Raw genomic sequence first — 72089 nt, 5'->3', positions numbered from 1 at the left:
GACAGTTTAATAAAACCCAGATGACACCAACCCTTTTTGTAAACCATGCTCATGAGGTATGAGTCAGTGATGACATCTCTCCGAGCAATCCCAGGGAAAGGGAGCCTCCGAGGCCAGCCACCACGGGTCGTGTGGGGAGCTCCGCCAAGCATGTGGCTCTCGCCCGTGGCATGGATTCTGTCTTCCTTTCAGTGAGACGAGGAAATCTCCAGAGAAACTCCCGAGATGGATTCTCTTTTTTCTGTTAGAGGATGAAGTCAGACAAATTTTGTTTGTCTGTCATCAGGCTGACTCTCCAAACTGTCAAAGCTGTAAACGGTCATCTGGAGGGTGAGGCTAGCCCAGTCTCCCCTGTCACAGCAAAAATGGGGTGCTTGTTCAGGGTGTGTGTGTGTGTGTGTGTGTGTGTGTGTGAGTGTGTTTGAGAATTTGATAGTCATCCGGGAAAGCGATCCTGGGAAGTGAAGGAAGGTGACTTTGCAAAGATACTCTCCTCATACTGCCATCTACTACCTGCCAGGGATGCTTGTTCCCATCAGACCTACCTGGCTCTGCAATTAAAGGTGATGCCATCGCCCTTCAATGGCTGCATTAAATATTGGGTTGGAAATAGCTATGCAGTTATGAGGCCTAGGACACAGTAAATTATCTTCATGTTCTCCAACTAGCCTGAGTATTTGCATGGATGGAATATATTACAGATATCTCACCATGAGGAAGAGAATAAATACACCCTCTATCAACTGAAACCTTTCGTTTTAGTTTTCAAAATCTCTTACTTTCATCAGGAACTGGAAATGAGGTCAGCTTCCTCCCTGGACCTGAAACTAGAGGGTCAGACACAACCCAGACCCGCAATAGTGAAGGATGTTCAGGTTTCTGTACGGGAAATAACCTGTGCATCGTTGACTGAAGTGCAAAGTAGTGTGTTCATGATTAGACCCCCGTGGCATTACATTAACATTGTGACCCACACTAGACACAGTACATTTCAGGGGCTCAGACAGAGTGTCACTGACCATGGCTAGAACCAATGTATCAAAGGGGAAAGGCTAACTTTCAGGTCAATCCTTTCCAAGTACAAAATACCCTTTGGAATTTATATGTATAATAAATCCTATTATTCACAGGGATGGCATCCAGGATACTCACTTATATGCAAAATATTGGGCATTGGCCAAAAGGCTCGTTCTGGTTTGTTTTTGTTTTTGTTTTTGTTAGATGGCTCTAGTAGCGCTTAGTTGTCTTTAACTTCATTCAAAATAATTTTGTTAGATTGTATTGTGACAGCTGTCATATCAGCGTGCATTTAAAAAACTCATCAAAACTGGTGAATTTTTGTGTAGCCATTTTAATATTGAAGATGGAAGAAAATAAGCAATGTTTCTGACGTATTATGCTTTTTTATCTCAAGAGCAGTAAAAATACAACTGAAATGCAAAAAAAGATTTGTGCAGTGTATGAAGAAAATACTGTGACTGACTGAACATGTCAAAAGAGGTTTGCTAAATTTCCTGCTGGAGATTTCTCACTGGACAGAGCTCCATGGTTGGGTAGACCAGTTGAAGTTGATAGCAATCAAATTGAGACATTAACTGAGAGCAATCAACATTTTACACATGAAAGATAGTCGACATATTCAAAATATCCAAATCAAGGGCTGAAAATCATTTGTACCAGCTTGGTTATGTTATATAATTTGATGTTTGTGTTCCACATAAACAAAAAAACCTTCTTGGCCATATTCTGCATGTATTTCTCTACTTAAAGGTAATGAAAACATTCCATTTTCAAAACAAATTGCGATGAGGAGTGAAAAGTGCATACTTTACAATAATGTGGAATGGAAGAGATACTGGGGCAATGAACCACCACCAGCCACACCAAAGGCCGGCTTCAACCAAAGAAGGTGATGTTGTGTTTATGGTGGAGTTGGAAGGGAGATTTCTATTATGAGCTTTTTCTGATACATAAATGATTAATTCCAACAAGTAATTCTACCAATTAGACCAACTAAAAGCAGCAATCAACAAAAAGTGTCTGGAACTGGCCAACAGAAAATGCATAATCTTCTACCAGGATAATTGCAAGACCACATGTTTCTTTGATGACCAAGCAAAAACTGTTACAGCGCTTGGCTGGGAAGTTCTGGTTCATCCACCGTATTCACAAGATATTGCACCTTTGGATTTTCATTTATTTTGGTCTTTACAAAATCATCTCAATGGAAAAAAATTTAATTCCCTGGAAGACTGCAAAAGACACCTGGAACAGTTCTTTGCCCCCAAAAATAAAAAGTTCTGGGAAGACGGAATTACAAAGTTGCCTAAAGGATGGGCAACTTTCTAATGGTAGTGGAACAAAATGTGAATGTGATGTTCAGTAAAGTTATGAGTGAAAATAAAAAATATGTCTTTTATTTTTACTTAAAAACAAACAAACGTTTTGGCCAAGCCAATACTTTGCCCCCAAGGAAAGACCAGGAGGTGGTCTTAACCTGAAGCCATCTTGACCAGCCCCCTGGTCCCCTGGCATGGTGGAGCCTATTAGGACAATGAGACACAATTGCCGGAAATGAACTCTGTGGCTCTCTCCACTGGTTCACTTCATCACACGCTTCAGGTGCATCCTACTCAGTTCTGAGCATAAAGCGTAAAAGTAAGATTGATGGATAGTTTATCCAGAGGAGAGTCAAGTGAAGTAACAACAATGAAAGAAACTATTTAGCTTAAGAAAGAAAGCTCTAAGGGGACCCTAATTCAGCTGTCGAGTGTCATGGAGCTGCCCAGAGGAAAAGAAAATGGTGACTCGTTCTGGGTAACTTCATTGGGCGGATATTCAAAAAGGGAGATTTCTACTGAATCAGACTATTTAGTCAACAATCAAAGGTTAAATGATTGATCTTGTAAGTTTTTGTCACTGGAAGTGATCAGCAAGAGATCCTTGATAATCCCAAGAAGGAAACTACAGATGGAATTTGCAATGGATGGGTGTGGTCAGATGATTTCCATGTTTCCCTTCTGCTACAACATTTTGTGGCTTAAAAAACAATCTTTTACAGAAAACTCTATTGAATTGATGAAAAGGGGCTGAGACAAGATGTAGATACACACTTTATTCCGAGAAAGGCCTAGCATTAGATTTGCTGGCATGCAGACTTTACATGCTAGAAGCAAACACAAGAATTTCTGTCCATCCCTGACATTGATGGTGGCCAAGTTTCTCTGTGTAGACGGCTAAGCTGTCCTGGATGTTCAGGTTTCCTCCTCCACAGGGTCATCTTATTAAAAGGTGATTCACTAAAATCTAAGCAGAAAAATACCATCCCCCATCAATTAGCACCCAAACTGTTACATACAACTTACACACACAGTTCTCACTTAAACGTTATGAAAACCATACCCAGTTGTTACCATCCCCTTATTACAAAGGAGAAACTGGCTCCCCATGAAACTGAGGCATGTCTGCCCACAGGCACTTTGGTATGGCAAATACTGAGGAATGGAAAGAAAGAAGGTTCCCGTATCTAGATAACGTTAATTCAATGTGCCCACTGGGCTCTGACTCAGCATCTCTCGCTCAGTCGGTCCTGTAGAGAATTCATAATTCTGCAGATAGTCTAACTGCAACAAAACTACTTGAAAAGCATGACTACGAAAGAATACTTCCTAGGCATGACAGAAAAGGTTCATCTTTATCTAGAAAAAGTTCGCCTGTGTTGTATATGTATTCGGGATTTTATTCTTCAGTAAATCATCTGTAATAAATCAAAGTGTCATTTTTGAATTCTTGAAAAAAACTTGAAAGATATATAATACCATTAAAAATATGACAAACTGAGGGATAAATCTGGTGAAGATGTACAAGCCTTGTCCACTAAAAACTATAAAACAATGCAGAGCAAAGATAGAGAAGATGACAATGAATGCAGCAATACGCCATATTTACCTGTTGAAAGACTCAGTATTATTGAGAAGTATGTTCAACCACAATGATCTGTATATTCTACACAGTCCTAATGAAAATGAGGTTGAGGCTTTTCCTAGAAGCTGACAAGCTAATTCTAAGACTCATGTGGACATACACAAATCCCTCTGGCACAGGAGGTAACAAAGGAACTGTGCACCTTGTGAGTCCAGCCCATTCTTTTCATCATGCATTCTCATGCCTGGACAGTGTTTATCTTAAAAATAATCAGTAAGTGTTTAGTAAATAAGCCCATGTGTGGTTTTTTTCCTGCAACAGGCAAGATAAGATGGTAAAAAAGTGCATTCAATTAACACTAGTTTTCTGATGGTTTGGAAGTTCACCTATGAATATGTAGTAGAAACATATAGGGAGATTTTTGTTAAAACATGAAGAAACTGAAGAAAAGACTAAATAATAGTCGCTTGAGCTCATTAGACCGAACAGTAGGATTCTGACAGACACAGATGGTGGAAGAGGTGTCACAGGGGAGAAGTGGTTGCCTTTAGCACTCAGCGTGCTCAGTAAGTGATGGGTAGTCTGGGCTATCGCTGTGGTCTTCTAGAGTAAGCAGGGGAGCTTGAGGCAGGCAGAGAGCAAGACACCAGCCCCTGGCAGGTCTCAAATCCCAAGTACCTGGACTCCACAGTACAAACAATTAGAAACCAATAAACATGTTTTACAGAGCAAGGAAGCCTGGCCACAATTGGATTGTGCTCAGAGGGAACTGTGGTATTACACAGAGGGTGGATTCATGTTGGGGCCAGGTTGGGCGGCATTGAGGAAAGGCACAACCAGTAATGTAAAGGGGGAATACAGGAGGTGGAGGAGAAAGGCGAGTGATGCCATTTTCTGCAAGATCTTTGGCCATTTGAGACAGTTTGCAGGTACTCCTGCAACACTACCTGTAAGTGCTAACCAGTGGTACAATCATAAGCAGAAGTAAGATCCTTACAAGCACCATACTCATTGTCACACTTTTTAATGCAAAAGAGTTATCGTTTTGGAGGTATGAACGAATTACTCTAATAACACTGTGGACTCAGATGATCGCACTGGTGTGTGGACATCAGGGAACTTCCAGGAGCGAGGAGCTTGTTAACTGTGGCCTTGACTGTGGAGCCCACCAGGCAAGAGGAGACACCGTATTTTGTCCCCATGGCACTAGAGCTCAGATGGACAGGGTCATGAACTTTCAGTTTGGAGGGAAAACCTAGCAGGATAGAAAACACACATATCTGTTTATACACAGGGGCTTATGGGTGTAAAGGATATGAAAACTCATACCTTTTCCCCATGCTTTAAAGAAAAGCAGTGAAGAACTGTATTGTGCTCACGTGGAAGGAATTTGGGGAGGAAAAAGTCTTCTCACAGTGAAGACTAGGGGTGGGGCCAGGTGCCCGATGATGTGCCAGGCACTGTAGGAACCAGACTTTGAAGCAGACACCTTGAGGCCAGCACAGCATGGGAGCTTGGGGTCAGCCGGGGGTCAGCGAGCACTTAGTGTTTTGCTGAAGGGGAAGGAGAGGCTCCAGGGATGGACAAAACCAGCTCAACCATGAGAAGTTATGACCTGAGGCTGGTAGCTTGCTTTCTCTGACCCTCAGGTCCATCATCTCTAACAGAATTACAGTAAGGTTGTTACGGGGTGAAACCAGTTTCTAACGTATGCACATAGTAGGTAGCCAACCCTTGTCTCCTTCTGGCCACGTGGCCCCAGGTCCCCGTCGCAGCAGGGAGGCTTCGGGGCTGGCCGCCCTCCAGAGCTGGCTCACAGGCTCTCCCTTGGCACTTCTGGGTGTTCTGATGTTATCTTGCCCAGCAGAGATAGCTGCTGGGAGTGGCCCTGCATCTCTAACTGTAGCTTCCTCTGAGCGGTTATCCCTCAGATACACGGCAGTTTGTTTCCACCGAGCCCAGCAGAAGAAGCATCGCCCACACAGGCAAATGCAGTGAGAGGCTTGACTGTGTCTCCCAATGTGCAGGTCCTTTGCTGACAATTTATGGAATTTAACTGGTAGGAGCCTGAAGAAGGAAGGAACCAGAAACACTCATGTACACACATGCACACACAGTTTTCTGTTACAGGGTATATCCTCCAGATAGCAAACCGAATGTTCTGTCTCGGGATCTTTAAAATCACCGAGGCACTCCTGATGAGTAGTCTACACCGTGGCACTTGAACTCTTTCTAGTAAGAGGGGTGTATTCAGTTCAACCTCAAGGCAGACTTCAGTACTATGTCCTGATGCTGAAAAGCCCCAGAGAACTCAGCTTTGATGACAAGTCCCTTCCATCCTGTGTCCCTTGAGAAGAAACAGAATCTCGAGCCTGTCCACCTGCCTGAATCTAAGATCAGATTTCTAGTCTTATCTCTGGTTTTCTGCTTCAAGAAGCTGAGCCTTCCCATCACTGCCTTCTCCCCTGGTGATTTACTTCAGCATTCCCGGCTGCCTCTGAGGATTAGTGGCTCATCTACCATTTGGACCGAGGCTCTTGTTGAAAATAATCTGCCCCACAAAGATGCTTTGGGCCGAGGTTTGCTTTTTGTGGGTCTGGACCACACACGTGCTCCCTGGCATTTGTTAATGTGATGCCATATTCCAGTGGTTAAAACAACAATAACACGGAATGTTTCCATTCATTTCACTCAGTGAACCGCACTGAGTGTTTACTGGGTATCCCACTCTGTGTTGGGCTCTGTGGTGGGAACAGGACAATAGGTAGAATGATAACTGTAGGCAGTCCTTGCCCTGGAGGGGCTTCTATGTAAGCCCGATGATTAGTTGTGTCTCTACCCTACTTGGAGCTTGTGGTGTAACGAGGAGAGGGGCAATTATACGAGCAATGTGAAGGATGGTATGATCAGGGACATAGACTAGGACTGTATGGCAAGCTGTGAATATAATCCAAAGAGTCCACAGAATGCAAACTGGAAGAGCTAATGTTTACACTAAGACCTCAAAGACTAAGTCAGAATGAAACAAGCCAAAGAAAGTGGTCAAAGACTCTTCAAGAACAGGGACCAATCTGCAAAGGCCAGCAGGTGAGATAGGGCTTGGGATGATTAAGAAGCCAAGTGTGAGGAGACTCGCTACCTTCATCTCTAGAGAGGGGATGACATGGGATTGTTACAGGTAGGGCATGAACACTGATCCACACTGTTACTTTGCTTAACACATTCTCGCCATCTGCTATTGTCTGACTATTACATTCAGTACAAAGAAAGATTCGGGGTAAGGAGGGGGTAGGTAGTTGAATGCAGACTCTCCAGAAGAGGGGATTATGGAGCTGGGACTTAAGATGTCCCGTGTGAAGGCGGCAGGGCTGCACCAGCCCACAGGCCGTGCCCACCCCTCCCAGAGCCATGTGGCCACACACCCCAACACATTGTCACCGATTTGGAAAACTGGAGCCCTGGCAAAACAGGGCACTAGGGAGAGGCAAATTACCCAACCTTTTTGTAACTCTTACGTTTGTTTTCTGAGCAATAGGAAGGACAGTAGCTACCTATTGAATGAAAGTGCAAATGAGAGTCATTAACTCAGCTGTTTCCCCAGCTACATGTTTCCCTAGCATGTAGCACCAGACTAAGCACACAGTACGCACTCAGTAAGTAAGCATTAAATGGTAACGGAGTGTGTAATTAAAAAGTGAACAGGATAAAAGCGGAACAATTTTCATAACTTAGGTGGGATATCCTCTTATTAGAGGATAAATACACTCTTATTAGATATGAGAATAGTGAAGCCACATTGAAAGAAATGCACATAGTTATGTAAACAAACACGTTAATGAAAACAACAGGCAAAGAAACTTACGTAGCCCCCATAACGGTTCATTAAAGCAAAGTGCTCCTCCTCTTAAAGATCCAGAATGACCTTAAGGTTCAAGCCAAAGGTGCCATTGCAATCAAGTGAAGGATTATTATTTAAGCTATAATTAGAACGGTCATCAGACCTTAGCTGGATAAAATCTGTATTCCCCAAGAACGAGCTGAAAAGTGAACAAGAGCATATACGGTATCAATAAAAAGTTCAGGGTGACTTTTGGGAGAATGTTTTCAGAGCTGAAGACAGGTGGCATTAACCCTTTCTCTTCACTCATTTCCCTTAATTCACATTGTGGGGAATTGTTGCATGACATCTAGCCTCTGGAACTTCCTCACCTGGCTCATAAATTCACTGATGACTCAGTGAGGTTGAGAACATAAAATCTTCCAAGGTCAGACTCATGGTTTCCTTTCAGGCTCATTTAGCCTTTTGCTGCAAAGCCAGTGCATCTGCTAACCACAGGGACATGGGTGGTGCACTCTGGAGGCAGAAAAGCTTAGCATCATTGCTTCTGAGAGGCAGCTGCGGACCAGGAGGCACAGCTGAAGTGGGAGGGTGCAGAATGATGAAGCATCACTTTTGCGGCTTCTGAAGAGTGTTCTTCCTGCAGAAAGCATTGAGTCTCCCCACCAGACATTCCTCTACCTCTGCCTGGCCAACCGTCAGAGGCAGGCTATCCTGAAATTAGTACAATATGTAGTTATCAACAAGTTAAAGGGCACCATGAAGCTCCTCTGCCAAAAAAAGTCATGCGCATTGCCCTGTGAGAATGCAACCAATCCTTTCATTTGCCACTCCATTAACTCAGATTAGCAAAAGATCTCAAACCAATGTAACCTGCAGACTTCTTTTCTGGTAGAACAGTATAATTAGGTTGGACCTCTTCAAAATAGAAACTCACCGCTGGGGGAATTCAATGAAGCAAGGATCCTTTGGACTTAAATTGCACAAGCATACCCTGATGTCCCTCCATCTCAGACTCTGATGAAGGCACCACTGCCAGGTGTCCTCCAAGCATCTTTGGTTAATATTCTAATGCCTGTGTTGGGCTGCTGGAGGCCTCTGAGTGAGGACACAGCAACAGGAAAGATGGTGGGCTCAGACGGAATTGCAATGGATCCAATTCCCCTGTGGGGTAAGAAGTGTCCCCAGAACTTGGAATTCACCAAAGATGGCAGCAATCATGGTTACACAGAAGAGAAAAGTCACAGAAACCTAATTCACTACCTTGAAGGTGATATTTCATATAATTTAAGGATGAAGTCCTGAAAAGGACCTTGTACTCAACATCAGAATAATTGTGTTGAAATTCTAGCCCTGGTCTCTACCTTGGGTACTGGAAACTCAGGATGATTATGACAGGAAATTATTGAATGCATATTAACATCACCAAAACCAACTTGTCCTTCCTCCTGGGCACAGGATTAGCTTTACCTGCCCCAGCCCCACTGCAGTTGGGTCTGACTATACACCTGAATCCTGGCTGATGGACTTTGAGCAAAGTCATGTTTTCTGCTTTCAAGTCTGGAGAATCAAAACCTGTCCCTCATGCCCTGTTTCTTCCTTCACCTGTTATACATACACAAGGATGGCAGAGGCCCCAGGGCCGAGGGGATTACAGCCCATTAGTTACACAGGAGGAGTCGTGATCCCTGAATGCGTGGAGAAGAACCCACCCTCCCACTGCCGGCCTGCATCAGACTGAGAGGAGAGAGATAAAAACCCTGTCATCTCAGTAATTTCACTCTTTCATTGTAGCAATTTGCCTACAATACTGACAAAGGCAAAACTTAATCTCTGGTTCCTCATCTGACAAATGGAGACCGTAATTCCCGCATTATCCCTCCACTAGTTTTGTGTGAAGATCAGGGTAAGGTTTTGCTGACGGTGACATTCTCAGTTTATCATTGCTTTTTCTCATAGGAAGTTGGGCAGGAAAGGAAGTCATTTCAGAGCAATTATATTGCACCGTGGCCCTGGGCAGTCCGTGCATTGGTCGTGTTCTCTTTCAGATCCGTCAGTTGAGTCTTGAGGTCAGGTGAAGCTGCTCTAGAAAACTACCCTCAATCATGTAGGCATTTGCTACTCAAGGTAGGATCCTGAGTAACAAACCCTTTGGGCCTCAGCATCCATCGAATGAGGGCTTGAGTCAGACACACTCTGTGCCTCTTCCATGTTGATGACTGCCCTTGAAGCAATGAGCTGCCTGTCCCTGGACACGTGTGAGGGGACTACAGAATGTTTAATAGACGTTGCAGAGCAGGTTCCAACATCTGTCCTTCAGTCTTCTCCAAGCCTGAGATTTTTGAGATGACTTTGCGACTGGGAGGAGTATGAGTCACATAGCTTTCTCATTCTATTTCAGGAAACCCGTGGGATGCCCTGTGGTGTTGTGGAAAAAAAATATAAGGGCACTGGAGTCACCCAGACCCAAGCTTGAAATCTGACTCTAAAACCACCAACAGGGCAACACAGAAATGCTACGCTGACTCTCCAAAACTCAGTTCCCTTCTCTGTGAAATGGGAGCAATAGCACCCACTCCCAAGTTGCATGGAGCACTTACAGGGGTGGCGTGAGAAAACACTGGAATGTGGTTGGGTACAGCACTCAATCTGGTGCACACTGTTAAGGAATATCGTGACAACTTTCTGGAGTCTCCACAGATTCCAAATTCAGGGTGAACACCATCTTTTTTTCCTAATCTAGTAAGTTAACTTCTGTTAATATTACTTAGAGTACACCCATATGTTTGTCTTTATGGTTCAAAGTCACTAAAGGTATTATTTGGAAAATATATTTCAAGTATTCCAACATAAATACAGTTTCTTATATACATTTCATAAATAGTATCAGCAGTGTTTTAGGACAGTTAAATAAATTCTTACATAGAGTACCAAGTCCATGCAATGGCAATAGAATTAAAGATCATTCATTCTTTTAGGGATCAAATAGTTATTATGGGTCTATGGTATGCTGTGTCCTGTGCTCTGTGATGAGATTTAGCAAGATATGAGTTATAACTGTAACTATGAGAACTAGCATTTATTGAATACTTAGTATGCTCCAGGAACTGTGCTAAGTGCCTTATGTATGTTTTCTTACTTATTTTTTTAAACAAAGTAATGAGTAGGTATCATTGCTCTAATTTTACAGATGAGAAAACTGATATTTAGACAGTTGAAGTAACTTTCCAGTTTACTGATTCTTAGAACTGGGCTTCTGATCCAGGATCTGGAGCTTCGAAGTCCACTCTTTCACCATTACACTCCTGTGGACTCCTGTCTTTCTGAATTGCGCAGCTGAGCCAGTAGGGACTCCTGTCCTTGGGGTAGGGATTCAAGGTGGAGCTGGCTTGGGGAGGTGAATTCAGTTCTCCCCACAGAGAGGACCCAGTGCCAATGGGATATCCAGGTGGACAGATCCTCATACTAGTTTTTTGAGTTTCCCAGATCAGAGGGCCGAAGACAGAAATTTCCACGTTAAATCCCTTTCACTTTCATAAATAAATTAACTCCCAGGAATGTAAAAAAAAACGCACCCCTAATAACAGGAAAGACAGCAGCGCTCTTTCTGGATCAGCCCTCAAGTTTTCACAGTGGTTCCCACTTAGGCTTCTGAACATGTGGAGGGTGACTGCTTAATAAAAAGCAGACAATGGCCGCCATGCTATCTATTTTTGTCACATTGTATGAAACCACCATCCAGAAAACGTAATTAAAATATTTTAAACCCAAGTCATCTGTTTCCTTTCCCCTGGATTTTTGGGTGATTTTCTTTTGACAACTCTGGGTCCCACTGACTTCAACTCGTGGTTTTGGAGCCGTTGCTGGGGAACCTCAAGCCAGATGTTCCACATGGGAAGTGGTCGCCGAGGGAGCCATGGGTGACAGTGGGGTGCAGAGGTAGAGAGGCTGAGTCAGCAACGACCCTGGGCCATGAGCCCATGTTCAGGTATGAGTCAGGAGTGGCAGAATGAGAGGTGGGCTGGAAACTGGGAAACTTGACTTCTCGCACCGAGCCCTGGAGCTTTCTCATCGCTATGCAGCTTCAAGCTGGCCAGTGACTTCCTCTGTCTCCAGCTCTGACTTCCACTTTAAAGCTTTTCACCATTTGCCTGTTGTTAAAGTCTCTTTTCAATTCCAAATTTTCTGATTTCATCTCTGTCCCCTTTGCCCCCTCCCAGAATATTCTTACACCCACTCGAGTCTGCTAACACATCTCCGGAATTTTTGAGTCCATAGGTTTATGTATAAGTCGTTTCCTCATCAGAATGCCTCCTCCCAGCTCCCTGAGCCCACCCACATCGCTTGAGAACAGAAATGTCATCCTCGAATGACTTACAGTCATGTTCTCATTCACCATTCTGTATGTGACTCTCCAAGAAATTAGGATTCAGCACATGTTAGACTCGCACAGGGTCCCAAGAACTCCCACCCTTGGTCTGCACAGGGAGTAACTGAGAGCTGTGTATACTTGATGTGGAGACTCCATGATCTTGTCAATTGTGTTGAGTGTTTTCAGACCTTAACAGAAATCATCTATTTAGAATTTCCCTCTAAGAGATAACTTTTTTCTTTTTAGCACTGCCTCTTTATCCTCCAAGCTTGTGGGAACCCTGAAAAAAACCCCAAAAGCTAGTAAAGCCTACAGCCTCCCCTCCACCTAGACCACAGGACTGAGGTGCGGTAACATGGATGGAGGTGAAAACCCAAGTTCTGCCTCTGCCATTCAGTCGCTGTGCGGCCTTGGGGGAAAATCAATTCTCTTGCAAGGAAAAGGCCTTTGCTCCCTTATATTTATTTCCCTGCTCAACTCATCAGTGAGGAAGCACTGAATCAAGTCTGTGAAAGCTTGGTGGGTGCTGTGAGGAGCTGTGCAGATGTGAGGTGGCCTACTGCTCAGTGGGGCTGAGTCTGTGCATGTGGTATGGAAGCTGTGCATGCGTGTGAGGGGGGGAAGTGTTGTGTTTTTATATCAGTGTTTTTATGATATAATTCATGGACCCTACGATTCCTCTACCTAACAGTGTATTTTTAGTGCCTGAGATGGGCACTTCTGCCAAATTCACATGCCTCTACCCCATAGTCTTATTTAGTTTACTGGGTTTTTGTGTAGTTGGTCGTCCCTAAGCATTAAGAAGCAGAAGCACGGCCAGGTCAGCTTGATTTGCAAGTCCCTTGGCTCCCTGGGCTTTCGCTTTGAGTCGTCCTGACCTTCTCTTGCTTGTTCAAACCCCTGGAGGGGCAGGAAGGGGAAGGGTGGAGCGAGCTCCCACCCTTTCCTGCACTGCAGAGAGGCCTCAAACCTCCCCGGCCAATAGGAGCCTGGGGCTTTCATACACTTCAGGTCCTTGCTTTGCCTGTGATTATCTTTTCATCTCCTGAAATTGTCCTTCTGTCTTTTAATTTTATTTTAATGCGTGAAAAGTGCCTGACTCCTCACAAAGCACATCAGGGACCGGAAAAGAAGCTGCAGTAGGAAATATTGACATCGCATCAGTTCAGACAATGATTGTTAAAATTGCCTGTTTTCACCCATTTAACATATGATCTCTTACACGAAGTACCTTCCTTTTGACAGAAACAAAGAAGTTCTCCAATCAGTCTTGACAGTCCAGGAGACATTTTTATTTGGACGTGGTATTATTTTTTTAAAAAATAACCTTGCTTATCACATTCAAAGCGGCTCCAGACAAAAAAAATAAGGGGCCTGCCAATCAATGAATCATGGACAGCGGGGCTGAGGGTGGTGGCCACCCTGGGAAAGAAGGCAGGATGGGGCGGGGGAGGGCTCCGGGGTAGGAGCTGGGGCCCAACCTTCTTGTCCTATTATTCTCCCTGGAATTCTCTCTACCCTGGTCTGTTCAATCCCTTCTTAGGGCCACAGTTTCCTCAACTAAACATCAGAAGGCAGTTAGAGGTCCTTCAGTGCCCCTAGAGCTGTGGGAACAGAAAGAGTCGAGAACCATATGATTTCACTCACATGTGAGAAATGAAACTGAAAGCAACAAATGAACCGATAAGACAAACAGACAAACAAAACCTCACACACACAACGATAGGACAGTTACCAGCGGAGGGGAGGGGGATCAACAAAGGGCGAAGGGAACCAAATACACAGCAACAGAAGAGGATTTGACTCTGGATGGTGGACCCTGTGTAGTTTTATTAACCAATGTCACTCCAACGAGCTTAATTAAAAATGAAATAATAATAATGAAATGAAACTTTAAGAGAAGAAAGAGCATGCGCTCCTCAGGTCTCCATAGATGAATGAGTTCTCAAAGGGGAGAAGCAATGCAGGAGGCATCAGGTGTCTCCTGTTCCTTTTCTCCACCTCCTTTTGGGGACCCGAGGGAGATTCCCAGGTTTCCTGCTTATGGACAAAGCCTCGGACGGCATCAGTTAGCCTGACTGAGTCTCTCCCTCGTGTGCGGGCCCCTCTCCTTCACCCACCTTCTCAGGTTTATGTGCCCTTAATGGAGTGGCCGTGTCTATACCAGCCAAGGCCCCCCCGCATTTGCTGTCTGCATGTGCAGCCAACTCATGCCCTCTGACCTGGAGCAGCAAGTGAGGAAGAAGGAAACTTTCCTTCACAGTGAAGAAGGCACTTTTACATCAAGCAATGCAGCAGATCCTCACCACACCTGTATGAGGTCACCCGTGAATGAGAACAGGGAGGCTCACGAACATGAGGTGGCCAGGGGATGGCAGGTCAGAGCAGGGGAGCCAGGTTCTGGGGCTCCAGGGTTCAGCGTTCTTTCCAGAATACCCTCCTTTCTTTTGATGATCAGGAGAGCACCTGAGACCCAGGGCGGATGGCAGATAGGAAGTCATTGTTCTGGGGACACCAAGGAGGGAGGTAGATTTCAGGGGTATGGCACAATGATTCAACATTTAAGCCTCTATGATGTGATCACTGCAGTAGGTCTGGTAACCATCTGTGACCATGCGTTACTACGACAACGTGGACTCTTTTCCCTATGCTATGTATGACCTCCCATGACTTACTTATTTCTTTGTGACTAGAGGTTTGTACCTTCCGCCTGTGTCACTCCGCCCCCGTCCTCCTTTCTTCTGGAAACCATCAATTTGTTCTCTCTTTATGCATTAAAAAGCATAGGTCAAACATATGATGTATGGTTTTAAAAAGTTATGGAAGAAGCATACTGAGGCACAGGTCTTTGGAGCTTCTTATATACATTGAATGTGAACTAGAAAAGTCTGAAGTTTGAAACAATTGAGTCTTAGACTGTCAAGAATCACCCTGAAAAACTAAAAAGTAGCTCTATGATTTTAAGGTTTTAAGCTCTATAATTTACCATCTTAACTGAGAGTTATATGGGCTTTACCACCATTTAAAAAAAAGATAATTTGACTTTGGGTAGTAGGCACACAATGCAATATACAGATCATGTATCATAGAAATGTATACTTGAGACCTGTATGATCTTGTTAGCCAACACCACTCAAATAAACTTAATTTAAAAATGGTACAAAAGAAGGGAGATTCAACCCAGAACGTTCCTCTCTCTCAAAGCCAGTGCCTGTCCTGTAGCTACTTCCTCACCTACAGCAGGTGCACAGAGACAGAGACTTGGGAGCCTCGTCAGCAACTGTTGAGAAGCAGTGGACACAGGCTGGGTTGGGAGAAGCCTCTAAGGAGCAGCCTGGAGCCAGGCTGTGGACACCAGCCCTTGGGGGCAAGGAGGGCCACTCTGGCCCCAGGGGACATCAGGCACTGGAAGTGGACCCTTCACGGGTGGAAAGTGATTCTGTGTGGCTAGAGCCCTGAGATTAAGCAGATCAACGAAGAAGGAAGGGCCAGGTTGTAACTGTGGAGACGCGTACATGTTTAAGTGAGACATTTGCACACTGCTCTCTAGGCAATGGAGATGTAAATCTAGTTGTTCTCAGTGAAGTAATGACTTGCCTTTGGGCTGCTGTGAGTGTGAGAGAGGGCGGGTTCGGCCAGGAGGACGAGAGAGGCGCAGGCTGGCCTGGCCTGGCGGAGACATGCCCCGTGGTAATGAGAGGAAATAGGAAATGTAATTAACATGTCTGCCACCAGAAACGAGAGCTAAGTCTATTACTCCCCTCCTCCATTTCTATGATGAATCATTGTGTTTCGGTTATGATTTTGAAAGTATTTCCTGGAGGAAACATGTCAGGGTTCCGCCATGGGAAAGAAGGAAACAGAGCCGTGAAAGGTTAATTTACTGCAGTAGCTGAATCTCTTTTTTAGAGAAAGAAAAAGAAAGAGACTAGAAAGGCAGAAAAATTGAAGGCAGCTCTGACTGGGTTCCCCGATCCGAGCAGGAAGCTTGGGCAAAGGAAGCCCAAGGTGTGCGAATATTTACGAGTCATATTATGGTCTCTGATGAAGGAAGACCAGGAAGCACCATGTGTACAGGCCAAGTGCACTTCTCATCCTCTGGCCGTCCACACTGCTGCTCCCTGAACACACGTTAAGGAAGGTAGTGCACTGCTCTGAGGGAGGATGCCCATCTGGCTCTAGCACCATGCTGGACACTGGGGTCGGGGTGCATGATCTGCCCCCACTACCCTCAAAAAGCTTGAAGTCTAATGCACCTGGGGCAGAAGGCTGATGTTACAGTAAAGGAGAGCTGGACAAAAGAGCTGCTACTTCAGGCTGAAGAGCAAGACCACACAAATGATAGGTGGGGAGTTAGGCCAGTGCAGTGAAGGGGTTCCCAGCCCTGATTCAAATATCCGTCAGTGATTCTTTCCGGAGAGCAGGCACTTCAATGATCTTTAGATGCATTCAAGATGGATTCCTTTATTCATCCACACACTTAACCTGCCCCTGGAGATTCAGCCAAGAATGAGCCCAGGCCTTCTGCCGGAGGCCTGCACGGGCTCCCACGGGAGACAGACAGCCGGGAAAGCAAGGAGAGCAGAACTATATGTCACAGGATCTCAGACTCAGAGCCATGACTTCTGCCTCAGAGACCAGAAAGTTTCCAAGAGGAAGAAAGCTTCAAAGTGAGTTTTAACAGAGTGGAAGCTCTTTTTCTGGTGGATAGATGAGCAAAGGGGGTCCAGGAAGCAGAGAAGGTGTCCCGACAAAAGCCACAGCCCACGCCACATGAAGCAAGGAGCCAGGAAAGGGAGTGGTGATTGCAGGGAGCCCCGTGCCGGTGATAGAGTGATGGGAGAGCGCGTTGGAGAGCCACGCTTCACAGAAGGCGGTCCCCCACAGGACGGGCTGCGCCAGGGGCTTCGGGTTTAACCCTGATGATGGTGGGAAACTGTCCTCATGGTGACAGTTCAGCAAGAGGGTGCCACCTGGGTTCTAGAACGACCATTCAGGAAGCTCAGTGGATGGTGGCCAGGAGGAAAGAAAGACTGAGGCTGATGCTCTGGAGCCCTCACTCATTCTAGATAGGGGGAGCCCCATCACTCATTCTAGAGAAACTGTAGGGCTGGAATGGCAGTGGTGGGCCGGCAGCCCGGCGAGGGGACATTCTGCCAAAAATACAGGGGAAACAAGCCAACAGGCGCCGAACAGAAATTGGTGGAAGAAATCTGTCTGGAGACATATTCTACCCCAGTCAATACTTTGGGATGAAAGCCTAGGGAATAATAGCATTTTGGGGAGTGGGACACATTATTTCTTCACTGAAAGCTACTTTATAATCACCTTAATCCTATGTGTTTTCATTTTGGGGTATTGATCTTATATGATCCCAAAAATAATACTGAAAAGCAAGTAACATGCTTCTTCTTTAAATTTTATTTACTGATTTTTCAAGTACAGTTTTCTGTCTATTTCTCCCATCCCAGCCCAACCCGCCCTGTGCTCCCCACCTCCCTCCCATTTCCACCCCCCCTTAGTTCTTGTCCTTGTGTCCTTCATACTTATTCCTCCAAATCCCTCCCCTTTTTACCCCTTAAATTCCCTTCCCTCTCCCCTCTGATCACTGCCCACTTGTTCTCTATTTCAGTGTCTTTTGTGTTTATTCTGCTTGCTTGTTTGTTTTGTTGTTTAGCTTCCTGTTAAAGGTGAAATCATATGGTATTTGTCTTTCAACACCTGGCCTATTTCACTCAGCATAATGCTTTCCAGTTCCACCCATGCTGTTGCAAAGGGTAGGAGCTCCTTCTTTCTCTCTGCTGCATAGAATTCCACTGTGTATATGTACCACAATTTTTTGATCCATTAATTTACTGATGGGCACCTAGGTTGCTTCCAACTCTTGGCTATTGTAAATTGTGCTGCTATGAACACTGGGGTGCACACATTCTTTTGTATTGGTGTTTCAGGGTTCTTAGGATATAATCCCAGCAGTGGAATTGCTGGGTCAAAAGGCAGGTCATTTTTATTTTTCTGAGAAAATTCCATACTGTTTTCCATAATGGTTGCACCAGCCTGCAGTCCCACCAACAGTGAACTAGGGAGTAACACGCTTCATTTTTGGTGATGGAGAAGCTAAGCCTCAGAGAAGTTGAAGAGTTTGATGGAGATTTTGCATGAAGCTGTACAGATGGCAATAGAACACGTCTTTCTCGTTCCAGAGCCACAACAGGCTTCCTCTATCCCTTCCTTCCTTCTTTGCTGCCTCTGTTTAACTTTTCATCATCATAGTGATTCCAGGCTTTGAAGACAAGGGGTTCGATCAGGCATGGGGCCTGGGCACAGGGGAGTCGCTGGCTCACTGAAGAGAGACTTAAACAGGCTACTGTGCAAGGAGTCTGGGCAGGGCTGTGCGCTCCTGTCAATCTACAGAGGAAGGAACATCCGGTCTGGGGATTCAGGTGAGGCTCTGGGAGGAGGTGACATTTGCCCTGGGGGCGAGTGGGAACTCTCTAGATGCAGAAGGTCCTCTAAGCTTAGAACTTAGCCCCAAAGTTAATTAGTGGAAAGAATCGACCCTGACCCATGATGAGTCAGATTGGAATTTCCTTTTATTTGCGGCTAGCTCATTGGTTCGCTGGCTAAAACCAGGCCTGGTGACCTCCTGTGCTTTTCTTCGCAGATATACTTCCTTCTGACTACTTAGCTTTGCCCGAAAAGGCTGTGAGGGGCCCAGCAGGTCTCCGTGCAAGGCCCCTGGGAGCAGCTGGGTGTACAGAGTGCTGTGACCTGGAATCCCTGAGCCTTTCTGCACCTATCTGTCAGAACTGGCGGTGGCGACCTTTAATAAGAGCCGTCACATCACCCCAGAGGATTCTAGGCCCCTTCTGAGCGACAGCAGGAACAGTGCGATTCCCTGTTCATGGGGCACTCAGCCCAGCATCAGGAAAGGATGCAGATGAATAATTAAGTCACTGTTTACAAGAAATTCTAATCTTAGGGCAGTTCAAGGTAAAGACAGACACCAGGCAGGAACGGCCAAGAACAACACTGCCAGAACACATGGAGACAGGGGCCTCCAGCCAGACACTGTTTTTTCTCTAAATACCGTCATCAAAATCTCAGTCAGAAACTCTCTCTGTCTCCTGGGCACCCTCAGCATATCAGTATTAATAACAGTAAACATAATTAACGGTGATATCTGATTGCCTACTATGTTCTAGATATTTGTTTATATTATTTTATTTTAAACCTAACCTTCCTCCCACCCTCCCCCAAAGATCTAAGTAGGTGTTATTATGGAAAAGGAAACAGAGAGGTTGAAGTCACACGGTTAATTAGTGACAGATTAACTTAGTGCTAGGATGGGAATTTAAGTCTATCCGCTTTTCAGATTCTGACTGTGTTTTGCCAAGCATGGAAACTATTTCCAAAGACGGATGTTTCACTTATTTCTGAACCTCTGCATCTGACTGATGCATCTCCAGTATTTGAGGGCAAAGGGGACCTTTTTTAAATACGTGAAAATGAAAGTCTGACTATTCCTCAAAACTGCACCAGTGCACATGAAGAGTTTTGCATAGACTTTAAGAGTGTTCATAGACCTTTGGAGGAAAATCATCAATGAACTTTAGAGGAAGACACCTCGATGAAACTCTTTTTTTGTGAACTGATTTAGGATTATAGTTGCAAAGCTGGGGTCGTCGTTCACCTCAGAGCTCTCTGACCTGCCTTTGCCCCTCCCTCCATCCGAGCATCCTTTCTCACACCCCTAACTAGGAGGGTGACATCCTAGTCAGTCCTGCTGTGCAGGGGCCAGGACAGACGCAGAAAGGGGACAGAGTCAGCTGTCCCTAAGCAAGCTTCACTCATTGATAGTTGGGGTAGTTGGGACCACTTCCTTCACATGAGAAGTATTATGTCTCCATGTCTCAATACAATAATTATCATTCTCCCCATTTTAATGGTGCAACAATTGCAAGTCAACAGGGATTTCGTCTAGAATGCGTTTGGCTGGAAATAACAGAAAACCCAATTCCAGATGATAAAATGACAGAAAGAAATAAGAAGGCAGAACTAGGCTGGGCTTCTGGAGAAAGCTGTTGTGGCGGCTTGACAAAGTCAGCAAGGACCCCGATTCTGTCTCTCTATTGCGAGTGTCTCTTACCATGTCAGTTTCACCGTAACAGCAGCCCCCTTTCAGGAAGGCCATCTGCACTTGCCCAAGTCATATGCCCACTAGTGCCCATCCACACAGGCAGGGCCTCCTTCCCCTGTCCCTACAAGGACCTCCCCCCTCCGATGGGCCCCCACGGGTCAACACCTGCCCTGAGCTACTACTGTGCCATTCCCAATTCCACCGTGTGTTCCTTGCTATCACCCATTGATACCACAAGCACTTATCGAGAGCCTTCTCTGCCAGGAGCTTTTCTATGTTATAGGGATACGCGGTTGAATGAAGCCTATGATCACTGTAGGCTCACATACCTAGCACTGTGTGTAATAATATGACACACAGATGAGGGAGACAGGCAGCTACATACACAGACAGAAACATAACAATGGCTACCATTTCTGGAGAAGTTCATGCCTGCAGGCATTGCACTAAATGTGTTCAACATGTATTTTTGTGCAACTCACAATATATTCTTTTTAAAATATATTTGATTGATTACACTATTACAGTTGTTCCATTTCTTCTCCTCCTTATTCCTCTCGGCCCCATACCCCCCATCCCACCATTGTTCCCCACCCTTAATTCATGTCCATGGGTCACACATATCAGTTCTTTGGCTTCTCCATTTCTCATACTATTTTTAACCTCCCCTTGTCTGTTTTGTGCCTACCATTTATGCTTCTTCTTCCCTGTACCTTTCCCCCCATTTCCTTCCTTCCCCTCAATATATTCTCATACATATCATTGTTCATATTTCAGCATTAAGGAAAATAGGACAGGGCAAAGGTGAGTAATTTACTAAGCTCAGGGAGGCAGCCAGTGTAGAAGGATCAATGCGTAAGTGCTTTTGCTGTGTGAACTGCCTTCCATGCAAGAAATAAACACCTGCTCCTCCTTGGATGCACTGCGAGTCACAGACCAAGTGATGTGCCAACACAGACTCAACTTACCTTTTATTAAGTTTATGATGGGGATTTAGGTCAACCCTTTAATACCCTTTGGCTACAAAACAAGTGCTGAGAACCCTGTATACAAATCAATTCTCCAACAGTAAATGGTCGTCTCTGCCCACAGGTGCTGTGCATTTATCCCTGATGATACTGTCACCGGGATGGGCTTCAACACTTCCCACATGCGCTGTGCATAGCCTTACCTCTTTTGACTTATTAGAAAACTAATAAAATTTTATTACAGAAAATTTTAAAAGAACTAAAAACTATGAAAGTATAGGGGGGAATCATCCACAGTTTAACAACCCACAAGTGACAATTGCAGGCTTAGTTTTTGTAGATTTTTTTCTCTCCTTACTGTATTTTCACAAAAAGAAGATTATACTCCCTCTATCATCTGGTACTAGGCTCTTTCTTCTTATTACTATTCCTCCTAATTTCATACATTATTATGACAACTTCCTTAACTTTATGTTCTATGCCATAGTTCTAGTCTATAAATTATGCCATAATTTCATTAGTCATTCTCTCCCTGTTGGACATTTAGATAGAATGATTAATAAATTTCAGTTTTTTCCTATGAAGACATAAAGTATCTTTATTTATTCAATGTCAATGTGTTTTTGCAATGGCAAATTATGTTGAGATGTGCACAGATTTTTCACTATTCACACGTCCAAATCTGAACTTGTCAGCTTCTTCTAGAAAAAAAAATCTTTCCTTCTCTGTCTCCCCACTTGCTAGGTTCACGGCTCCATTTTCAGGCTCAGAAATGTTCAGGCCGCCTGACTCTCTGCTCCTTGAGAATTCATATCTAATCAGCTTACAAGGCCACTCAGTCCTTGCTTCAGAGTAGAGTGACATTGTGTTAGGGTCCCCTTTGCTCCCATTTGCAGAGTAAATAGCAAAAGTCAGACATTTTTATCTCACCTCTTCTTTACATAAGAGCCAGGGCCATGACTCAAGCAACACTATATTTGTAGATAGTAAGCTCTTGGTGAATATTGGGTGGGTGAATGTGGCTTAAATAAGGAAATCATTGCTTTTACCTTTTGCTGATTTTAAATATGAATACCACCCCCTTCCTCCATTATGGGGCTGTTGAATGCAAGAATCATGAATTAATACTAAAACAGCAACCAAGTAATAAGGCCGGGTCTGTGCCAGGCACTCTCTTAAGGGTTGTGCACAGTTTTTCTTTAATGTTCAACTGCTCCAAATACAAAGATCAGCCTTTCATGTTAGAGAGGAGCGTAAAGAAAGATAGTGTGACTCACCCAGGACCCACGACCCACTACGAGAAGCTGGATTTTTCGCCTGGGCTATTTGCCTGGGTGCAGCCCACCCCATGTGTGTTTGTTACATCCAATCATGGGGTCTGTGAGGGGACACTCAACCAAATCAGGGTTATCTGCTTTTGTTCCCATTTAGGAACCAAGGAATGTTTATCAACAGTGAAGTTTGGGGAGCTAAGAGGTGCACCAAAAAGGGAAATGCATTTCCTAATTTTCTACACAAAATACTTCCCAATTTTTATCCTCTGGCATTATCCTGAAAGGCCCAGCTTCCAGTGGAGATATTGGCCTGGGTCACAGCAGATGCACAGTCACCAGTTTCTGGGGAGGGGATGAGGGGACAGGCCTGGAGTTGACAGGTATAGGCACTAATTTCAAGACACTCTCAAATGCCATTGATGCTAGTTACTAACTGTGACATTGGGCAAGCTGTTTAGACATAAATTTGGTCCCCTCATATTTGAAATAGTAGTGTCTGTCCATACCTGCCCAAAGGATTTTTTTAGAATTAATGAAAATCACAACTACTGTGCCTAGCTCATATTATGTACTATTATTTCTACTGTGATGACCCCCAAAGACTTCCTGCTTACCCAGAAGTTATCCCCACTGCTACAAGCTGCCAGCCACTGACTGAGGCGCACTGAATATTTGGGGCAAAACCAAGTGGATAATAGAAAAGAGAGAGCTTACACACAGGAGAGACATGGGGCTAAAAAGCAGCAATGAGGAATTGGAAGTAATTTGTTGTCTTTCGGTCAATACCACAAATATCACAAACGGTCTTAATGGTTTTGAATAAAGAGTTAATTTTTTTGATTAAGGTATACCACTATCTATATTGCAGACATATCTGTTCACACACCCAACATTATAAACTTTACCACTCCCAATCTAATAACCAAGCATCCATGGTACCCTCTCTTGCTTTTAGAAACCCATTTTAAAGTATGTAAATCACCTTCTGTTGCTTATCATTAGTCCTATGAAAAAGAATAGAAACTCTTGATGATAAATCACAATGTCTATTTTATATTGAGCTATAAGGTAGTCTATATCTGTAGAGAACTCTTCTTGGTATAAAAATACATAAAATTCAGAATAAATTCTTATTAAAATCATTTTTTCACATAAATGGTTGAGCTAGCAAGGAAAAAAAAGGAAATTCTCAAAGTCCAGAGATTAGGAGAAACTCAAAACCGGAAAGGTTAGCCATCAGCAGCGTGGGTATTTACCCTGGCAATACTTTCCAGTCCCTGGTGGGCTAGCGCTTGAGTTTCAATGGCCACACACGTGCACAAGGACGAGAACCAAGCCTGAGCCTCAGCACAAATAGGACCCCCCAAAGTTAATGCTCTTAACGGGTGAACTAGTAAGAGAACCCCACACGCACACAGAGAGAGAAGCTTAGGGATAATCACCTGGCACCTACTCAGCTGGATGGGAAAAAAATATCTTGTGTATTTCTTAGACCACATGCTAAGACTCACAAGAGCTTGAGACCAGACAGTCTGCACAAATTCACACCAGCTGTGTGGTCTGCAAAGCGCTGAAAAGCCTTCAAGTGGCTTTCAAACCAAGGTCCTGTGTCAGAAGAAGAAAGTGGAATGAGGAACAAAAGCCTTTAACTGTCTAACCCCTGAGGTGATGTGCAGTTCTTCTCTTCATTGTCTAAGGGCATAACATAGTCACTTGGCCTCAGAATATCTACAAGGGAAGCTTGGAAATACAGGGGTGAGAGTTACAATGTTCGGTGAATACCCCTTCTGCTACATGAGTTAACATCCTTGCGTTACAGGGATAGTGGGTATTGGTTAAATTTGAACATTCTTAAATTTTAAAGCTCAAATTTGTAGGACAACCACAAAAAGAAGGGAAACAGTATGTGACTTCAAAGTTAGTGGAGGAGACAGGATAGGGGAAAAATTTCAAAAATCTCAATCAATTCAAAAAAGATAAGGAAAGAGATAAAAAAAGATACTGGGTTAAAGTGAGACAAGGAGAAAACACAAAATAAGATGACTAGAACAAAAGCAAACACACAATTAATTTGGTAAATATACATGGGCTACATTTTCTACTTAAAAGGGACAGACACCAGTAAATTCTAGCAGCATTCGAGAAACAGCAAATATCAAATGCTTCTAGAGACTGAAAATCAGAGAACTCACCAACCCATTTAAAGAGTCTATTGTGAGTTCTAGCCAAGATGGAGGCATAGGCAGAAATCCTTTACTTCTCGCACAACCGAAAGGAGGATAACGACCAATCTAAAACCAACAAACAACCAAAAGCACCAGAAAATCAAACCACCTGGAGCTCCAACAACCAAGGAATTAAAGAAAAAATCAACCAGAACTACCAGACCGGTAAGGAGGCAGGACTCACGAGCCAACTCAGAAAATCCACGGTGACAAGGTGAACCCCAGGAGTGGGGCTGGCTGAAGGTGAAACTGAGCCTCAGAGCTGACTGTGGACTATGGTGGGGTTGCCGAGGTGGGAGAAACTCCCCATCTCACATGAGAGTCCATTGGAAAGTGCACTAGAGCTGAGCAGGTGATCCGAGCTGTTCCCTCTATGGCCCCTCCCCCACACGCAGCGTGGCAGCGCAGGGAGGAGGGTCGCCCCGCCCCCTTACAACTTAACAGGTGCGCCAAACAAAGAAATTGGGCCCAAGTGAAAGAACAGAGCAAAGCCTCAGAAAGAGAACTAAGCAATGAGGAGACAGCCAACCTATCGGGTGGAGAATTTAAAGCCCTGGTAATCAAAATGCTCACAGATCTGATTGAGCTTGGTTGAAAAATGAAAAAAACAAATGAAGAATACCCAAAGTGAAATAAAGCAAAATACTCAGGGAACCAACAGTGACAGGAAGGAAACCAGGTCTCAAAGCAACAATCTGGAACAAAATGAAAAAATAAACATCCAACCAGAACAAAATGAAGAAAAAAGAATTTTAAAAAGTGAAGAGAGTCTTACATACCTCTGGGACAACCTGAAACATTCCAATATCCAAATTATAGGGGTTCCAGAAGGAGAAGAACAACAGCAAGAAATTAAAAACTTATTTGAACAAATAATAAAGGAAAACTTCTGCAATCTGGCGAAGGCAATAGACTTCCAGGAAGTCCAGGAAGCTCAGAGAGTCCCAAAGAAGTTGGACCCAAAGAGGAACACACTAAGGCACATCATCATTAAGTTATGCAAGATTAGATATAAAGAGAGAATCCTAAAAGAAGCAAGGGGAAAGGAGAAAGTTCCCTATAAAGGGGCGCCCATAAGGCTATCAGCTGATTTCTCAAAAGAAAGCTTACAGGCAAGAAGGGGCTGGAAAGAAGTATTCCAAGTCATGAAAGGCAAGGACCTATGTCCAAGGTTGCTCTATCCAGCAAAGCTATCATTCAGAATGGAAGGACAGATAAAGTGCTTCCAGATAAAGTCAATTTAAAGAAGTTCATCATCACCGAGCCATTGTTATATGAAACATTAAAGGGAGTTATCTAAGAAAAGCAAGATTAAAAAAATGAATAATAAAATGACAACAAACTCACAACTATCAACAAATAAACCTAAAAGAAAAGAAAAACAATGAAAACAAAAACTAAGCAAACAACCAGAACAGGAACAGAATCAGAGAAATGGACATCACATGGAGGGATTTCAGTGGGGAGGGGGAGGGAGGAATAGGGGGAAAAGGTACAGGAAAGAGGAAGCATAATTAGTAGGCATAAAATACATGGGGAGAGATAAAAATGGTGTAGAAAATAGAGGACTCAAAGAACTTCTATGTACAACCCATGGACATGAACTAAGGTGGGAAATGCTGGAGGGCTGGAGGAGCAGGGGGTGGGGGGAATAAAAGGGAAAAACTTAGGAAAACTGTAATAGCATAATCAAGCAAATAGTATTTTAAAAAACTGAAAAAAGAGACTATTGTATCCTTGACACTTTTATTCATTTCCTATGGCTAATCATAAATTCCCACAAAGTAATGGCCTAAGAAAATATCTATTTATTAGCTCACAGTTCTATAGTGGCTTAACACAACACAGGTTTGTTATCTTACAGTCCTGGAAAGCAAAAGTCCAAAACAAGACTTACGAGGCTAATATCAAGGTGTTCTTGGGGCTGTGTTCTTTCTGGAGGCTCAGAGTACAGCCCGTTTTATTGCACTTTTCAGGGTGTAGAGCAATCCCCTGCATCCCTAGGCCTTTGGCCCCTTCCTTCATCTTCAAAGTACACCAGTCCAAACTTGGCTTCTGCTATCACAACACCTTTTTCCTGACTCTGGCCCACTTTCCTCTCTCTTCAAGGAATCTCGTGATGACATCGAGACCACCTATCAGTAATCCAGGAAACTATCCAAACATCAAGATCCTCAATTGAAACCATCGGTAAAGTTCCCCTTGTCATGTAATGTAACACAGTCACTGGTTCTCACACTTAAGATGAAGATGTCTTGGGAGAGCCATCCTCCTGTCTACCTGACAACCCTACAGTGGAATACTACCCAGCAGTCAAGAAGGAACACAATGCTAATACAGGTGACAACTAGAGGAATCCTGAGGACATTATGCTGTGTGACAGAAGCCAATCTCAACAGGTCATATATGTATCATGACATTCACATGAATGATTGAAGAACACAGACTGGTCATGATAACAGATCAGTGGTGGCCAGGGTTTGGGGGCAGGGGAGGGTGTGCCCACGAATGGCATGAAGGGATTTGCTGAGGTGGTGGAAGTATTCTACATTCCCATGGTGCTGGTGATTGCGTGAACTGATGCCTGTGTGAAATCTCATAGAACTCTATGCCAAAAAAAGTTTATTTTTACTCTATGTAAAAAAAAATAATACATGCAGCTGGTAAGAAATGAATCTCCATCTTTCTAGGACTTTCAACCTGTGCATATTTTAAATACATTCCTACAGGAGGATGATGCAGTACAGACATCTGGAGGTGCCCCCACTTACTACCTGGAGCATTTTGCAGAGGGCTCACTTGATTTATCCACCTCTCACACCCAGCCACCTGTCAGTGAGACAACAGAGCCTGGAAGACTGGGGCTCTAGGGAGCCTGGAGGGAGAACACTTGTGGGTGCTAAAGCTAGTCCTCTGGCACCCGTGGCTGAGAAATCCCTCTGTAGCAGTGCTTTCAAGCACTTTTTATTTAGTGCTTTTAAAATATATTTATATCTTTGGCCTTGTTTAACATTTTTCACTGAGTTCCCTTTTCCTTTCAAGAAGCAGAGGCCAAGAAAAACAGAAATGAGTTACGGGAGCCTCAGCAAGAAGTCTCCCGAGACACCACCGTCTCCTGGAAAATTCTCCTCCAGAGTTTACGAGACAAATATAAATACATGTTGGATGAAGTTTTCAGTGACCTTCACACTGTTTGCATTTCAGGAAGATTCCAAGAAGAGTTCCTGTCCCTGGCAGGTTCTTGGGTTTCTGGGCTTAAATTAAAAAATCTAAGCCAGATCACACTCAGACAAAGCATTATAGAAGCAGCCTGACTGAGAAGTCCAGGCACTGAAGTACCTACTGGGTTTGATAACACATGTTCAGTGCTTTTTCCATGTGGTTCATTTAATCTGAACAGCCTTAGGAGACAGGGATTGGAATTCTCAGCATACAGAGGAGGAAATGGAATCTCGGGTTACATAGTTCAGGGTTCCATAGCCTATAAGAGTCTCAAATCCTTGTGTGTGAAATGAATTTATATTCCTTATTTGTCAGGGTTGTCACGGATTAAATGTTGAAGTAAAGAATGTGGTAGGTGGTCAATAAGTGGCGACTGCTACCAGATGGAGGTAAACCAAGGGTTTGGATCTTCACTCAGGCTCAAAAGGACAGGTGGTTCTTCTTGGGAGCAGCCATCACCCTTTGTAACCCCAGCTGTGAAGTGCGGGGATTCTCTCGCCAGAGTCCCTCTTGCTTTCTGTCTGCAAAGATAAGGGGTTCTTCCTTTTCAGGACCTTGCTGTCATTCATTTTGCTGGCAAGGTAAAGGTGACAAAACTAACCAATATGAGAAGTCAGCCCAGAATGTGATGTCCTGCATCTGTGCTCAGGGACATCAGTCTCCAAGTCCAAGCATCTCCTGAGCAGAAGGTTACGAGATGAAGGTGACATCTTCATCTCCTGCAGTGAAGATGTCTTCTCAGTCTATTCTGCAAGCCTACTGTGGGCCCCTGAAATGGGGAAAATGAAGTCCTGTCCTCAATGATGGCTCTTCCTTCCTTCAGACACGGTGGATCCTCACTGTGTCCGTCTTCTCCTGGAACACTTGTATTTCTAGTACTCCAGCTGGGATACTAGTGGCCTTGTGCCTCTAAACCACTCATATCTGAGTACTTCCTGCAAACTCAGTCTGTTTAGATGTCGGGCGGGAGGAAGAAGAAGAGTTGGCAAAATATGAGCTGGGTTAGAACTAGAAGGCAGGGACTGTGTTCATACCTACAACATGATGAGGTACCATTTACTCAGATCCAAGAGAGCAGACCCTTTGATGCAGGAAAATTCTGCCTCAGAGAATTTATTGTTTTGTGGTCAATGTCTTTACCCCTTGTTTTAAATATTGGGTGACTATTATGGAAGATATACTTTTAAATGGTGGGGGAAGTATCTGGGAAATAATGACCTAGAATCCCTTGGTGACTGGTAAGTTAAGCAGAGTATTTTCTGATATTTTTCTGGTCATATCTCTCTTTGGGTAGTGGAGATCATAGTGTGTGTGTGTGTGTGTGTGTGTGTGTGTGTGTGTGTGTGTGTGTGTGTGTTGGGGGTGGGTTGCGTCACGCTTCCCATACCCAGCATGTACCATTAATACTTTCCCTTATCATAAGAAACAAAGACTGAGGCACTTTCACTAACTGGAAGAGACTTTTTGAAAAATAACAGCTTTAGCAAAGCTGGATAGGATCCTGGAATAGAAAGTTTCAACATTTACAGCACAAAGAATAAATCTTGATTTATGCATGACTTTTAAAAATTTTGGAAATGGTTGGTTCAGGAACCTTAGTTCCAGCAAGAAATGCCGACTGTCACAAAATGATCTAATTTTATTTCAAGAGTATAAGACAACCTCATTGAAGGGCACCAGGTGAAAGGCACCACCCTAATTAACTTTGGAAATGAGTGGAGACAGTAAAAATAAAAGCAAAAGAAACTACATGAGAAAACTACACTACAGTTGATAACACTGTTTGCCACGAAGGTCCAGGTTAACATTGCTGATGCTGGAACTGAACAATTAAGAAACTGGATGTTAGGTGGTCGGGAGTGGGTTCCTCACTGTTGGAGTGGAAGGCGGCTGATAAGCAAAGGAGACGACAATCCATGTGGCAATGGATTAGAGATGAGACATGAGTGTAAACTCACTTTTAGCTGAGTGGAGTTATAGATAATTAGGTAAATATTCAGAGATAAGTTTATATAAGTGGGTTGATATACACATATGTATTTCCTTGCTCTCTCAGCTGGGAGGGCATAGAAATAATGACAATCCTGAGGCCCAGATATTTGTTCCCAACATTATTCATCAGTAACAGTAATCAAGGCTTCTTGGAGAAAAATGTCTGATTCTGGGACTTGAGCAGGAATATTCAAAGTGAGCTGGCAGCATCTTATGATGCCAGAAAGCAAAGAAGTCTCAACACACACACACACACACACACACACACACACACACACAGGAATGGGGGTGCTGCTGGGACACAGGACCCAAGTGAAAAAGCTCCCAATGGCCAAAGCTGAAATGACGGAGACAACAAAATGATTACAGAAGTGAAGGGTCAGGCCTCTGGGTACTTGCCACAGGCTGTGTTCTCACGCAGCCTGCACAGAGAGAGGAGAAAGAGCAAACCCACCGCGTACACACCTCAGCCCAGGCCCTTTGCCTGATCTGTATTGTGAAGGGGGAAACATGGGGGGGAAATTAAAATAAAATAAATTTTAAAAAGTAAAAAAAAAAAAGAAAGAAGTATAGGGTTAAAACCAAAGTACAAAATAAAGATCAACGAGCCCATATGAAGACCAGAAATGACTGAATAAGTAAGTTAATAATGAAAGATATGGACAAATTTCTCTCCATTTACAAATGACTAAGTTGTATATATATATATATATATACTATCAATGAATAGCACTGTTTAATATTTTTGAATGAATAAATACCCTGAAAGGTTAATTATCTTCTATTTATCAGAATGATCCCTTCTATAACAACTGCACTTGAAATACTCGGGTTCAATTTCAAAGTAAAAAAAAAAAAGTTCTCTTATATTGTTTCTGGAAGCACAGTCACTAAATTGACTTTGAGTGTAAAGTGCATCTGGTTGTCAAAGTACTACCATTTTTGGAAGGATGCCCAAGATCCTCAGTTTCTTGGTGATGTCATATTTGTTTGCATAGAAACTTCATTTCAGGTTTATTTGTTCTATAACAATAAGTTTCAAAAACATGTACTTACCGCTGAACTCACATAGGAATCAAGCAGTCCACTCTGAAAAAATGTTCTAGCTTGGTTGCGCCCTGGCCTGTCCCAGCCACGCTAAACCCCTCCTCTCCTGGGAAAATGTGTCATTTGCCTGGCATTTGCTCTTTGAGAATAGGGGTGCACGTTTCTCATGCCAGAGACACTGGAGAGTGTACTAGAGGGTGGGCTGGCCAGGGGACACGCTCTCGACTGAACAATACACTTCGATTCTTGTGGAAACTCCCCAGCTGGGGGTTGTCTGAGTTTCTCCCTCAACCTCAGCACAAAAGCATCCATTTTATTCAAAGTGCCAATGTTGAATCTGCACAAAACATTGAGTCCTTTGTCTAATCGAAAACGCACCTCTCTTGCATGAGGTGTGTGATTATGCACCACAAGGTTCTCTGACGTGCACATAAGATTCTAAGTTGGAAAAACTAGCACATTGGGCTTTGTCATTAGGCCTTAACCTCCTCCACCCGGTCCCATTCCTTTCCCCTGCCCACCTTCCCCACAGAGCACACAATCAAGAAGCATGGGACGTTTGCCACATTTTATGGATGGAGGGTAAATGACACCCCAAGTTAGGAGAACACTGAGCAGAGCAGCACCCATGTAAAAAAATCATGCAATGGTTTTTGGTTTGGGGGGGACACAGTGTGAATTCCCTAGTCGGGTGCCTTGCTCATAGTATGCAGTTAGATGCAAGCCCAGCTCTGGCTCAGAAATTTCTGGGCTTTCTTACTGTGAAAGAATCTCTCCCTGTGTCCTCTCCCTCGATACCTCCTGCTCTACTCTGGCTCTGGGAACTTTTGTCTCAGACGCCTTGGCATCTGCTTTTCTAGGAATCACTTTGAAGGGCGGTACCGAAGCCTGACCCTACCCTGTACCTGTGTCAGTCCTGGGATGAAGGGGTTTCCAGTTGGTGAGGGTGGCACAGGGCTGATCATCACGGAAAATGTAGGGACAGGAAGGTTGAGAGTTGGGAAACTCACTTGTATTAACCCCCATCTTCTGCCAGGCTGTGGCCTCATCCCTGTTAGTCACTGACTTAAGGATGATCATTCCCATCTGAAAGATGTAGGAAATCACACTCAGGAGAGGAAGTCACTTGCCCAAGGTCATCCACCAGTCAGTGGCAGCAGCAGGATCTGAACCTAGACGGGGCAATTTCACCGTGGGTGCTCTTGTATGAAGAGACAACCCTGAGTGAATCAGCAGTGTTAGGAGGCATTTTGTTTAGAAGAGATCAAACACTAATCCCGTGTACACTCATCACATGAATATAATGCACCAAGCATCTGAGAAAGAATGGGGAATTTTCTATGTGTATGTTATGTATATGTTAATATGTGTTTTCATTGGCTTTCTACACAATCATTTTTTTTAAAAACTGAGAACAGCTGAATAGTTTCCACTTGAACGTAAATTGATGTCGCAACGGCAAAGGTGCCTAGAGCTCAGAATCACTTCACTTTCAGTTTAGGTGCCCACCCCGAGTTGCACAATCAGCAGAGGGGATATGATGCAATTTTTTAAAAAAACAGACTTTGCATAACAAGTATTGAGCAACCCGAGTCTCTCTTTATCCTTGTCTGTGCTTAGCAACCTTGCAGGTCTGTTTGAGAGGGAAAAAATGTGCCCTTGGACAGCAGTTCAGCAAGATACTCAAAGGCTGGGAACAGCAAGAGGCTTTGGAGTGTTGCAATCAGTCGGCCTGGCTGAGATGAAGAGGCAGGAAGTGCCCAGGCCCCGCCACGGCCCTCCCCTCGCCTCCCCTCCCGGCTTCAGGCAGGAGGACTGGGAGAGGAGCCTCGTGCTCCGGCGCATTGCAGGGTGTACGTGTGGGCTTCAGGGCTGGGGCAGGGGTTGAGAACTTTCCAATATATTTTGTTGTGTTAAAAAGAAGTGATGCGACATGACAAAAAATTTTGAAAAAAGAAAACAGAATCATGCATCAATTCATCACCCCAACAAAAGTGTTTTCATTGGACATAGTCCCCCCCAGACTTCCTCCTCCTTCATTCATATCTATGCTGTGAGACACAATGAAGAAAACATATGACCTTCTGAGCCCTTTGGGTTAGAAACTGGACTCAGTGGTTTATGTTTATTTATAATCACATTTAACACTGACAAAAATCCTCCAAGGTCTGTCAGAAGATTTTCTCATTCTACAGACAAGAATATAAACTAAGGAGACTTCTGTACCTGACTGGTGTTCCCAGAGCAAGTCACGGATTTGGGTGTGAATCTCATTCTCTGGGATATAAAACCAATGGTTTACTCTACATCAGCAATCCACTTTCCATTTTTTTCTCATTTACCTTTATGTCTCAGCATCTTATTTTACTATAGGTGTCTAAATTAATATTTTTATATCTTTAATCTAAATATCAATGGATGCACCAGCATTTAGTCTAGATCATTAAGTTGTGTAGCAAGTACAAATCTTAACCTAAAAGAAATTCAATTTTATGAGAAATATGCTTTCCATTTTGCTAGGTAGTTGTCAGCCAACTCGATTTTATTTTGGAAAGACATAAAAGATCAGGTTGATGGGCAGATGGATGGAAGGATGGATGAACAGATGGATGGACAAACGGAGGATGGGATGGATCGTCCTTTGAGGGAGTTAGAGGAAGAAGTGTCACTGAACAGCGAGCAGAGCAGAGCTGGATAGTGGAGGATGAGTGGCTGCTTGTTTGGAGGAAAAAGAGGACAGTTTCCACCTGGGGGTGGGTAGAGTAGAGAGAGGGAAGTCTGGATCGCACTCATCTTTGGTGAACAGAGCTAATTAAATAAGTGACTTAGTAATCACATCATCTGGTTAATGCATTTCCAAATGGGTCCCATATACTTTGGTCATTATGCTGATGGAAAGCTTTCTGAAAAGAAAAAAAAAAACCCATCTCCTTATGTTCATACTGTAATTACCCACTTCTTGCCTACCTCTTGCTGTTTTTGATAAGAGCCATAAGGATAATAATTAGGGGCTCAACTAATGTATTAATAACCTTGTAGATACACCTCTTTATGCCCCTGTGAAGGGCTGAAATACGTTAACCTTTTAAATGCCCTCAGTCACAGGGCTGTGTCAGACTTATTAATGGCCTGGTTCAGCTGCCCAAACTCTGGCTAGCTACAACTGCGTGTTGTGTGTAGAAGCAAAGCCTTTTCATTTTGCTCATGGTCATTTCCCTTTTTAGGAACTTGAAATGAAATACTGTGTTTGTCCTGTATATCCTAAGAATGTACGTCAGCTGCAAAGCCTGAAATAGACATGGTTTTGCTGCCCTAAATATTTGATTCTGGAGTCAAGTTAGTATAATTGCTAGACAGCCCTCTTTAAATATAGAAGGAGAGCAGAGGTGCCCATTGGAAATAAACTCCATGTTCAGAGGTAGCAAAGCTTCTATTTGATTTTCTAAAATAACATACTCAGCTCAGCGAGGGCATGGAATGAGGAGACGGATGATGTGTCTGAAGTCAGGAAGACTCGGGGAGACGTGATGACGAGGTCTCTGTGCACGAAGTGTTTTCTAAATACGAAGTGTATTTAGACAGGACGTTGCCCGTGACACACCCTTCTGTGAAGCCACAGCTAAACATCCACGGCCCCAACTCCTTGCCTGCCGTTTCACTGATAAGTAGTTTCAGATTAAGCATTGAAGGCAAACACATTTACCACAGACAAAAGCACAAACTAGGGGAGCTAACTGCCTTTGAACTGTGTGATAACTTATCTTCTACAGCCAGGGCATTAAGCTCGAGTTGCAAGGCCATCTTGACACCTGCAGAAATAGCCTTGGGATAAAAATATTTTCAAGTAGTCCTGCTTGGTACATACTAAAGTTAGAGGCGAATGAATGAATGAGAGACTCAGAGTTGGTGTGTGTGTTTGGGGTGTGCTCATGTTTGTGAAATGCCTACCACTCCTCCTTCTAATCCTTGGGTAACATCAGGTCCTGCCTGCCTTCAGACACTGGCAGTTAGATTCCAATGTTGATTTTGAAAGGAACTTGATATATCAATAGTTTTGTTTCTTGAAATTAACCTTGAGGAAGAGATATAAGTATGATTTATTTATCTGAAGAAGTTACAGTGAAACAACTGTGGTTGTTTCAAAGACAATAGTGAAAATTTTTAAAGTATATAAAACCTCTGTCTTTCTATGTTAAGAAAGAGACAAGCAGACGTGCTCCAGCTGGACAAGGCTTAATGAGTTGTATTGACTTCTCCAGTAAACCTAGTGGTGTTTTCCCATCAGTATAATGTAGTCAACAAACATTTATTGAACACTCACTACATATCTAGCACCAGGCAAGTTGCTGGAAAAATAAAATAGATTCAGACCAACATTTTCTGCCAAAGTTTGCACAGACAGGTGCAGAGAGGAATGAAATGATATCAGAGGGGCCCACACTGCAAGTGATCGGGGACTTCTTCCTGCTCAGAGAATAGACACCACCCCCACCCCACCCCCAGTGAGGGGGGGGGGAGGAGAACCCCAGGTGGAGCGGGTGCTTCCTGAAGAGGCTGCCTTCCTTTCTTTTGGTTTTGGTTACCCCTCTTTGGGGGGGATTGCAAATGCAGAGATGAAAATTAACCACAGTTCTCAGTTCCTGGCTTGTGACCCACATTTGTATATATTAGGAGCCTTTCTTATTTTATATACATATATATGTGTGTGTGTGTGTGTGTGTGTGTGCGCACATATATGGTCTGATTTATTTAGTTACTTAGTCATCCCCTGATCACCATTTCTCACTTCCATTTCTCCTATCCCCACTCTCAGCAGCAATTCTGTTCTGAGTTATGTTGATTTTTGTACGTCGTTCTACTCTGTGCATTGTTGTTTTCGCATGAATGCCCTGTGAGGTAGGTGGGTAAAGCTCTAAGATGTATGTATCTTTTTTTACTACAAACAGGTTAGCCACTACTTCCTAACCCATGCCTTATAAATAACATGAAGATGTGAAACACTCAGTCCTTTTCTTCTATAACTGGTTGGATAGTGGGGGTGGGGAGGAGGAGGGATGATCACAATACAAGAATAAAATACATACTTTGAGTACACAGACAAGTGCTCGATCAAATATTTCAACACGTTAAGAGAAGGTAGTTGGCCCTTGTCTAAAGGAAACCGTAAGTTTCAGGTGGTATAAGTTAAAATCAACAAAAATAACTGCTCATTCCAACCTCACAAGCCCTCTATCTGTAGATCTACCTGGAATCCATGGGCCCTGGATCCAGAACCCTTGTGCCAGGAAGACTGACTCATGGGTACAAGTGCAAGAAAGAATGAAGAGACACGGCAGGACTGGAGAGGAGAGGAAAGTTTGGCCTGCTTAAAGCCATGGGTGCCAACGAATGAATGAAAATGAAGTCAGGTTATGACAACTTATGTGAAAATTACAGAATGATGACTTTACCTTTTGGACATGGAAAGCCTCAAAAGGATTTTAAACAGAGGTGTGGTAATGCTGTGTACGGGTTCTGAAAGTCAAAGTCGGAAATATTTTACACAATTATTTGACTCTTTTTTAAAAAATATTTTATTTATTCATTTGGAGAGAGTGGAAGAAAGGGAGAAAGAGAGGGTGAAACATCAATGTGTGGTGTTTCTCGTGTGCCCCCTACTGGGGAACTGGCCTGCAACCCAGGCATGTGCCCTGACTGGGAATTGAACTGGCAACCCTTTGGTTCACAGCCCAAGCTCAATCCACTGAGCTACACCAGCCAGGGCTATTTGACTCTTTTAAAGTAATATTTATTCGAGGATACATAGCACAAAAAGGGATTTATTTAATTTCTACATGTTCTTAAATCTATTCTTTTTCTAGTGGTGGTAAAGAAGTTACAAAGATGAAGATAAGATGGCATCCTAACAAGGTCCGTTTTGGCATTTAGGTGACCCAAATCCCAGAAATTCTTGGGGAAACTTATGTAGTTTAAAAATATCCAAGGAACACTTCCACCTGTCTGTGTAAGTGTCCCCAAAATTTTCTTGAACCTCACCTGGCCTTTCCTCTAACCCTCTTCCTGCCTCTCCCACCATCAGGAAAAAAAGGGGGGGATATGAGTGCTAAGAGCCTCCTGATTAACACGCACATAGCAGACATTCAACATTTATCGGAAAGAGCAACCTCCCCTAATACCTGTTAGGCTTTGGGAAGATCTAAAGAGGACAGCCCACATACCCTATGCCCAGATATTTAAAAGTTATAAACCAAGCTAGAAATTTGTTCAATAAAATAACATTTATTTGATATCAAACTTTTTGATATCAAAAGCTCATAATGACCTAGACGGTTATGGAGAGCCATCAGCTCCACAGGCAAGCCTCCTTCTTTTCCCACTCAGGAGTCCACCCAACCCGCATGCCCTGTCTACTCTCTCCTCCAACAGTTAACTCCTGGCTCTCCCTCGTGACTAAGGATGTACACACGAGGGACACGGTCAGCCTCCAGTGACATGAACCCAGGGAAAGGACAGGACGCTGGTGCTGGAAGGAACTCTAGCAACCTGAGTAAGGAACTGCATGACCCTAGGTCCCTAGATAATGGGTAGAGAGAGAGATAAAGACTCCTCGCCCCTTGGGGAAGACTGTGGTTAGAGGGTAAGAGAAAAGCTCTCATGGGCGGAGCCCTGGACAAAGACCCCACCTGTCCAGGGTGAAGTTCAGTACTGATAGTATGAAGGCATTAGCTTTTAATGTTTGACTCATTTTACTGAAAGATGAGAAAAGTTGTTAATAATATAGCCACTACACTGAAGTAGTAACTGCTTTACATATCTAATCACTAACTTTTCTTTCCATAAATCTACTGACTATCTCTTATCACATAATTAGTATAACATTACTATGACCTAAAAGCTCCAGAAAAGGAAAATGACTTGCCCAAGAATATACAATTACTAAACTATAGATCCAGGATTTAGCCAAAAGATATATAGACCCAAATGAGATACAATACTCCAAACTTGATTATTCATTTACTGTCAAAGCCTAGAAAAACTATTGAACGGTCTTGAGGAACATTCTTTATAACTTTCACATAATGTGGATTTGATGTCAGGAAGTCATCTGACTCCTAGCAGCCTTTCTTAATAAGAGAGGCCCAAGTCAGTCTCGGCGTTGTATTGACTGCCTATTAGGCGGCTGGCGCTTTATACTGGTAATTCCATACTAATGTTAGTTTTTGTCCCCTCTCACAGATGGGAAACTGAGTCTCAGGCAGGTGTCCAGTGAAACACAACCAGGAAAGGAGAGAGACACACATATTTCAAAGAGCAAGTTCATTTCTCTTTCCATTAAACTATATCTCTGACAAATGGAAGCATTAAGCCAGGAGACCAGAAGGAAACTGCTGTTCTATGAGGTTACATTCAAGCTCTTCTTGGCCACTGATTTTCATGTCTAGAAAAAATTTTAATTGTTCAAAGAGTGTGAAATCAGAAAATGTCAATGAGCATTGTTTGTTTCATGAATCAATTACATTTAACCAAGGGTTACATACCAGATATTTTCTCTGGCATAATTTCTTCACATCCCCAAAGACATTCATTTACTTAGAGATACTTTTACGTATAAAAAATATGGTCCATGAATGTTATGTAACAGGTCAGTTGTGTGTGTGTGTGTGTGTGTGTGTGTGTGTGTATGTGTGTGTGTGTGTGTTGATATTCTCCACTGGGCACAAACTCATATTTCAATGCTTACACCATGTTATCTCTTCCCGAACTTTCCTGGGGTATCTGGTTAATATTGACAACACCCTCCTTATAACTCCACTGTTTCCTCCGGAAGTGTCAATGGCAGCCATCCTAAGAAACCTTTGGATTATTTGTTCTGAGGATTGTTGCTCTCATCAGACTCAGAGGTACTTGCAGATGGTAATTATGTCTTTTAATCTCCGTGCTCCCACCATCTAGCATAGCAACAAGCACAGGCAAAACAGACAAGTACTGTTTTAAACATAACTTTCGACCCGATGATTGTTTTTGTTAAAACAACCTCATTTGCTGGTCTCACTGTTATACTAAATTAAAATCAGACCCAAAACATCAAACAATAATCAGAGTATGTGTTGTTTGATGAGATGTGGTAGGCACAACACTTGCCCAGTCTCTGCTGGTTTCTAGTTTGGCAATTTTTGGGTTATCTCTTCTTCTCCCCATTAATGTCAGTCTTCTGATTTGTGACAAGTGTGCATGTGTGTAATGTTTGCATGCCTTGTGCCTGTGTGTGCATGCACATGTGTATATGTGAGTTATGGCACATGTGCTGTGTGTGCACATGTATGTGTATGCCCACACATGTGTACTTGTGATGTGAGACCAAGGAGGTCCATGGGCTGGAGGAACTGCACATGTACCAAGTTGGCCTGATCCCTCCTTCCTCCACTTGGTCATGACACAGCCCCTGGGAAACACCACAGTCAGCCCTGCTGAGCTGAAGTGCGGCAGCATCTGTGTGGCTGGGGACATGCTTCTCTTCTTGTTGATCAAGCTTGTTTGTGAAGCCACAGCACTGACATCTCCCCCTTTACATGGATGGATCTGCTCCCCGATCCGACTGCGACGATGTTGGGCACTGCCAGCCCTCCTCGGGCCAGGCAGAAATGGTCCACCAGGGCAAGGGGCTCAGGGACTGATCTGCCCATGACATGGAGAAGGCTCATTTTTCAGTTATGGTCAGCCCTTAGCCAGATGCCCTGGAGGATACCCTGGCCTCTCCGGTCTAGTTGGGGAGACAGATTCATAGGATGATTCTTTCAGTCCCCTTTGGTGATTGCAGTGACAGAGACATGCACAGGAGACTGGGGGCACTACCAATGAGCCCAGCCCACAGGGCCCTAAGAAAAAGACATTCTGGTAGAAAAAAAAGTGGGGAATGTATAGGAAAGGCTCGACAGCACAGGTTCCAGGAACAAAGCTCAGTTGGTTGGAGTATTGTCCCAATGCGCCAGGGTTGTAGGTTCAATCCCTGGTTAGAGCACATCCATGAATTAACCAATGAATGCATGAGTAAATGGAACAACAAGCCAATACTTTTCTCTCTTTCTCTTCCTCTCTCTCTGAAATCGATAAATAAAACTTTTTAAAAGAAAGTAATCAGAAGCTGAAAACGTGTGTCTTTGGAACCACAGCTCAGTGCTGACTGCATGAGGGGGGCGTGTTCATCAGCATTCTCTCGGTTTTGCTGTAGAAACAACCAAGTTCAACAACGGTTGATGTTTCTCTCGTGGTTTATGTTGGCTGCTATCACTGTGTGGGCTGCAGCAGCTGTGACTTTGTCCCACGCAGTGTCTTTATCCCGGGATCTGGGCTAAAGAAGCAGTCCCTGCAGGGAACGCACTGCTCTAAGGGCAGAGGGCACAGAGGAACGTTAGAGCCACACCGTGATGCTCAGGGCTGCTGCTCCAACACAAAGCACCCATCGCTTTCCCTCAGAAGCCATTGGCTGGACTGTGCAACCTGACTAAGCCTCATATTAACAAGGAGGGGATTCCCTTCCACCACTAATTTCACAGCAAGACATGGACATGCACAGCCATCTTCAAGGGAAGGCTGGGAATGATGATACAATATTCAGAGCCTAGGTGATCTTAAATAGGAGAAGATGATTTGCCTTGGAAGGGTGCCCCTGTGAGCAAAGGTCAGGGCAAAGCCAAGGGTGATCTCACAGGTTCCAAGCACTCTGCTTGGGCTGCCATAAGCAAATACCATAGACTGTGTGGCTTCAACAAGAGAAATGTATTTTCTCACAGTCCTAGAGTTTGGAAGTTCAAGGTCTAGGTTCCAGCTGATTGGGCTTCTGGAAAGGAATGTCTCTCTAACTTTTAGACAGCCACCTTCTTGCCATGTCCTTATGTGGCTTTTCCTTAGTGTGTCCACATGGAGAGAGGGTGAGAGTCAGAACTCCGGTGTCTCTTTTTCTAAGGGCACTAATCTTATTGGATCAGGATCCCATCCTTATGACACCATTCAACCTTAATCACTTCCTTAGAGGCCCTGTCTCTAGAAACAGCCACACTGAAAGGTTAGGATTTCAACGTATAAATTTGAGGGAGGGACATAAACATTTAGTCCATAACAGATCCCTTCTATGAAAATCACACAACTAGCCCCTGCCTCAAATAATGCCAGCTCTGGGGGTGAAGAGGCCCATGCTCTTGTGCCCCCTGCTAACCGGCAGAACCTGGAGAGAGGCTTCTGGCTCAGCCATAGGTGGCCTTTGGGTCAGCACTCACACCTCCATCATTCCCAACCACTGTATCTCTTCCAATGCAGGATTTCTCCAAACATCTAACCTTGCTGCCTATCATTCCAATTTTCTGAAATATCCTTTCTAATTAAAAAGAAAATAATTCCTTCTTATCTTGCCATTTTTGTTTGTTTTTTATAATGTATTTTAATGATTATGCCATTACAGTTGTCCCATTTCCCCCCTTCATTCCCCTCCACTTTACACACCCCCTCCCCCTGTATACCCCCTCTTTACTTAATGTCCATGTGTCATAAGTTCTTTAGCTTTTACATTTCCCACACTACTCTTGCCCTCCCCTATCTATTTTCTCCCCACTATCTATGCTACTTATTCTCTGTACCTTCTCCTCCCCCCTCCTCCTCCCACTCCCCTGCTGCTAACCCTCCACGTAAGTTAGTTTGCTTACATGGAGGGTTAGCTTTTGCTTTTGCTTTAGGTGTGGTTGTTAATAACTGTGAGTTTGCTGTCCTTTCGGTGTTCATATTTTTTATCTTCTTTTTCTTAGATAAGTCCCTTTAACATTTCATATAATAAGGGCTTGGTGATGATGAACTCCTTGAATTTGATCTTATCTGAGAAGCACTTTATCTGCCCTTCCATTCTAAATGAAAGCTTCACTGGATAGAGCAATCTTGGATGTATGTCTTTGGATTTCATGACTTGGAATACCTCTTTCCAGCCCCTTCTTGCCTGTAAGGTCTCTTCTGAGAAATCAGCTGACAGTCTGATGGGAAGTCCTTTGTAGGTGACTGTCCCCTTATCTCTTGCTGCTTCTAGGATTCTCTCCTTCATTTTAATCTTGGCTAATGTAATTATGATGTGCCTTGGTGTGTTCCTCTTTGGGTCCACCTTTTTGGGGACTCTCTGAGCTTCCTAGACTTCCTGGAAGTCTATTTCCTTTGCCAGATTGGGGAAGTTCTCCTTTATTATTTGTTCAAATGAGTTTTCCACTTGTTGCTGTTCCTCTTCCCCTTCTGGTACCCCTATAATTCAGATGTTGGAACATTTAAAGATGTCCTGGAGGTTCCTAAGCTTCTCCTCAATTTTTAAAAAATTCTTGTTCCTTCATCCTGTTCTGTTTGGTTGTTTCTTCCTTCCTTCTGGACCACTGCATTGATCTGAGTCCCAGTTTTCTTTTCATCACTATTGGTTCCCTGTGCATTTTCCTTCATTTCACTTAGTGTAGCCTTCATTTTTTTATCTAATTTGTAACCAAAATCAACCAGTTCTGTGAGCATCCTGATCACCAGTGTTTTGAACTGTGCATCTGATAGATTGGCTTTCTCTTGGTCACTTAGTTGTATTATTTCTGGAGCTTTGATCTGTTCCTCTGTTTTGGCCATTTTTTTTTTTTGTCTTGTTGCTCCTGTTACGTACGAGGGGTGGAGCCTTAGGTGTTCACCAGAGCAGGGCAACCCAGTGGCTGGGTCGTGACACTGTATGTTGGGGCAGGGTCACAGAGGGAACAATGGTGCCTGCTCCTCTCTCTCTTGGATTTCAGTCCCTTCTGCCACTTCCCACAAGCAAATTGGGCCCTTCTGGTGCTGGTTCCCAGGTGGGTGGGCTTGTATACATACTAGGACCCTGTGGGTCTCTTCAACAAATTCTCCTCTGAGGCTAGGAGTCTCTCCCAGCACCTTTTCAATTAGTGCTTTTAGGCTTCATTTCCCGGTGCTGGAGACCTGGGTTGCTCAGTCTGTCTCACTGCCCGTTTTTGCCTAGTTTATCTGCACATGAATGTGTGACCACGGTCAGCCCCACACCCCCTGCACTCCCAGGTCTGGCAGCCACCACCTTTTCCTGCTGCAACCCCTCTCTGCTGGCCCCTGACTCCACCCCTCTTACCAGTCTTCTTCGATACAGTTCAATTTTGTGTTTGTTCTGGTTGTGTTTTTGTTTCTAAATCTTTGTTGTCCTTAATTTTGGTTGTGCAAGGAGACACAGTATTTCCACCTATGCCTCCATGTTGGCCGGGAATCCATTTTTGTTTGTTTCAATGTAAAAAGTAAAAGTAATCTATTTTTCAAAACCCAGTCACATGTCCTGTCTTCCAATTTACCTCCTCCAGTATCCTCATTACCTACTACACTCTACCTGCCACTTCCTTGTGGTCACTTCCCTAATTATTGGGTAATTCTTTGTATACTTGAATTTTCTCCCTTTCTTAAACATTAAACAAGGTCATCTCTGTATCCCAAACTCCAGCACAGACGTTAAATAGGTCAATAAAAAGAAAGACTACATGAATAAATGAATAAATGACATAATTGCAAGTGTATCCCATCCTTTCAGGAAAATTTGCATGCTTCACTTGACTATCCTCCCTTCTCTGAAAAATCCAAAACTGTGTCATTAGTGGGATTTGAGGCATGACTTGGAGGAAGAAGAGGAAGAGGGAGAAAAGGAAGAGACAGCTCCCCAAACACCTGAGAACCACCAGATGGCTTGTTCATTACGGTCAACTCCGACCCCTCCGAGCCTCCCTCTGCTGCCTCTGGGTCATCAAAGGGCTCCTCCCAGCCGGCAATCTAATTAGCCAGCACGGAGGACTGTGGGACCAGCACAGGCTCACTCAGCTCGTTAAAGGCTCCTGTCTCCTGCTGGGGAAATCGCTCTCCTGTTTTACCAGAGCTGTTTGCGTTTTGCAGCTCCCCTGGGTACAGGGCAGTGCTGGCTGAATTCCTGGCTGAGCCACTTGGCCCAGAGCCTCCATAAAATCTCAGCCCTAGCCTTCCTGACTTGGGCTTTCCTCATTAAACCGGAGACAGGAGCCTGCTGTTTGGCCTGCAGAGGGCCAGGTGAGACAGACTGGTCCCGTGTCCCTCAGGGCCCAAGCCTGAGACAGCAGGGAGGGTGGTGGCAGCTGAGGAAAAAGACTGAGCTAGCGCTGAGAATAGAGATGGGAAAATCAGAACTCTGATACCGATATACAGCATGAGCCCCCCTGCTCAGAGCCACAGCCCCTGCTTAGGAAACCTCCTCTCGGTCCTTCCCCTCCCAGCCAGAACTCGAACCCAACCCCAGCCTTGTATTTGACTCACCATTTTGTTGGTGGTTGATGCCACATTTAGAGGGTCTTCTTGCTGTTTTGCAGTAACTTCAAGGCACCAGGCACCACCAGTTTGCAGGGATAGAAAGGGGATAAGGTAACACGGTTTACCACGTGATCTCAGCCTTGTTACGGGAGCATCTCTGTCCAGCCTCAAACAGCCCCTCCAGGGACTTTCTTTAGCTGATGAAGCCACTCAGTCCAAGGCAAACCCTCTGCGGCCTCTGTGCTTGTTTGGGTAGAGCTTGGGCACTTTGCTTGACATCCAAAGCCCCCTGAGAGCTGGTCCCTGCCTCCCTCTCTGCTTTCACCACTGCGTCCTGAGCTCAGTGCTCACTGCAAAGGAAACGGGACTTTTCCTTTGCTGAATCTTCACGTGTCGGGGACTTTATGTGTATGTGTAGGGACCAGGCAATGTGCAGGTCAGATGTAGGCCAGCAGCCAGGAGTTGAGGACAGGGTGGAAAACCAAGGGAGGCGGCGGAAGATACTCTGTCAACTCTATCACATGCAAGTGATATCTGATACACACATTCTCTTAAGGAGAAACATCAAGAAGAAAAAATAAAAGGAGTATTTCTCATCTGAGACAGCGAGCTGCTGGAGGGACAGCAATATGAGACAGTAAGATAATCCTTAGCTCGAGAGGGATGAGATCAGAGCAGAAAGGGCCTGGAAGGATGCAAGCCCCTCCCCCCAGGCTCCCAGTTACCTCCTGGCATCCACTGCATAGGGATGGGGTGGGGCCTGTTTCTTTTCAAACACCGGAGGCCAGGGCGGCTCCCAGGCCACAGGTCGAGAACAACAGCCTCTCTGGAGCCTGAGCCTTCCCGAGGAGCCTTCCCGAGGAGCCCCAGAGCCTCTTGCCACATCACAACCCTATTCGGTGGGCACCAACAAACCACAGCCATCGAGCATGTAGTGAACTCAGTGGGACCCCGCAGGAGTTTATGGATTTTGCACCAGACCTGCCTGACTTCCAACACCAGCGCTCCCCTTGGGAACAATGTCACCCCAGGTAGGTAGGTTACTGAGACTCTGAACTGCAGATCTTTGACTGTGAAGCTGAGGCTGTGACAGCTGCCGTGATGGGCGCTGAAGGACCGGAGATTGTAGGTGCAGAAAGATTAGCACAATACCTGACTCATGGTAGCTGCGAGGTTGCTGGGAGCCGGTGCTCCCATGGCCAGATGCATAAATCAGTGACCAACACAACAGTAGGCAGTCCCCGAGGTCTCTCCCAGCCCTGGTGCTGCACCTTCAGTATCACGGCGTATTTCTTGCACTATTTCAATGCAGGATTTCTCAAGTGTGCCTGAGTGCCCTGTGGAGCCCAGAGTCTGGGCAGGAGGTGAGCATCTCAACATCTCCAATGTTGAGATGCTGTGATTGGTCGTCAGTCCCCAGTCTGGGGGACTGCATTTGCTGCTGTTATCTAAAATGAAATCACGCTGTCTTTAAGATGAATCAGTAAGGTCCCCTCAAAGGTCTGACAGTGGCTTTCTGAAAGCCAGTCTAAAAGAGCAGAACCATCCCAGGGTCCCAGCTCTGCCCCCACGCTATGGTTTCTCCAGTGTTCTTCTACTTAGTGTCTGCTAAACACAGCCGTGACAGCCTAGCATTTAAAATAATAAAAAGGTGAACAAGTGGCGTGTGTCTGCCTCCACAGATAACAATAGCTCCCACTTACTGAGCAGCCCTGGGTCCCTCACACTTTGTTAAATGTCTCACACGTTGAAAGCAGCTCCGAGTCTCTCCTCAGCGTTGTTGGGGAAGCGTAACAAACAGCTCAGAGAGGCAGATGATTTTCTGGTGTTGTTCAGGGAATACCTCCAAGGGGCCCAAGTTCAAACCCAGTCTGTTCTGGCTTCACAGCCCACACATTTTCTTCTCTACTGCAGGGCCCCGGGGTCAGAAAAGGGAATTGGATATATATGATTCAACGTGGTGACCCGACACTCTAACCCCAAACTTGAAGGTGGCTTGATGACTTGGTGAGTAGATGGAGCCCAGCATTTGACGTGGCTAGTGGTTCCCTCATGAGGCTGTGCGTCAAAATTGCATTGCTGCGGTTCTTTGTTTGTTTCGGGTACATTGAGTTTGGCCGTGGCCCTTGGAGATGAAACCTCTAGGGACCGCATCCTCGAGTCTGTGTCTTAATATCATTCCCAGTGTGGTTCTCTGCAACCAAGCCAGAGAAGTACACAGGAAGCCACTCTTAGGTTAAAATCTAGACTATGTCTTTAAGTGTGGCAGATTTTTCCTTCGCCTGTATTTCTGGTTCTTTCATTTTAAATATATATTTTACTACAGGGAAGTTAAAACAAAAACTGAAGCTAAAATGACTCATCAATTCCCCTCTAAGATACATTATATGTGACATCAATGGACATACTTTAAAAATCATATATATGTGTCCATGTATAAGAATATGTATTTATAGTACAGAGAGAGCCACACGAAAAAAGCTTTTCCACACCCACTCCATTCTTCTCCCCGAAGGTTACCACCATTAAAAGCTACACGTTTTCCTACTATTCACGCTGCCCAACTGGGCTGCTTCAATAAATTGTGGTACACCCTGGAATACCTTGAATCTTTTAGAAGAAGCTTGATGTAATAATACCACCAGATCTCCGAAAAAGTCAAGATTCAAGGTATTCCAGGGTGTACTGCAATTTATTGAAGCAGCCCAGTTTCATAAACACCTTAATCTTCTCCAGGTTCTGCTTATCTGTTTGCTGTTTACTTTTGAAATGTTTATAAAGATGAATGGCCCCTTCACTCTCGTTCGAGGGGCTGGGGAAGATGAACCCGCCCATCATTCAAGGGCAGAATGTCTGCGGATGGTTTTGAGAAACTGACACGCCCCAAATGGTATGTGTCTGAGCAGCACTGAATTTGTTTTTGTTTCTGTTTTTTATTGTTGTTCGGGTACAATTATCTCCATTTGCCCGCCACCACATTCCACACCCCCATCCACCCCCACTCCCCACCCTCGGTCCTTCCCCTCTTCGAATTTTAATCTCCTTTTACCTACTAACACTTCGGCAAATCAGACCACCATTTCTTAAAGGAAATGGTGCACTGCCCTTTATGTAAGTGATTAAACAACATGTAATGCTTAAATAAAGAAATGAATATATGCTCTAGGAAACACAGTGTATCTTAACTTCTCAAGACAGCAAAGAAACAAGTAAGTAAAGCAGGAAAGCCGATGTGGAGTGTGGTCCTCCGAGGCGGGCAGCCTCTCCTGTGCATGGGTTTTTGCACACAGACCTCCTGGGCTTATGTGCACTATTCATAGGCCTTGTCTGCTCCCTTCAGACCCCGGGCGATAGTCCAGAGAGTTCAAGTGATCTGCAGTTATGGGATTTTTCACACATTTGTACAGCTCTAGGCCTTAGACACCAATTTCAAACACACTTACACTTACACATTTAACAGACACAGTGGCTGAAATTCAACGCAGTAAACATTTTATTAGCCGTATTTTTTCCTCCCTCTGTCTTACATCGTCCCTTCCATGTTAGTCTGCTCTGGCTGCTATAACAAAATACCATGGCTTCAACAACATTTAGTTGTCATACCTCTGGGAAATAGGAAGCCCGAGACCAAGGTCCTGGGAGATTGCATTCCTGGTGAGAGAAGAGCTCGGCCTTCTCTCTGCATCCTCACAAGGAGGAGAGAGAGAGGGCAAGAGGAGGTGGGGGTCTCCTTCCCTCTTTTTATAAAGACACCTAAAGCCATTTTGGAGGCCCTGCCCTTATGACCTCATCTAACCCTAATTACTTCCCAAAGGCCCCCCTCAAAAGCTGTCACGTTGGATCTCAGGGCTTCACATGTGAATTTGGGGGCAACACGAGACTCAGCCCCTTAACAGTCTCCTTCCATTTATTCCCCTCTGCGCCCTCAATACTCAGTGCTTTTCACGTTGTCGAGGTCTTCTTACCGGAGGCCCCAGAATTAGACGGGTTATTTTAGGGCACACATAGGAGCTGCCCTCAAAGAGTCCACAGATGACAAGGGAGGACTAACTCTCAGGCAGTGAAATGGTTGCTGTAAGTAAGGACTGGCTTCTTCAGAAGACATCAAAGACAGCAATGTCTTCTACGGAGCCAGCAAGGAGGAATGTGGCTGGGGCGTTTGAAAGTAAAGGCGGGGAGTCCAGACAGGGAGAAAGGCTTTCCAGGCCGAGAGCATAACATTAAGCAACAGCATGTGCCTGAGCAGAGATACCTCCCAGAGGCAGTGCAGGGCGGACGGCTTTGATGGGAGTCAGAAGCAGGAAGCAGGAGAGTCCGGAGATAACAGTGGAATGATAGGCTGGGACCAGTGTGTCAGGAGTTGCATCTTTTACACCAGAAAATCGGCCAATGCCTTGTGCTTTTTTAGGGGCAGGTCACTGACCGTGTTTGGAGAAAAGTCCTACTGGGAATCCTAAGAAGATCTGAGGTTAGGAGTTTTTATCAGCCTAAGGCTAAGGCAGCCCTTAGCTCCTTTCCTGACCGTCCTTCCTCAAACTCGCTCCCACAAAGCCTGCCAGAAATTGTCCTCGGTGCACAAACAGACAGCACCCTCCAGCAATCTCTCCTCCGAGACACACAGCGGCTGCTGCGCTCTTGTTTATCGCTCAGGCCCCTATCAGCTCCCCTATCAGTGCCCCAACAGGCGCCCTGCTCCCCTCAGTTACCAGAGAAGTTCCTCTTCCCTGGTTTTCCGAGTGGGGGAGGTCCTGTCACTTCTGAGAGCAGAAAGGCCTGGAAGTCAAGGGTCAGGAACTCTGGGGTAGGGAGTAATTCTCAGCTGGGAGTGTCTGGACAGCCGTGTTAGTGCTTCCCTTTTGTGTTTGCTCACTAAATTCCCATTTAGGAAATTAGGTAACGATTACTCCTTTAAAAAATCAGAGGGTCAATACACATTCTAAAGAATACAAAGCAGAATATAGCTATGTCTTAAAGCAGCAGTCCTCACCATTTTGGCACCAGGGACCAGTTAGTAGAAGGCAGTTTTTCCATGGGGGGGGGGTGTTGGGTTGGGGATGACTCAAGAACATCACATTCAAGTTCACCTCCAGCTGCGCAGCCTAGTTCCCAACAGGCCCGGATTGGTCTGTGGCCTGGAGGTTGGAGGCCCCTGTCTTAAAGTACCCTTTCCTCCTCAATGTAGAAACTGCAAACCTAAAAAAATCAAGTTTAGCTTTCTTTTACATCATTTCTAATGTGTGTGCCCAGAGGTTTATGTATTCACATGGTTTTTCACACAATGCCTCTCACTTGAGGAATTTGTCCTAAGACAGGAATCAAAAGTATAATTAGAGCCACGAGTGTTGAGCGTCACCGAAAGCAGGGGAAACTAGAAAGCATCCTCTACTGCTGTCTCCTGCAAGAATGGAATTAGCTCTTGCACGGCCACCAAGAAGGCCCGTCCGGGGAAGCGGTGACTTTAAATGGAGAAGTGAGTGACAGTGGAGTACACAGTGTTTACCCAGAAGTGCAGACCAAATGTTGGTGGCAAAGATCTCAGCAGGATGTTAGGTGCGCCTCTTATTTTCTCTTTTACTGAATGATGAGGCACTGGGTCTGCAGTGGGAAGGCTCGGGCAGGCGGGGCACACACCGGTGGTGGTGAGGACCGAGCTCCCCACTGGAAGTAGAAACGGGAAAGGACACCGAGATGCGTGCGGAACAGGGCGCGGCCAGAGCGGCGTACAGGGACCGCACAGGGCCCGCAGAGGGAAGGGAGCTCCAGGGTTAGCAGGAAACCCAGGAGTCCGAGGTAGACTTCTATTCCTAAAGGCTTAAAATGGTAAGGGCACTAACATAGAAAATCGGCGATGCCGAAAAGTTCGGGTTCTAAGATGCGGGAGGTGAAATACATTGGATTCATTGCTTCTTGGGACTCAGTCCCCATTCTCGGCAATTTCAGGAAAGACTCTCTCCCAGTGGTTTTGTCCCCATGGGTGTTTCTGAAACAGCAATGGTCCATCCTGAAAGGACCATTCAGACTTCACGAGGACAACGACAGGAGAAAAGGCTAGACTCCTGTTTTGCATTGTTTAATAAATAGCTATAGAAATAAAATAATGAAAAATGTAGCTTTTGCAATGATTATGGGCTGAGAATTGGACCTCAGAGGAAAAAAAAAGGAAGAGGGACAATTCTGATGTGACTCTTCTGTTTATTGTTTTAAAAGCTCTGTGCTAATACCAAAAGAATGTATTTCTGGTGGGAAGCGATGTATTTCCCTGGCTTCGGGGAACTTGACTTCTGTCCTAAAAATATATTTCCTTAGACATTATAAACAAAACACCTTCAACAATAAAAAAAGAAAAATACGGCAAAAAAATCTACAGCAAACATAGCTATGTTTTATGTCCTTATCGTTTAAAGACCTAAGAAAAATCTGAATATCCACTCCCCACTCTCCTCAAAAAGTGTTCAAAGAATACAAAAGTCTGCTTACAAGAGAAGATTTGCATATGATAAATCAATAAGAAAGAAAAATGTTGACTGTACTAGTAACCAAAGGAATGAATATCACATCATCATATTAGTTCCCATTTGGTTGGGAGAAGGGGCTGTGGAGCGTCTCTGGTTGTTACATGTGACTTGGTGTTGGTGTCATGAAGTCCAGTGAGTATCCTCATGACCTGCTGGGGTACAAATTGCTGGAAACTTTCCACAGGGCAATTTAAAATTGGCCCCGACTCTTTAATTGAGTAAGTCAACCCTTCTAATTTGTCATTGGTAAAATCAGAAATATCTGCCTATATGCGGGTATTTAGTTGCTCATAGCAGCATTTTTGGAACAGCAAAAAATAATCAAAATAACCGAAAGGGCCAAAAAGGGGGGAATGTTTAAATTAATTGTGGTTACTTTATTTGATGGAGTTCTACTAGTCCCTTACTAAAAATCAGGTTTCCAAAGACTATTTAATGACATGAGAAGCCAAAGAATTGGCATGCATAATCCATGGACAGGAACTAAGGGGAGGAGTGTTTGCTGGAGGGAAGTGGGAACAGAGTGGAGGGGGGCAAAGAGGAAAAAATTGGGACACTGAAATAGCACAGTCAATAAAATATGCTTTTTTAAAAAGTAATAAGTAAGCCCTCGCTGGTGTGGCTCAGTAGATAGAGCACCAGCCTGTGAACCAAAGGGTCATCGGTTCAATTCCCAGTCAGGGTACAGGCCTGTGTTGCAGGCCAGGTCCCTACTGGGATGTGCACAAGAGGCAATCACACATTGATGTTTCTCTCCCTCTCTTTCTCTTTCCTTTCCCCTCTCTAAAAGTAAATAAATAATCCTTTTAAAAAGGTGGAAAAGCTCACAAAAAAGTAATAAGTAAAAAAAAGCTCAAAACTATATACAATAGGCTCCTCAACATATTCATAAATGTGTGTACATAGAACTGTACTGGAAGGTAGCACATTGACAGATTAATAATGGTTCTCTCCTTATCTTTGCATTATCCTTTTCCTTCATATTTTTTCATATTTTCCAATTTCTACCAAGAATGTGTACCGCTGTACTGTTTAATTAAAACCTGTTATTTTAAAACAAAATGATATTTTGTGAAGCACAGAAAGTTCTCCTTGGAGACGTATTACAATCCGAGAAACCGAGACTGCCTATGACATTAGCTAGGTAGCATGTGCCCCTCTTCTCCCAAGGCCTACATCCTCATGGACTGTGATTTCGACAGGACCCAGAGGGGTGAGGCATTTGGTCCAAGGTCCCCTGGCCAGTGTGTAGTGTCAAAGATTAAAAAAATCAACAGTAGGTTAAGTCACAAGGACAGACTTTAATCAGTGATTTGTCATTGAAATAGGGAAAAGCATCCAGTGTGTACTGAACTGAACTTCCACTTGCACACAGGTGTCCGGGGGCTTTAAAGGCAGAATGAGGGACTAGAGGGGGCTCAGTAGAGTCAAGGAAGGGAAAATACACAAAGCAGGAAGGGGCAGTTTGGTCCAAGGGAGACCCATCTGGGTTTGCTAAGTGGTGTTTATTGGAGTCAGAGGCTGGGAGATGGGCCCTATCTCCAGGTGGCCACTGGGACACACAGTTCTTTGAGCATCCTTGAGTTTTCTTAGAAAGACACTTAAGGGGACCTAGGGTCATCCTAGGGATGCAGCCTTGTGCTGTTAGAAAGCATGCTAGTGTTTGTTCAAGTTTATAGACCAAGGTCAAAATCTAGAGGTTCCGCGGAGCACAGGGCTAGGAGGAGCCTGGTTAGAGTTCAGTCAAGGACAGAGTCTTTGTCAGTAGCAAGTGTCAGACTACAACTCGGGTCTCCTGATTACCCAGTCCAATTCTCCTCCCCCTACCACATGTCTGCATATCAAGACCTCCTTTGACCTAAAGTGAACTGCAACCAGAACTGAAAGGACAAGGAGAATTCTTGAGATAAGGAGATTAAGGAGAAAGAACACGCTTGTCTATGACAAGTTCCCCCCTCACCCCTCCTTATACTGGATCTTGGTTAACATGCTTAAAGCCAGTCTTTGTCATGAGTGGGCCATCCCCACCCACTCTGTGGGGTTAGCGTTTGAGTCTATGTATTGAGTGGGTTGGATCAATGATGCCTGGGAGTCTCACCACGGAAAGTAGTTTCTCAATAAGTTATTGGTTTAAACATTTGCACACTGTATATAAAGTCCTGGGTGCTTTACTCGCTCACTAGCTGACCAGTGAGAAGCATTTTGGGCATTGACTTCCTGAGTTCACCCCAAGCAAATGTATTACTCATTAATACCCTGTTGGTCAAGAACCTGAAGACAAGCAGCAGTTGCTGAGCTGTTTTGTGTCTTCAAACCTGATGTTTGGAGAACTTTCTGGAATCGCTGTGAAGCCTGGAAGAAAGCCAACAATGGCTTTATAAACAGTATCTTTTCAGTCCAGTTGCTCAATGTTTACCCATTGCTAACAGCTTGGTTTCTCGCTTTCTTCCTCTTTTTCCATTTGGTTCCCGTCCTCTCTCTCTTTTCTTTCTCTTCTTCCTTTCTTTTCCTTTTTCCCTCCTTCCTTTTTTCTTTTCTTTCTTCCTTCCTTCCTTTTCTTTTTTCTTCCCTTCCATCGTTTTCTTTTTTTCCTTCCTTCCTTCCTTCTTTCCTTCCTCCTTTTCTTTCTCCCTTCCTTTCTTCAACTCTCCAATTCACCTAGTAAACATCTTGGCTCCCATTCATTGCCAGACCATGTGATCACCCACTGAGAGTCAGGCTAACAGGTTGCCAAAATTGTAGACTGTGAGTTGGGCAAGCCAGAGACCAGTTTTTAGTTCAATATCAATGAGCTGCCTGATTGTGATGAAACTATTTAATCCCTACATATGCATTCATTTTATAAGTACACATTTGTTTTGTGTCTCTATGTGTCTTAAGGGGTGCTAGGTGTACCCACTGTGGTTTTTAAAAAGATTCTATAAAATTCTCAAGTGCTGCTCACCCTTGAGCTGTTGTGATGATCCAACTAAATGACATATGCAACAATGGGTAGCCAGTGGGTTACCGCATACCTGTCATACTGTAGACACCAAGTAACAGTATCTTCCTGTTCTTTCCTCCCAGCATTCTAGTTGCCAAGTATGTGTATGTGAGTTTTCAAAAGGATCTTACAACCTAGCCAGAAAAAGCAGAGTTCTCGGGGCAAGGAGCAGTAGCTACATGGTATTTCATACCTTCCACATCACATATATTGATTTTTATTTTTTTACCGTCTTTGCCATCAGACTGCATGTTAAAATTGCTGTGAGCTAGGTGGTGGCCACTGCTCTGTAGGGGCTACTGTGGTCACACATGGTACCAGGGCTGCCCACATTGTTCATTAGGTACATACATCAGTAGTTCTCAGCATGTTGACTTTAACTTTTAAAATTCCTTCGAGGAGATTATTTTGTGATTCAGCTTTGAAACAGAAAGCCATTGGAGTGCACAAAAATAGAGAAGCAGGCATTAACTGGATATTAGTGAGCAAACAGTCCTCATTCAAGAAATAACCACCAGCATCAAAGCTTGGGAGGAAATGTCACAGGCAAAGCTAAAGTGTCCTTTGTAGAAATGCGGTATTACTTCATACTTGGTGCCCCAGTGGAAAAATACAGCCTTCCTGACACTGGGTCAAAAAGTGATTTAAATAAATAAATAACCCAGCAACAACAAAAAATCCTCACTCTGCCTCTTAGGAACTCGGGTGAAAGATTTTACTTGGCTGGAACTCAGTTTTCTCTGCTGAAAGAGGAGGACTAACAACCTATACCCAGCAGGGCTGTAGGGCAATAAATGCAGTGGAGACTTTGAAATGAAACAGGTAAGATGAGAAAGGAGATTGTGTCTTCATCAAAGTTAAGTGATCAGGAAAAAATGGAGCAAGACACCTAAGCCAGAGAAGAGGGTCCCTCCATCTCCCACCCCAGACAAACCCAAGAAGAGCCTGTAGCAACATTCGGAGCAGCCAAGGTGGGGAAGGCAGACACCGGAGGGCCGTCAGCACGGCGCAGGGCTGTGATAGGTGTTCCAAGCTGGCTTCATCGCCTGCCTGCTCCATTAGAGGACCAGGCTCAATGCAAACAAAGGGTAAGGGATGCAGAAGATTAAGTGAATGAATTCAGCTCTGTGCTACTAAATACAGGGTGGCGTGAGGCTTAGCCTCGTCCTGACAGTGACATGTCCAATCCATCTTTCCCAGTCCTGGGCTGAGGTTCCTCACTGTAAAACAGGTAACCACCCCATAACCTTCTGAGGCTGCAATTGGACCTTTCTGTGAAACACTTAGTAAACTGTCAAGCACCCTTTGGTATTCTTAATCCAATGATCAAACTTAATCATCATGTCTTGAAGGGATTTTTGTGTTATTTTGGTTTGCTTTTCTTAATTAGAAGGGTGCTTAAATCAAGGGTGTTTTGTTGTTGTTGCTGTTGTTGTTTGTTTTTTTTAAAGATTTTATTTATTTATCTTTAGAGGGGAAGGGAAGGAAAGAGGGAGAGAAACATCAATGTGTGGTTGCCTCCCATACATCCTGTGTTGGGAACAGGCCGGCAACCCAGGTATGTGCCCTGACTGGGAATCGAACCACAATTCTCTGGTTCGCAAGCCCGCACTCAATCCACTGAGCTACACCAGCCAGGGCTTTGTTTTGTTTTGTTTTGTTTTTTGTCCTGGCTTTAAGATTTCAAGCCAGTTTTCAAATCTGCCACCAGTGCAGACCGTGGCAGAAATATGAATCTTGCAATCCTTCTGAAGTAATGATTTCTAATGCCAACATTCTCATTTAAAAGCTGAGTGGCCTTGAATAAGCCACTTAGGTCTTCTGACTGCTTAGCGATCTATAAAATAGAAATGAAGACACAACATTCCTTATTTTAGGTTAAGAACATGCTACAGTGATCAATTTCAAAAACTAGAGAATCGTGATTTCTCCACTCAGGTTCATGACAATGGCAAGGGACTCTCGGAAGAGACTAGAGATTTTTTTGCCCCAACTTCTGCATCATGCACAGCCCTAGTATTTTGCAAGGGGAACGAAGCCCTGCCTGTCGTGAGACTCCCCATGGCAGGCTTCCCAGCTCCGCGTCAGCTCCAGATCGCGTTGCGATCTGCCTGCATGTGTTGGCTCCACTCCCCTTTTGCGGGCGATAGATTGCTTCTGCTGAAGCTGCGAGTGCAATATTTTGAAAATAGACATCCATATCTAGAAGACAAGACGTCCAAATAAGAACTTTTTTCTCTTTTACATTAAAAATCATAGTATCAGTATTTTTCATGTCAGCATGATTCTTGGAGCCGTCCAATAAGCCACCTTTGCAGTGACCACCCATCGGTGTAGAAGGAAGTAGCTGTACAAAGACTGTGGGCCGGGTCTGCTCCAGAGCAGGCTTCACACTTCTCAGTCTTACCCTTGTATTTTGGGTGAAATTGTGTCCTCTTCAAATTCATATGCTGAAGTCTTAGCCCCAGAACACCAGAAGGTGGATTTATCTGGAAATAAGGTTGCTGCCAGATGGCATTACTAAGTTAGGATGCCATCATACTGGAGTGGAACAGTCCTTAACCTCATATGACTGGAGTCCTCGTATAAAAGGGAAATATTGGCATGGACATGGACACAGGGAGAACATTATGTGACAAGGAAGACAGAAATCGGAGTGATGCTTCTACAAGACAAGGAACCCAAAGATGTCAGGGAACCACCAGTCGCTGGGGGAGAGACACCTGGAGCAGATCTGCCCTCATGGCCTCAGAAGGGACCAACAGCTTGATCTTGAACTTCCAGCCTCTGCTATTTAAGGCACCAAGTATGTGACACTTTGTTATGGCAACCCCAGCAAACTGTTAGGTACCTAGTATTTCTTAGAGTTAGAGACTCTTAGAGGTGGAAGGCTCATTTAAAGACCTGTCAGCATTATTCCCTCATGATCCACTGGGAAAGTACGACCCCCTCAACCCCAACCGTGCTTAATGGTGAGGAGTTGACTGGAAGCCTAGTGGTGTGCATTTGTTTTACTATCATACACTCTTCACTGAGAAGTGAATAGGGAAAGATTGAAGTTACTCAATACAAAGTGGCATCAACCCAGAAAGATCCAGGCTTCCAAGATGGCCTCAGGCTCAGTCCACGGAGACACCCCAAGACCTCCACATGTAAGTGTCCCTGTCTCTGGTTCAGACCCACTCGGGAACTTCACAGGTCTGTGCTTGCCTTTGCCCGGGCCTCGGAGCACACTGCTTCTCAGAGAATTGCATGATATGACTAGAATACTCCTTCCCCAAAATTTCAAATGATTCTTTCACCTTCTTGTAGTCTTTGCTCAAATGTCACTGATATCAAGGCTACTGCTTATCCTGTTCTACTTCTTTCTAAATAGTATTTCTAATGCTTTCTACTTACTATGTTTATTTATACTTAGAGTGTAGGTCTCCCTAGGAAAAGGTAAGCTCCAGGAAGTCAGAGATCTTTTTTTTTTAATTTGATCACCGATGTATCCTAAGTGCCTAGAATAAGAATGCCTGCAATATATTGGGCTTTTAATATATTTTTCAAAGAATGAAGAATTATTCTTTAAGTATCTTTACTTGAATAGTTCCAATGTTACTACTGAACTTACTGCCTTGCTGTTCTGGAAGACTGCCTCATAGTAGAGACCTCAGCAATGGAGGGGACCTCTTACTCTGGCAACCTTGGCTTTGGCCTGTATCCCAGTTACAGCCTGGACCTGGACCTAATTAAGAGAAGCACCAAAAGAAACTTGAAGAAAGCATTGGTGGAGAAAACTAAACCTTAGCATTGAGCTGAAAACAATCTCTCTCTCTCTCTCTCTCTCTCTCTCTCTCTCTCTATTTCCAAATGTGTTTACAGTTGTACTTTTTAAATATTACTTTAGACTATGGTGGTAAAGCAATTTAGACAAGCAGATCCAATTACCCTCTAGAGCTACACTGGAAAATAAGGTGGCAACTAGCAACACGTGGCTGTTAAAATTTAAATTAATTAAAAGGGATTCAAATGAAAACTTACGCTCCTCAGTCACATCAGTCTCATCTTCATTGCCCAGTAGTGATATGTGGCCTGTGGCTGCCCAGTCTGATGGTGTGGATAGAGAATGTCCCCGTCCTGACAGTGCTCCAGTGTCTTAGTGTCTGGACCTGCATTCATGAAATGCAGGCATCACAATGCATGGTGGAAGATTTGGCTCTTCTTTGGATCATATGATACCCTGGCCAGATGGACTCCGGTCAAGTTGACTCCTCTAGGCCCCATGCTCACTGTCTCCCATGATGACTTAACAGATCTGTGCACAGTAGGAAATAGTAGAGTGTGTTTTAGCAGGGTTACAGTATCAGGGGCTCAGGTTCTGAGATTTCTCAAGCCACAGTTAAGAGAAGCGGTGTAGGAAAGGGCATGGGGGCGTCGTGTTTGGGTGAGTTCAGGCACAGACAAGTAGTGCAGAGTGACTAAGATGCCAGGCCAATGTGGGAGTGAGGCCATCGTGCCCGACTGCTATGGAAAGAAGTGACGCAACTGTAAACACCTTCCGGTTGGGAACTAGTGTGGTGGATACACACTATTTGTGTCCTTGGCACCTAGCGTAACATATACCGGGCTTTTCATATATGTCTGTTGTTATTGAATGAATGAGTCAGCAGTCAGATAATCAGCCAACCAACACATCAATCAACCAAGAAATGATGTGTGCACAAAGGCAGGATGCATTTGCCAGGTTAGGAATATTACTGTCTACTAATAAACAGAGCCAAAAATTCAGTGGTTTTTACCTACAGAACTTGCTTTTCATTTAATTTGACATGACTAAAATAGGCTGGAGTGAAGGATAATCACCCACATGTTCATTCAGGGAGCTAGGCTCATGCGTGGTCTGCCAGCTTTCAGCTACAATATCCTGGACAAGGGGCCTGCTAGGTCACCTGGGTAGAGAAAAAGAGATGGAGGAGAAACAAGTCACTTCTACGCAAAGGTCATTGGTAAGAACTTGTCATGTGGCCCCATTCCCTGTGAGGAAATCTGGGAACTAGAAGGGAGCACTTGACGTATTCGGTGAGTTCTGACCGTCTCCCACACCATACCCCATGGGACCACGGCACAAAACGAAAAATTTACCCACTGGTGGTTTTCAAGCTATTTTTTTAAGCCACCGGATCTTTCTTCAAATAAAATAGGACATGTAAGTAAGACGAAGTAGGTGTCTTCTGTTCGTAGTGAGGCCCCGAGAGGAGGATGCCCACGCTGCCCACGCCCTGCCTTCCAGATCCGCCTGGGGCATCCAGGACTCTGCGTGTGGAAGGGAGACCTGCTGGTGATGGGAGCCAGTGCAGTGCTTCGCACAGGAAAGTGGGGTGAGCACAGCTTCTCTGCAAAGAGAAAATGGAGGTGGGCACCATGGTGGAGGGCAAGGGGAGAGGAAAGCTGAGGCTGTGTGTGTGTGTGCATGTGTGTGTGTTTCTGGACAAGTGGCAGCAACAGGTGCCCAGGGTCCCGGAGCCACTCAGAGGCTGAGGGTCTGATATGTGTCTGCATGAGACTCTATGTGATTCCCTAGCTTTGTCCTGGTCAGAATTCTAAGTCTGTTTCTCGGTCTAACCTCGCTTCTTCTTTATAGACGTTGAAGTCATTTTGGGTTTCCTTCCAGTACTGACGTAGGTCTATTACCGTAGTTAGCACACTGTTTCTATAAAGGTCCAGGCAGCAGGCACTTCAGGCCCATGGGCCACTTGGTCTCTATTGCAACTACCCGACTCTGCTGTCGTTGAGGAAAACCACAACCACGATGTGCTGGTGAATGGGCGTGGTGGTGTTCCAATAACATTTTATTTATGAACACTGTACTTGAATTTCATTCCCACATGTCATGAAACATTATTCTTCTTTTGATTTGTTTCAAGCATTTAAAAATATGAAAAGCACTTATAACTCACAGGACATACACAAGGTCTGCCCAGAAAAAGTCCAGCCATTGTTAATATAAGGAGAACGGTTTGTGGAATGTGGATGTAACCTGGCAGCCAAGGAGAGCGGACTGGAATGCACATGCATGAACAATGATGACTTCACTGTACTAGTCAGTGGGGGCGGTAGACACCATTGAGTGAGCATGTGTACTGTGTGGCTGTCACATTCAAAATGACTGAATAGAACAACGAGTCTGCATCAAATCTTGCATTAAGCTTGAACATTCATCTGCAGAAACTATTCGGGTGAATCAGAAGGCTGCTGCTAGGGGCAACTGGTGATTGGCAGCTTCCTCACAGCCACACACTGGCTCATGCATCACGTCTCAGGCAAAATTTTTTGGCAAAATGTCACATCATCCAGGTGACTCAGCCCCACTACAGCCCAGATTTGGCACCTGTGACTTCTGGTTTTCCCAAAACTAAAATCACCTTTGAAAGGGAAGAGATCTCAGACCATCCATGAGATTCAAGAAAACACAACAGGGCAGCTAATGACAGTTGGAAGAACTGTGTAAGGTGCCCACTTTAAAAAGGACTGACACATCATTGTCCTATGTATAAAGATTTTTGCATCTTGTATCTTCTTCAATAAATGCCTCTATTTTTCATAGCACATGGCTGGACACCTTCTACATAGACCTCATAAAAAGAGATAGTGGGCCAGATCTGGCCTGGGTGGTACAATATGCAAATCCCTGCTTTTTCCCCCCCTTTAAATCTTGAATGATCATATCAGTGTGAAAGGGACTCATATTCATGACAGTTATTTTTTTTCTTTTTGGAGTGGCATATATTCTGATGAAATAAAAATAAAGGTATGAGACTCATGTTTTAAATGATTTTTCCATAGAACACACAAACTCTGGGAGAAAACAACAACACTGGAAATCATTGTTGATTTAGTTAATGTCATTGTGATTTAATTTTGTACCACCCCAGGCACTGTGACACACCCACACAATTAGAACAAACCAAGCAAACTAAACAAGGCCAGAGGCCCTGGGGTTCCTGGATTCCTCCGTAATAGAAACCCCAAAATAAAGACCTTGTCCCTCAGGAAACACCAGTCAGTTGTGAAAATTCCCGGGAGTCCCTGAGCTGAGAGAAAGTTTGGATTTCTTAAGGCCTAGAAAAGAAAACATGGTGTTCAGTTTTCCGTTATCAGCAACCACCAATCCCCCAAAGTGCCCACAGGAGTCAACACACCAACTGAAGCTTCAGGTGAAATTATTGTGCTTAAAGTGATTTGTTTACAATTGTCAAAGCAATGCAGATTTATTTTAGGTCATTTGGGAAAAAATGATCTAAAAGCATCATGCTAAGAATAAAAGTCACCCCAGATCTCAGAACCTAGAGACAGCCATTGGAAACCCAGGTCATTCCTTTACCACGAGGATCCTACTGAATCCGTGTATTTATAGTCTGACTTTTTTTTCACTCAACATTATACTCTGAACATTTCCCCATGTCATGTAAACACTCTTAGATGTTTTTTCCATTGACCACAGGATTCTGTACAGACATGTTTTTGTTCATTGACTTATGGAAAATGATATTTCATGAATGATTATGCATCCAGTCCTCAGATATTTACCTTGTGCCCCCTTGATGCCAGGGACTGGCCGAGACCTGGGAAAACCCCAGGGACGTGGTTCTTGTCCTCAGGGAGCTGACATTGGGCACTGTCCTGAGATGAACACAGAGAAAGAGGGGCACATTGAAAAGGTGGCAGGGGTGGGAGGTCAGGGAAAACTTTGGAGAACAAATCTGTAGTTCAAATGGAATCATTTTGACAGATATTTTGATTCTAGCCCCTATTGTCTAGGCAGAGACTTAGCTGCATCCCAGGGACATCAATCTGCCTGAGAGAGTCTGTCCTGGTTAGACAGTTTGAGAGGACTTAGCATTTAAGGTGAGCTCAATTCCAGAGCAGCAAAGATACAGGTTTCTCACCAGATGACAGGAAGCAGCAGTATTGTGCAGGGGAAATTACTTTGGACCAGAATTCGACTGCCTTCAATCCTGGTCTCGGGATCAATGTAGATAATGGCATCCATGTGCCCTGAGCCACAGAAAAGGTTTTCTGTGACCAATCCCCTTGGGAAACCAGAACATCTGGGGAGGGTGCTGGCTCTACCTGGCACTGAAATGATTCTCTCTAGTGGTGTGTTGAATAAATCAGCATTATCTTGCTCCTCCAGAACCCTGTGAAAGGAGATAGAATGTCTGCTTACTTTTCACCAAGTTGGTGTGAGATTTAACTAAGATGCTTCGTAAGAAAGCATTGTAAAAAGAAGTATAAAATGTTTTAATAACCCATTTGGAGATAAAGCCTTCACATCATTTGTGAAGACTGTTCTAAATTCTCCCAGACGTTTTTACACATAATTTTTAAAATTATTTTTAACCACAGTAGCAAGTTGAAGCAGACTTTTTTCAGACACCTGTATCTGCTCTATAGAACACGACTGTCCAGTCTCCTGACACACCGTCAGGGCCAAGCGTCCACATTCAAATTCCAGACTACCCATGCACCACAAAAAAACTGTTCCTCAAAGTTCTGCTCTCAGCAATCAGTGCAATACCACGAGATGGTATAACTAAAGCATGCAGCACCAAAGCTAGCTCAGATGAAAACTAACTAGCAGCATTATTCTTATAACTGGTGTCGTCACACAAAATCGCTTCCTAATGCAGCCTGGGTTCCCACTCACACAGCACCACTCATGGTTTCACGTGGTTTGACTGCCAGCTCAGAAGACGTCCTCACGCAGTTGGCTGGAACTCCCATCCCTTCCATCTTGTATTTTTCTGGCTCAGATTTTAGATTTAAAAACAGTCAGTTTTGAAACACTTGTTATGAAAACTGGAATTTGTTCCAGTTTGATTTGCTCCATGATTGATACATGCAGGAATCATTTGAGCATAATGTGACTACATTTGTGTATGCATTATTTCATCTGCAGGAAACTGCCTGCAGCGGACCGGAGCTCCACAGGCGTATGCAAAGTGCACACACCTCATCCATCCAGCAGCCACTGCAAATCGCCACATGTGTTATGACCTCACCCACCCACATCTGGAGTTAGAGTTTTCCCTCCGACTTCTGATCCCCCTGTCTCCTCTACTTCACAACAGCTCAAGAGCTGCTCCCTCCCGACACCCACTGGCACAAGCAAACTCCAGGCCTTTTCCAAGGAACGCTGTCATGTTTACTGTGGTATGTGTGATGTCATTACCCTTCAACATGGGTACAGCTCTGCTACCACTACCAGTCTCTGTGGATGTGTGCCATCATGCAGTCGTGAGTGTGGTCACCGAGCCCTTCCCCAAAGTTCTGGAGATTTACCACCCCATGCTCTCACTTACAGGGCCCATCGTAACCTCCCCTGCTTTATCTTGGATAAAATAGGACCTGCTGCCCACTGAGATCAATTCTTTTCTATTTTATACACAGTGTGATCAGGTATTCCAAGCCAGAGGCAAGCTTGTATCAGTGGGTGATAACATAAGACTTGAAATTACCTGGGACCTTGTCCCAGGAGAAGCAGCTGGTTGCCATGACCACAGGATGGTCTTCGGAGTGGAATGCTTCTGGGCTGGATGTCCTGCTCCCTGAGCACCTCAAGTCAGTGTTGACACATTGATCTCCAGAGCTCACCCTTGTCCTGCATGAACTTCAGGAAATGACACTCACTGCTTAGGGTCAATCTGGAGAGTAGACCATGGGATATGCAGTGCCAACCCAGTGCTGTGGACAGGACACACGTATTGGTCCTCTCCTCTTCCTCTCTGTGCTGATACCAGATAAATCGTATCGAGCATGTATTTCATTCTAGGAGCTGTTCTAAGTACTTTTAATGTATTAACTAATTTAACCTGTATAGCAACCCTATGCGGAAGATTTCATGATTATTCCTGCTGAACAGATGAGTGAATGGATGCACAGAAAGGTTGGGTGATTTACCTAAGATCGAATAGCTGGTGTGCCAGTTATTGTCACCAACTCTTGGCTGCAAGCCGCCCTTCTGTTCTCCACTATGTGGTGCTGAGGCTGGGGCTCTGCAAAGCATGGGTCTAATTTGCCACCTGGATTCCCCTAAGTATCTGCAAGGCTGAAGGGGCTGCTCCTTCCCATTTGCTGCTTGCATCACTTCCTGTCCACTGTCCGCCCCCATAAACCCCACCCCCCTGAAGAAGCAGTTCCTTCCTGTTGCAGCAGCTAAATCTACCTTGCCGTTTTCCCACCACTCACAGGACAAGCTCTATTGTGTGTCCCCAGAGACTTTCTCTGAGTCTGTGTGATAGCTCTGAGGGCCCTCTGCTGTAGCTCAACAATTCAATCACCTAGAACTCTTCTCTCCCCCCCCCCAGTCCCAGGGGCTATAGATGCATCCTGCAGTAGGTATTTCTATGATTCTTAGAGTTCGCCTCTTACCCTTTCATTTGCCTAGTGAACAACTTTAAACTTTATTAGCATCATGTATATTAAATGCTCTGTGTCCTTGCTGTACGCTACCAATGCATCTGGAAAGGGCAGGGACAGAACTCTAAGCCAGCCAGCTGTGTGCGGGGACCAACCACTGTTAATACTGCATCGCCAATAGCATTACACCATTAGGCGTTCTTATGCGGTGGTCACTGTCTTAAACATAAACCCAGTTGTGAGGTGGCTGAACAATACCATACTGTTAGCTCCGATGCTATGGACTCAGAGGAAGGAACATAAGCCCTTCAATCAACCCTCCAAGGAGCCTGACGTTTGGAGACCAGTCAGAACAGGTACCAGCTTCTTCTTGTGACCCACTGACCACCAAACAAAAGAAGGAAGAGTCAAGCAAGGTCAACAGACAGTAGATGCCCACGTTGGAGCCGCTGGAAAGCTTCTTCTGAAATGCTGTACTTCCACATGGAGCATGAGATGCAGTCCCTAAGCCTTCTCATGTGTCTGAGCTGGAGGTGCCCTCAGAAAGCGCCTTTTCTAGAACTCCTGCTTTATACACGGGTAAGCTGAGACCTAGAGAGGACAAAGGCCCTGGCCCCGAAACACACAATTACACAGACAAAGACCCTGTAGCCTGAGAGCTAATCTTTCTATGTCAAACCTAACTTTTTGACTGGGACAGATACTGGGTAAGTTTTGTGCTTTCAGCGCTTTTTCTAGCGATGATCATCACATCCCTGGAATACAATCTCTGCGGACCAGCAGACCAGCGCTCCTTTGCTTCTCCCATCCCGAGGTCAGCTCCCAGAGGAATGGGGGGATGGGAGAACAAGAGGCTCTCTTTACCGTGCTTGTTCTATGCGACCCTCCCTGACTGCTTCCCCTCCTACCTCCTTCTCCCTGAAGGTGGCAACAAGGCAGGTGAGATGAGTCGAGTAAGGCAAATTCTGCCTTTATTTACAACTTTGGTATTTTACTTATCATGGGTGGGGTTTTTTGCATTAATTTTATTTTTTAAAACATTGTGTTGAAATATTTATCACAATCACTGGGTTCTTTGGTGCTTCCTTCTGTTTTGTGCCCCTACAGCATCATGTCCTTATCCCCTCCGTGCCCCGTCCCTGCCTTCTCTGCTGCGCGCCCCAGAAAAGCCCATTTTTAGAGCTCCATAGTCTCTTTCTGATGCACACTCTCCTTCTGAAACACTAGAAGCATTCCCACTGATAGCTCAAAGGATGAGTAACATGAACAATGACCACCCAGGATCATCTGATGGAGAGCCAGGAAAAAGGGGAGAATCTTTAACTTTGATGTAATGAATACTCTGGTAGCAGAAAGGCACAGGCTTTGAAGTCACAGGAACCGCTGACTGAATCCTGACAACACCACTCAGCAGCTGTGTGACACCCCCTGACTGATGGGATTGACTCTCTATGATCTGAAGGCCCTGGATCCACAGATGTGACCAAGGCGTGTTCCCTGCTGTGAAGGCCACCGTAATCTAGGTGGAGGAAAAGACTTCTCCAAGCCTTGGTTTATACAATGGAAAGTAGAAATAGCATTAACTGTTTGGGAAGATTAAACGTAGTTCTTTCGTGAAATTGCCTGGCATCACAGGCGGCCTGTTAAAATTCACTTCCACAAAAGGAAGTCAGTGCTTCACTGTAGCATTGTTCCCAGAAGTCATCATCACTCTGCCCAGGTACTCCTCCAGCTGTTCAAACGTATTCAGGAAGGTCCCCTTCCCCTACCAAAAAAACAGTCACTGGAAACCTGTGATGGAGTGCCTCAGCATTTAAGGAAAACACAGAGGGAGACACTTCCCCTTTAGCTATACTCAAGGCCTTTGGGTTTCGATCTAGCAGTTTCCATTTCTAGCACCTTGTACACTTTTTTCACAGCAGACTCCTTGTCCTTCACTGCATTCCTCTATCTCTGAACTTAGTTGGCCTCCCTTAGGTTTGCAGGGTCTTTGGGAGTGAGTGTCTTTTCCCAGTGGGATCAACAACCATCTGAGCCCTATGCCATACACTGCTGGTGTTACAATTGCAAACTTCTTCTGAAGGCAAGTTGGGAACGACCTCTCCTAATACAATGTGGTGGGAAGAATTCTAAGATGACCCCCAGTGGGTCATGCCCTTCCATAGTCCTGCTATTGAGTGGAAGTGGAACCTGTGACTTATGTCTAGCCAATAACATATGACAGAGCGAAGGGATGGTCACTCTGGTGATGATGTTATATAAGATGCCACAATAGCAGACTACAGTGACGGGTTCTCCTGCTGATCTGGAAGAAGTGAGTTGTCAGGGTATAAGAGGACCTGTAAGAGGGCCACATGGCACAAAAACTCTGGGTGGCCTGTAGGCACTGAGAACAGCCCCACCTGACAGCCACCAAGAAAGCAAGAACCTCAGTCCTACAAACACAAGGAGCCAAAACCTGCCAACAACCACATGAGCTTAGAGAAAGACTCCAAAGTTTAAAAAGGGATGATGGCCAAGTAATATCTTGATTTCTGCCTTATGAGGCCTTGAGCAGAAAATCTAGCTAAACTTTACCCAGCCTCTGGCCACATGGAAACTGTGAAATGACAAATTTATATTGTTTTAAGCCATCAAATTTGTGGTAATTAATTATACAGCAATAGAAAACTAATGCACACCCCTTGTCTGTTTGAGAAGGCTGAGGTCAGGAAAGCTAATTCCCAATCATCATGTTTTCTCATGGTCCTTCCTCTCCACATAAACAGTTATACTAAAGGTAGAGAATCTGGTCTTGTTCTAAAATTTCATTTTTTCCCTAAACCCAAGGTTTTATATATAACAGTAATTGAATCTTCTCCCATTACATGTTCTGTGTTTCTTTCAGTGGCATTGATTGCTTCATATCAGTTTTGTCAAGAGGCAAGAAGGGCGAATCTCCCAGTGTTCGTGTAGAAGTTTTGGTCAAGAGGATAAGCATAGAGTTCAACAGGATCCCAAAATGGATAGACTTTGAGGGAGCTGACTGATGTGTAGCTTTAATCAGGAATCCCTGTGGAGTGAACTACAGTAAACTTTCAGCTGCAACTTTTGCACACATCAGAGACAGGCTAATCAGCACATTCTCAAGACAAATTATAAATAAATTATAGATCTCTAGCTGAACAGATCATTTATGTATTCATCAATGGTACACGGAGACTCTACAGGGTAGTATCAGGAAAGTATGCAGATCCCTGACTCCTACCATACACACACCTGCACACCCTGATTGAAGATTTAATTTTGCTCCCTCTTAGTATCATAACAAACTATCCAAAAACTCCATAGGTTAAGCAACAATGACTTGTTTCTATCTCATGATGCTGTAGGTTGACTAGGTGGCTCTTGTATTTCATTGGGTATCTGTTATGGTCATTCAGTGATTTTTGCATTCAGTTCCTGGCTGGGCTGGCCTAGAAACTTCTAGAAGGCCACTCTTGGATGTATGGGGTCTTGGAGCTGACTGTAAGATAGGACACCTCGATTCTTCTCCATCCCTGTATCATGTCTCATTCCTCAAATGCCTTTCCCCATGGTCTTTCTCTCCAGTAGAACAGCCTGAACATTCTCCACATAGCAGCTGAGTGTCAAAAAACAAAGGGCAACCTTCATGTAAGCCTAGATGTCTACAGGGACATTGGTTCAAACTAGTCATCACACAGTCCAGATTCAAGAGAAGGGGAACCTGACCCCACTTTTGAGAAGAGGGAAGAGACGTGTATCTAGAGAAGGGAGGAATTGTTGGTGACCATTTTCAGTGACTGTCTGAGGTATAACTTTGTGGTTGTCTTCATGAGATGATGCTCATGTAGGTTTACTTCTGATTTGAGGTTTTCTATTAGTAACTAAGTATGATATTGACATCACCAAATAACTCATTTAAAGTTAATTTTTACAATTTTAAATAAGCAATCCCAAGTCCTTTAATTCATTCAGTCAGTTACAAAAATCTCACTCCTCTGGGCCACAGAAAGGGCACTCTGACATACACTGACTGGGTAAAGTTACCAGCAGTGGGGATGGGAGACCATGCTAGGAGATGCCCTCCATGTAGACCAGCACCGATGGTCTCCAGGGAAGTTTCAGACTTGGAAGCAATAAGGTCCAGGGTGTAGTTTCATCTCCTTAATTTCCTTCTAGTATTCCATTTTCAGTCTTTTTAATATAATGTTATGATCAACAAAATAGATTCGTGTTGTCTACTGAGAAAAGTTTAAAATTTGAACTGATAAGCTTTTGTCTTCTAGCGAATGGCTGGTAGTTACATATTGTCATATAGAAACATCCTACAGTATTCATTCACTCATCAATATATTCATCTGCTAATTAGAAAAGTGACATGTAAAACTTATGACTCACTTAATATCACCCATCGAGCAATGAGCAATGATGTCTCCATCCCCAGCCTTTGGTCTTCACGACCAGTTACTGGACCATGAGACACGTTCAGAGCCCAGAGTTGGGATGGAAACAGTGAATGAGACAGGCCTGAGTGTGAATTCAAGCTCCATAATCTCAATTCATCTTCTCTTAGCATAGTTGCATAGCTTTTTAACTTTTCAATTTTTAAGAATTTCTTCTTTGAAATTTAGTTGTAAATTTTGAACCAAATAATATATGCAGAAAACTAGAAATCAGTGATTTCTAGTTTTATACCTCACTAGTATTTATACCTCCCTGGTTATCATAATAATATCACATCTTTGCATACTGGAGAGGTTTTTACCTATGAGGACATATCAGAGTTACCTAAGAAATAAATATTTTCAGTAATAATGCCTGCCTGTTACTATATGCACAATTTTGTGCTGAAATTTTTCTGTTACTATATGCAAAATTTTGTGCTTTCACCCTCTCAAAGATAGAGAATTTCATTTCATGTTATTAACATTGAGTTTATTCTGAGATGGAGAATTCATTCCCTCTAAGCCCCTTTACTCATCAAACAATAGTATAACACTTTGCAATATGCTTTAAAGACTTCTGGCTCTCTCATTTAAACTTGAGCAACAATAGAAGGTAAAAAAAAGTATGAGGACCATTCTTTCTATTATACAGATAAGAAAACCAAAATTCAGAAAGGCTTGGTGCTTTTCCTATAGTCATTTCATCAGTCAGTCAATACCAGATCCAGGTCTCAAATCCAGTTCTTCTGACTTCAAGGTTCATGTATCCTGTTTTCTCTCTTAATGTTTAAAAAATGCAATACTATCATGATGAGAGGAAGAAACTAGGCCATTCTTGAGCACGTTTTGTCTGCCAGGAATTTTTCTATGGATTTCCTAGGTACTATTTTTCATTTAATCCAGACACTGTGAGAGATATGCATTATTAGCCTGGCTTGACAGAAGAGGAAGCTGAGTCCTCAGAGGTAATAGACCAGAGTATACAACTAATCATTGGCAGATTTTGAGAATTGGACCCAGAGAATTATAACCCATGCTCTTTTCATTCATATGAGAGAGACAGACAGAGAGAGAGAGAGAAGGGGCTATGAATCAAAGGAATCTACAAATAATTATTTTGTCCTGGTTTATCCTACCTCTTAAACTGCAGTTGCACCACATTAAATAACAAGGGTGCCCTGCCCACCTTTACATTTACCAGGATAGAATTTTACCTGCAGGCAGAGACTGTTTGTGAAATGTGTGCACTGCAGTGCAGAGAGCTGGGAGGAAGTCATATTTTTAGCTCGGTTTTCTAACTCTAGGGAGCAGTAGTCTCCGGCAGCATGATTTGATCATGTTTGATTAATGACCTTACTCAGTTCAGTCTTCTTTATGCACTGCCATGGCTGGCTCCCACAGTATTAATGGGTTTAATCTTGAAGGAGTCCTGTTGGATGATTCCCCAGTTTTCTATTATTATTGACTCACTGAAACCCTCTATGCAAGTGATATGCTTCTGTCTGGGAAACCCTGGGCACTCCTTGCCATTCTTCAAGTAATTTGGAGCTCACCTTGTCTGGAAGCAAATGGCCCTCATATGAAGTTAGAAACGACAGGTTCACCTCTTCTGTGTGCATTTGCTTTATATGGGACCCAAAACTGCAAATGGTTAGACAATAATAGAGCCGAGGGCCTCTGGGATCATCAGGGCTCAGGAGGACTTCATGGTCCATGTCCTGAGTAGTGAGAGCCTATCCCCCACCCCCAGGAGTCAGCCTCTCCCTCACTGCATCCCATGAGGAGGCTCTTTATTCTTGGATTTGATGGAGAGATTCTGAGATGGTTAAGGTTGCATGAATACCATATGATCTCACCATTAACAGGAAGCTAAACAACAAAACAAACAAGCAAGCAAAATAAAAACAATGACACTGAAATGGAGAACAGGGGGACAGCGACCGGAGGGGAGAGGGGAGGGAATTTCAGGGGGAAAAGGGGAAGGATTTACAGGAACTAGCATAAAGGACACATGGACAACTAAGGGGGGTGGAAAGGGGCGAGAGGTGGGGAGCATGGGGGTGGGCTGGGAAGGTTGTAAAAGAAAGAATACTGTAGTTGAAAAATAATTTAAAAAATAAATTAATTTTAAAAAATTTTTAAAAGGTTGCATGAGAGAGGTGACATAATATGCAATTAATATGCTATAGTCTGCTTGTACTGCCAGATTGAAACCCCACAGACTGGTTGGCTTAAACAAAAGACCTCTCCCAGTTCCAGAGGACAGAAGTCTATGCAAATGCAGATTCTGGTGAGATCATTCTTCCTAGTTTGCAGAAGGCAGCCTCACCACTGTGTCCTCAGGTGACTATTCTTCCTTGTGTTCTTGGGGAGAGCTCTGGTCTCTCTTCCCCTTCTTACACATCAACCCTTCACCCTTATGACCTCATTTGACCCTCATGATCTCCCAATAGGTTCCATCTCCAACTACCATCACACTGAGGGTTAGGGCTTCAATGTATGAATTTGGGGGGTACGATTCAGTCATGGCAATAATTAATAGCTATTATTATATATGAAGCACTGATTATATTGCACACATTATGTTATGGATTTTCTATTATTTTATTCAATGCTCATAAAGACTTTCCAGTATATATAAAAAAAACATGAGTTTATAATTTTATTTTAAAGTAAGGAGAATGAAAGACAAGCTGAAAACTTAACACTCATAACCAAAAATTGTCAGATCCAGGACTTAATTCAGATGTGTTTGCCTCCAAAGACACTGTCTGTTCCATGTCTCTCATTCAATCTCTCTCTCTGTGTCTCTCTCTCTCTCTCTCTCTCCCCCTCTCTCAAGCTCTCTCGCTTCCTCCCTCTCTCCCTCTCTCCCTCTCTCCTGCCTATGTTACAACAGCAATGATTGTCTCCATCAGAAAAGTCCCTCTTGAAATGGAGCTGAATTAAAACTGTCAACCTGTCAGCCTGGTCCTGTTTCTCAGGTTCCTTCTGTCTAACTGAGCCACAGCTACCTTGCTGCACTACCCGGCCCACTCATCCTCAGCCTTCTTCCCATTTGAAACTCATTTTCCCAGCAGTGGACTTGCCAGGTCAAAAGGCAGTTCCATTTTAACTTTCCTGAGGACATTCCATACTGTTTGCCACAGTGTCTGCACCAGTCTGCATTCCCACCAATAGTGCACTAGGGTTCCCTTTTCTCCACAACCTCTTCAACACTTGTTGTTTGTTGATTTGTTTATGATGGCCATTCTCACGGGGTGTGCAGTGGTATCTCATTGTGGTTTTAATTTGCATCTTTTTGTTGGCTAGTGATGCTGAGCATCTCTTCATATGCCTCTGGGCCCTCTGTATGTCCTCCTTGGAGAAGTGTCTATTCAGGTCTTTTGCCCATTTTTAAATTGGGTTGTT

General features: G+C 44.2%; 1 non-coding gene across 1 annotated transcript; it reads left to right on the top strand.

The window, feature by feature from the left end:
* Positions 1–30337: 30337 nt before the first annotated feature.
* Positions 30338–30469, top strand: LOC119054034 (small nucleolar RNA SNORA51). Its single transcript, XR_005083429.2, has one exon. It is a non-coding gene; the product is annotated as a small nucleolar RNA SNORA51 (small nucleolar RNA).
* The last annotated feature ends 41620 nt before the right edge of the window (positions 30470–72089 follow it).

Source organism: Artibeus jamaicensis, unplaced genomic scaffold, assembly GCF_021234435.1.
Source record: "Artibeus jamaicensis isolate MK-2021 breed Jamaican fruit bat unplaced genomic scaffold, CSHL_Jam_final contig_465, whole genome shotgun sequence".
Taxonomy (NCBI): domain Eukaryota; kingdom Metazoa; phylum Chordata; class Mammalia; order Chiroptera; family Phyllostomidae; genus Artibeus; species Artibeus jamaicensis.
This window is presented reverse-complemented; position numbering and strand designations above follow the sequence as displayed.